This window comes from Dermacentor variabilis, unplaced genomic scaffold, assembly GCF_050947875.1.
Source record: "Dermacentor variabilis isolate Ectoservices unplaced genomic scaffold, ASM5094787v1 scaffold_13, whole genome shotgun sequence".
In the NCBI taxonomy this organism is placed as follows: domain Eukaryota; kingdom Metazoa; phylum Arthropoda; class Arachnida; order Ixodida; family Ixodidae; genus Dermacentor; species Dermacentor variabilis.
The window spans coordinates 16,428,686-16,500,774 of NW_027460291.1; the positions used below are offsets into that span (position 1 = coordinate 16,428,686).

A 72,089-nucleotide genomic window follows, 5' to 3' on the forward strand; every position below is an offset into this window, starting at 1 on the left:
ACCACCATCCTTCAACAAATCTGCTGTTACCTGATCCTCCCCAGCTGCCTTCCCCCTTTGCATAGCTCCTAAGGCTTTCTTTACTTCTTCTGGCGTTACCTGTGGGATTTCGAATTCATCTAGGCTATTCTCTCTTCCACTATCGTCGTGGGTGCCACTGGTACTGTATAAATCTCTATAGAACTCCTCAGCCACTTGAACTATCTCATCCATATTAGTAACGATATTGCCGGCTTTGTCTCTTAACGCACACATCTGATTCTTGCCAATTCCTAGTTTCTTCTTCACTGCTTTCAGGCTTCCTCAGTTCCTGAGAGCATGGTCAATTCTATGCATATTATACTTCCTTATGTCAGCTGTCTTACGCGTGTTGATTAACATTGAAAGTTCTGCCAGTTCTATTCTAGCTGTAGGGTTAGAGGCTTTCATACATTGGCGTTTCTTGATCAGATCTTTCGTCTCCTGCGATAGCTTACTGGTTTCCTGCATAACGGCGTTACCACCGACTTCTATTGCGCACTCCTTAATGATGCCCATGAGATTGTCGTTCATTGTGTCGCAAACCAGACTGATTTCAAGGGAATTTTCCACGTCTCAATAATTTCTCGCGTCGTATTCGAGTGCAGATTGCCGTGTTATAGTTTGTTAACGAAACTACCCCTTAAGTCTAAATATTGCAAGGCAGTTTGTCGTGTACGTATCATGGCCGCGCACGCTTATATCGACTTCCGTTTATCTACCACGGTTGCGCTTTAAAACCACGGCGCTGCAAGTTTGCTTCAGAGACTTTCCTTTCCTTCCCTCTTCTCCGCCCTTAAAATGGCTCTCTTAACTACTACACGCAGAGACACAGAAACAGCGCGCGCTTTAGATCCTATAGATGAGATGACTATTTACAATTATTATTAGGGATAAAGTTATATTCGAGTGCTGATTGCCGTGTTATATTTTGTTAACGAAACTACCCCTCAAGTCTAAATATTGTAAGGCAGTCTGTCGTGTACGTATCATGGCCACGCACGCTTATATCGCCTTCCGTTTCTCTACCACGGTTGCGCTTTAAAACCACGGCGCTGCAAGTTTGCTTCAGAGACTTTCCTTCCCTCTTCTCCGCCCTTAAACTGGCTCTCTTAACTACTACACGCAGAAACAAAGAAACAGCGCGCGCTTTAGATCCTATAGATGAGATTAATATTTACAATTATTATTAGGGTTATAATTATATTCGAGTGCTGATTGCCGTGTTATAGTTTGTTAACGAAGCTTCCCCTCAAGTCTAAATATTGTAAGGCAGTTTGTCGTGTGCGTATCATGGACACGCATGCTTATATCGCCTTCCGTTTCCCTACCACGGTTGCGCTTTAAAACCACGACGCTGCAATATTGCTTTCCTCTCCTTCCTTCTTCTCCGCCCTTAAACTGGCTCTCTTAACTCCTACACGCAGAGACAAAGCAACAGTGCGCGCATGCGATCCCATAGATGAGATTAATACATATATATAGAAAAGCATCAGTCATAGCTCTCGAAGTATAGCCTTCTGAGCCGTTTCCTTTTTTTTTTTTCTTTGAAAGAAGTCCTATTCGGGAGATACGTGAACCCAAATGCACAAACCAGTCTTAATGCCGATAAAGAAGACCTACAAGCACGTGCTGAAAGTTTCAATGCTTTTTTTTTCGTCAGTGTTCACCCACGATGATGGACAAGTACCGACTTTTAATGAGGCTTCCGACACACCTGCCATAGAAGAAATAGCTTTTAGTGAACAAGGGGTGTTGAACCCGCTCCTTAAAATTGATAAAAAACAAAAGCGCAGGACCTAATGAAGTACCACATGAATTTCCATATAAGTACACAGTTTCGGTTTTGAAGTTTTTAACAATTATTTTCCAGTCCTCAATAACCAGTGCTTGATTTGCTAATGCTTGGAAGGACGCTAAGATCATACTGATACAAAAAGGTGGTAGTACTAACGACTGCAAAAATTTCCGTCCCATTTCACTTACAAATACTTGTTCCAAGCTTCTCGAGCACATTGTCTCCAAACTTATTTTGGCATATCTAGATGTTCCCAACATAATACACCCTCAGCAACGTGGATTTAGAAAAGACCAACCCACAAATAGTCACCTCGTTGAACTTGTTCACGATCTCGCCTCTGAAATAAGCTCCCGGGGTCAGGTTGACCTAATATTTTTGGATTTCGCAAAAGCCTTCGATTATGTATCCCATGTTAAACTGTCGTTAAAAATAAATGCTATCTTTAGAAACCCAAACATAACGCAATGGTTTTTCAAGTCATCACTAAAAATTCTACGTTTACTCACGTTATTTCTGGAGTTCCCCAAAGTTATGTCTTGGGCACACTGCTCTTTTTGATTTGTATCAACTATTTACCTAAATATATTACTGTCCCCATAAGTTTTTGCAGATGACTGCGTAATCCATAATCCTATAAAATCTCCTTCTGATCAATCAGAACTAAATGTAAACTTCTAGAAAATAAATAACTGGTGCATTACTTGGCACATGCATCTAAATAAGGCAAAATCCGTTGCAATGAGCGTCTCCAGGCAAAAAAAGCATCCTAGAATGGTCGTACTCCATAGGTGATGACAAGCTTGCCAAAGTCGAACAACAAAAATACTTGGGTTTTTGGATAACTTCAGATCTGCGATGGAATTCACACATCGACTACGTGTGTGCTAAGGCCAACAAAGCGCTGTTGCAACTTCGGAGAAATCTGCATAATGCCAGCCCTGAAATCAAATGTTTGGCTTACAATGCACTCGTACGCCCAGTCATGAAGTACGCAAAGGTTGTTTTGGATCCGTATACAAAAATTAATTGCAGTAAGCTAGATAGAATACAAAGACTGGCTTCACGTTTCATATATAGCAAATACCAGCGTTTGCACTCGCCAAGTCAACTTTGTAACTAGCTCACCTTCAGCCACTAGAGCAAAGGACAGACTATGAAAGGCTTAACAATTACTCTAATAATTAAAGATCAAGTGAAATTGAGAGATGAAAGTACATAGAAATAAAACTGGAGAAACATCAGGACACCGGAATAACGTGTACATTCCTCCTCCGAGATACCACCAGGATTGCTTTAAGTATAGCATTTTACCGCGGGCGATCAATGAGTGGAACAGGCTGCCGAATTGCACTGTTTCATCTGAATGCGTACCTTCTTTCATTAAAAAAGTAAATGACTTAGTGTTTAAAGATGTATAGTGTATTTTATGCATTGTTTGCTGTGTTTCAGAGTAAATAGCTTTGGCTATCCTTTGTCAATCATTGTTATATGTTTATAGTTTGTTTAAGGAGTGCTTATTTTTGATTATGTACTCTCCTATTCACCCCTCTTATAGCCCAAATGAGGCTGAAGGTATAATAAAATGAAAAAAAAAATAAGGGTTGTTCATATTCCGCACATTTCTCTATAACCTTATTGATAGTGTGAATATGGTCTATTGTTGAGTAGCTTTTACAAAATCCTGCCTGCTCCTTTGGTTGACAGAAGTCTAAAGTGTTCCTGATTCTTTTTGCGATTACCTCAGTAAATACTTTGTAGGCAACGGATGGTAAGCTGAGCGGTCTAAATTTTTCAAGTGTTTGGCATCCCCTTTCATATGGATTAAGATTGTGTTAGCGCTCTTCCAAGATTCCGGTATGCTTGAGGTCATGAGGCATTGCGTATACGGGGTGGCCAGTTTTTTCACAACGATCTGCCCACCATCCTTCAACAAATCTGCTGTTACCTGATCCTCCCCAGCTTCCTTCCTCCTTGCAAAAGTTCACAGACAGTGAAATAAAAAAAGAACTCAAGAAAACGCCAAGGCATTTTCATGTAGACACATATAAAACCCTTTTATATAACGCCCTAAAGGACAAAGTGTAGAAGAGCTTCTGATATGCGCACTGAGAGCTTCTGATATACTTATTGAGATATTGCGCCAAACTGGACGGCGTGTATGACATAGTCATGACAACTAAAGAAAGGAAAAATTCGCTGGTAATGACAAAAACAATGACACGCAAAATACTTAAAAAATAAAATAAAATGCTAAGATCGTTTTATTGACAGCCATACGAGGAAAAAGATCAAGAAATTATTAACCTGCAGAAAAGCATATGAATTGCGTGACATGTTCATTACTACTCAATAACATAAAAATTATATTACAGAAGAAAAATGGCGTTGTACTAAAAACGGTAATACGCATTATTGTGTAGTTGACCACAACTTGAGTAACGTTGCCAAGGGGGAGCCGAAGGTAGTCAGCTTTTGTAGCAGCACAAAGAAAGCATTCGCAGAAAGGCCTATTCTTCACAGACCAGATGAAATAAGCGAACAACATGACTTTTCCTTCAGCCCGAATGCAATGCTTTGCAGCAAAATTGCGTCCCTTCAGGCACAAAGTTATACCTACTTGGTCATCCTTCGTGTAATAAACACGAAGTGCAAAGATCTGCATATAGGACACTTGCAATGCTAATGCTTCCCAGATAAAATTCGTATCATGCCTATACATGAAGGTTGTTCGTGCGGTATTCCCATCGGCAATTAGTGAAATAATCCGTAAACACGAACACTAATTTTTCAGCTGTTAGTACGTTTCTAGAACGCTGATCCACAGAAAAAGCAATGGGAGCGGAATGGAAAGCTTAGAAAGTTACTGATGTTGTAGAATGACATTTGGCCCAGAAAAACGTCATAAACCAGGTGACAATGAGAAGAAACATTTATTTGTCATCTTTCTCTACCGGTAAGAGGGAAGTGTAGCATAATCAACGCGCAACGACGTCCGAAGACTCATGGAGCACACACATGCACCGGGCCGTGTTCGCGTACATGCGTCTTCTGATGTCCTTGGGTCTGCGCGCTCACCTGTTGTCTCTAGGTTCCCGGAAGAAGCTTGCAGGGCTTGTTTTTTAGGTATTCGTGCGCCACTATACGATACCCGAGCGGTGCGAGTCATGAAACGGGTGAAACATCACGGAGCACCAGCTCGCAGTTATCAAGGACCACGAAACTGGCCACGCCGGTCAACGCACAGCAGCGCACGCTTGCCGATATCAGCAGATAATGAAACATGAAACTTCATGCAGCAGGCTAAGCTGGCGCCGGGCAGGCGGGCGCGCGCGCAGACCGTGCAAAATCAGGGAGCTCCGAGGGAGGGCAAGGAGAGGAATTGAGAGGAGAGGCGAAAGGGCAGGGCCTCCTGGACCGGCGCGCGCTCGCGCCGGCCGATCTAGGAGGCCGTGCAAGGGATGCCGTGTTGCTTTCGCGCCGTCCGGATGAATGGCGCCAATTACCTCTGCCACCGAAGCGGCGGAGGCACGCTGCACGTGCGATTACAATTGGCTTTTTTGCTCATCAGCGCGTCCATGACTACCGCGAGACCAAACCGCTCAACTGCGACGCAGGTTTCTTTCACGGGGAGACTGCTCCGGAGGAGAGACGCGTGGCGCCGCCTGCGTCGGTGGATTGACCGAATAGATGTGATGTTCGTTCAGTCCTTCAGTACGATCCATACGGTATGTAGCTGCACCGCTAATTGCGCGCACATGCCGTAGCTTCGTCCAAGAGCACTGACTAAAGAGTCCCAGCTGTGCGCCGCCGGCAGAGCAGACAAGGGAGCATAATTCGAGGGATGCAATAGTGATCTTGCTGATAGGAAGCGCTTTAGTGACTGCGCTTATCGTCGTGCACGCTTCAAATCGTTCACTTCGCGATATCAAGCCACTGTGGCCGGTCCTTTCATCCGTCATTTGACATGACTACTGCGCAGCAGGTGCGGAGCACCATCAGACCACCACCGGATTGTCGAAAATTATTGCGCCCAATTCACAAACGCCTATGAACACGTTCTTAGATGAGGAAAAGATGGAAAGAACATCGCACGAAGCCATTCAAAGACGTGACTGGCATCATTTCGCTCAAGACTGATGTTAGTCCGGGACGTAGAATAGGCATCTCCAGCCAATCATAAAACGACGATGGCTATCGTCTGCTGTCACTTTGTCGTCTTCTATACCCATGGTCTCTTGTCTGTTACTGGCTTTGCGCATCCAAAACAACAACCTAGGGGAATATTATCAGCGTTATCTATGAATGTCTCTAATAATACATGTCGGCATGTTTATACATATAAATTTTTGTGTGCGTGTGTGTGTTGTGTCCGTGTGTGTGTGTGTGTGTGTGTGTGTGTGTGTGTGTGTGTGTGTGTGTGTGTGCGTGTGCGTGTGCGTGCGTGTGCGTGTGCGTGTGTGTGTGTGTGCGTGCGTGTGCGTGTGCGTGTGCGTGTGTGTGTGTGTGTGTGTGTGTGTGTGTGTGTGTGTGTGTGTGTGTGTGTGTGTGTGTGTGTCCATCTGTGTGTGCTTGTGGACTCATGGAACAATTATTCGCTGCGTTCGTGAGGTGTATTTTATTTCGCAACATCAATCTTGTTTGACCAGGCAATATTAGTTTCGTATGAATGGTGGCACGTGATTTTCTTCGCGATTTCTTCTTTCTATATACGATTGAACTTCAGTTCCCGCTTTATATCATAGACAGTATTACCGTAAATAGTAGGCACGCGTACGCTCACACCGTCGGCCGCAAAATCAGTAAAACCGTGAGCACAGACGCTACGTCGATTCAAATTAGTGTTGAATTGAAGCTAATTGATATAATAGAAGGCTCAGGCTACCAGCATGGGCGACGACAGTGAATTGTACAACAGCAACAAGTTTTGATACTTAGAAACGTTAAAGAGTTTGTTTCGTTGTTTCATGTTGCATGGAGAACTATAGCCTCAAAATCACCGGGAAAAATAATCATCCGCATTGCTATGAGTGAGAGAAAGCCCACACTGGAAAAAAAGCTGATGAAACTTATGAATGACAAACTTGATGGTTGTCTGGGATGGACTCTACTCTTTTATATCCTACTGCCCAATAGAGTGTCACGAGGAGTATCAAAAATGCTGCAATAGCACGCATAAAGCAACACAGCCTCCCAGACATTCAACGGAGGGTCGCAGCAGAGCAATATTGTTACTGCCTTCCACAGCAGTGCACGCCCAATATAATTATCCGCTAAAACTTCTCAATGCACTTCAGATAACAAATCAGAGCGCACTACAAAATTATAAACACGCACCATCGTCGGCTTCCAGTAGTGTCTTCTTACCAATCGGCCGCTGCAACGCGTTCCAACGCTTATCCTGTCAGCTCGAGCTGCGTAGATGGACATGATTAGTTTCGTAAGACTGTTACGCGCCTATCGTAGAAATGTGTTATGTTGGCCGGTGCGACAGCTGTTTGGGGTTTTATTGTCAATGGCCTTACGCCTACTATTGGTGCAAGTACTGAAGTTCGCACCTGCGCTAACACTACGTACTTGCCCTTTCTTTTACTACAGTGCTCGTCTTTGTAGCGGCAGGCAATCCAAGTTTGCTGATTTTAAGAACAGTATTAGGTTTGTGAATATGCTTTTCTCGTAAGATTTTTCTTACGCCAAAATTTGTTCATAATTTGGCGTAGTGAATTCCGCCCTTCGTTTTGTATAGAGTGAATACGCACACGCCAGTTTCCAATGCTTGATCAGCGCTAATGCCTTTGGAGAACAAGTTTCGGGATAAAGGACTCAAATATAAAAAGAGGAGTTTCTGCCGTGAGGACCAATCGTGGTGCTTTCTTTTCAAATTTGTTCAAAGAATATCCAACAGAATGACATATAGCTGGATACGTATATGCAGAAGGACGCATCAAAGTAATTACGTTCTTCTACAGTAAAATGCACGAAAGAAAATCGTTCCGAGCGAATAAAATACTTAAATTTAGCAACGTAAGTGAGCAAGAGGAGAAAGTATTATGTTGTTAATTGTAACTAATTATAAATACTCATAAGTTAGCTTTCTTTTTTCGAAAAAGACATTCCTTTCATTGCTGCGTTCCTTCTAGTCAACTACGGACCAACTTGGGCAATTTTGGAACGATTGGTTTTGTCCTTGATTGTTCCCTTTGCGGTTCTGCTTCAGACACCCGTTCGAAATATCAGGAAAAGAACCTGCATTACAGCCCTTAGCAAAGCTTCAGGGAATTGGGCCTGCATTTTATGTTCTAGGAAGCGTAGCCGAAAGCTGGCCCTACGGCGAATATTTGACTACTGGATTTTAAATCAGCACCACAGAAATATGATGCAGCATTCGGTTTATGGTCGCATTTTTGTTCCTGACTTGGTAAATTAGGACTGCCAACTCGAAAGAGAAAAAGCGGCGGAACCAATCTCATAAGGATGGTCGAGTGTAATGGGCTTAGCATTAAATCAATATAGCGGCGCAACATATTGGCATATTATCATGAAAGGGGGTGGGTACTGCCGTTCCTCTTTCGCGCTTCCCTAAAGACACTCGTCGCCATCTGGCGCTGCCGCCACGAAACCAGCGCGAGGCCTCTGCAATGCGTCGGTGCGTGCGAAGAAACGTGTGGCAGCCCGTCGTGCTTCTTTCTCTCCGCCCTGCTCGATCTAGTCCGCGCGTGGCCTCCGAGACGAGGAACCGGGTGGGGCTTTCGAACGTTCACAATTGCCCCTTGCATGTCGCGCCCGCATTCGCACTCGCTCAGTGAGCCATTCTGGCGAGAGGTTCATTGGAAAGCGGCAATTACTCTGTGGCGAAAGGGTCGCGTCGCCGTCCTCGACGAACCCTCGTGAAATGAGTTTGATCCCGTTCGGCATCGCAGAAATCTAAGGGATAATGTTCTTCATTGTAGAGCGGCACATTCTCGGCGGCGCATACCTGCTTGCCAATGTTTGCGTACAAGACGTTCATAGAAGAGCGGCACACACCTACTGGCTCATACCGAGTGACCAAAGTTGGCAGCAAAGAGCTTGATTGACGACCAGCGCAATCTTAGAGGCACATACCCTTGGTACAAGCCGGCGTCAAAAAGTTTTCTTGAACAGCGGCACCTACACACTCCCGCATTTACATTGACACACGTCGGCGTGAATGAGGTTCGTTGAAGCGCGGCACGTCTATTGCCACATGCTCTGTGACCCAATTTGATCGGACGGCTGGTATTGAGCCCTGTTCACTCCTCACAGAATCCCGATGCGCTACCCATTCAACCATGGCATCCCTCCGTCTGTCTGCCCATCCGTCTGTCCGTCCATCCAATCATGCATCCATCCATCCATCCGTCCATCCATCCATCCAGCCATCTATCCATCCATCCATCCATCCATCCATTAATCCATCCATCCATCCATCCATTCGTCCAGCCATCCATCCATCCATCCATTAATCCATCCATCCATCCATCCATCCGTCCAGCCATCCAGCCATCCAGCCATCTATCCATCCATCCATCCATCCATCCATTAATCCATCCATCCATCCATCCGTCCCGGAACATGCGTGAACTAAACTGATAATGCTAACGCAATTAAAATGTATCAATACCCTCCCACATGAGTGAGAAAAACGTACTTTTAATACGTTTTGAATTCTGCGGAAACGTCGTGCCTTTTCAGGGGACAACCGTTCTATCTACTTTCCTGCCAAGCTGGGTCACTGGGTACTCTGCGGTCTAATGGGAACAATATCGGTCCGCTGTGCTGAGGAAAATTGGCTCAAAGCCAACCGTCCGAACAGCTTCGGTCACTAGGGGAACGTGCTACTGTCATATGTGCCTCTCTTTGATTAACCACTTTCACGCTAACTTGGTACCGTTACTGAGTATGTGCCACTGGATGTGTGCCGTTATTTTATGACTACCTTTGACGTCAACTTCCGGCACTGGATATGTACCATTCGGTATGTGCTGCTCCTCATTTAACCTCTTCATTTAACCTCTTCACTTGGTATGTGCCACTAGATGTATGCCGCTCTTAAAGGCGAAAAAATCAGAGAGAAATGACATTTATTAGCACCCGTCAAAAGGTTGACGGGGATCCGAAGTGCAGCTCGGTCCCATTCATGTCCTCCCCCTCAGCTGTCGACGAGGATCTCCGGGATCTCAGATACTACGAGCTTATCAGATGTCAGATATCCGAGCTTATGTGAGATCTCAGATCTCAGATAAGCTCGGATACGTTCATATCATGTGGATCATGTCTGCTATGCCCTCAGAACATTTGCATCTCGGGCTGAATACCTCCGAGTGGCGCTTACTATAAGCCTGGAGATTTGGGAGTACCCCAGTTTGTAGCTTACACCAAACAAACCCTGGTCTTTTAGTGATCTGCTCACATGCTTTTGGAAGTACCGCTCTGCCTAATTTGTATTGATTTAGAATTCTTAGAAATTTTCCTCGAACTGCAGGGGCTCCTCACCGCGTGAGGAAGAGGGGGTCAGCGGACGAGACGCGACTGACATACCGGAAAGAAGGTACCCCTCGGGCCAGTGCGTACGCCTTCTCGTTTTCCCTCAACCCCTCGTGCGATGGTGTCCAGATGAGAGCGACCGGTCTTGCCGGTGTTCGGCCGCCGGTCAACACTCATGCTGCTGCGACTCAAATGTAACGCGCGTCAAAGTTTTTAATCGCTGACATGGAGTCACACTAATTTTGGTCTGTCGCTGACTTAAATCCATCGCAATGGCCAACTCTGCCGCCTCATTTGCGGTCGAGTATCGGGTGGTGCAGCACTCTGCCGGGTCCCCGTTTTCCCTAGTTGCTACCGAAACGCGTCCCGTATCGTATCTATATAAAAGACTGCCCTCAAAACGGGCTTAAAACGGCACTGCTCTATCCTTCCTCCGACTCCAATGGCAGATGGGGTGCGTGTTTTGGGAAATTAGGTATCTTCAATTTCTCCCTGACGTGTCTAGGAACCTTGTCAGCACCATCTGGAGCATGCCCCATACTCGTGGCCAGGTTTTGCAGAATGCTGCGACCAGGACAACTCCGCAACAGTCTCTCGTATTGACACGTGTGCTTCTTTATCTTTTTCCGGTGACCGGTCTTCATGTCTAACAAATGTCCTCGCTCAGCGCGGGATGCGCCCGCATGTATTGGAAGTTCCTCGAATGTTATCGATGGTTCTATCTACTGTCTATTGTCACCGAAGCGTCTATCATCTGATTGTATGTGCGACGCGAATTGTGCAAAACCACGGCCGCTAGATAAAAAAATGGTGCGGCCTCCCGCGTGCGTCGAAAACGCTGTCATCCGCCGCAGCGCTACCAGTCGGCATCTTTTGTCCTGGATCAGCATAGAAAATGCGCGAGGAACGCTCTTCGAACGCCGTCGCCTGTGCAAACCAACGCGTCCAGTCCGTGATAGCTAGCGCCGTTCGGCCCAGCCAAGCGGCCGAGAATACAACTACGACTGAGACATTCGCTCCCATTGCAGCCCGCCTACGTGGCAGGCCACACCTTTCCTTTTTATCCAGCGGCCGTGGTAAAACTTTCCGGAAGACACGAGGGCACCAGCAATTACTCTGGAACCTTCGATAACTAATGTACCAAAGCCAACGCGCTGGACCGGCAAAGCACATTTCGACGTACGCCCACTGTGTTCGCCGCAATCGTTGCCCGTTGAGTGTAGCCTGTTTTTCTTGGCACAGGTTCACAGAAGAAAGATTTAGTTTCGCCATTTACAGTTTTGCTACTGTGTTCGTGACCGTCACCACCACGTGACAGCTAGTGGAGGCGCTTTGCGTTCATGTACCTGACGCCACCTGGGCCCACACAGACGCAAATAGCCAAAAGACCAGGTTTCGTTGGCTTGTAGCTATAATCTTTCGTCGCTCTTTTTCCTCAAGGCAGAGCTGATTTCTCACCGACGAATCACAAAACCAAGTTTTGCGAGCACGCGTGCCCCCCGACAGCGAAAAAAAAAAATCAGCTTCGGGCGCCGCGAACGAGAAACCGTTCCGTCCCCTATACCCGAACCCATATTGGCGGCACCACACACACAAGAAAGAAACTAATAAGAAAAGCAGTACAATGCACACACTATTTTGCGCCATGAAACTTTCGATCGGGTTAGTAAGAAAACTGCACCGTACTTATAATCTGTTTCGTGAGCACCTCCCTTAAGTTTGTTGACGAAAAATAAGTTTACGCAAACTTGTACTCTTAAACGTTCAATATCCGGCTGTAACGATAAACGGCGTCCCTTTCACGCGCAGAGAACACGAAAGTGCGCGGGCAAACTATAGCCGAAACGCCCGCATTCCGTCGTTGCAGCGCGGCCGCGCGACGGACGCTCCGATGGAAAACCAAACATACACAAAAACCAACCAGCTGCCGGAAGTCGGAGGGAGAGCGATGGTCACGACGCCTGGTGAGCGCGCGAGGCACTCCCGGCACTTCCTCCGGCGATTATCGCCGGGCGTCGGTTCGCCGATCGGACAGGGTCAAATTTTCGGACAGTCAAATTTTCGGACCCCGAGGGGCAACCGTTCGCCGCCAGGCGTATTTCGTCGCCTGGAAGCCGGTTTTCCGCTCCATGTGTCCCTGGTTTAACGCCGCATTTCCGTCATCCACCGCCGCCGCCACCAGCAGCTCCTCCACCTGTCACACAGCACAATTACCGAAGGAAGACAGACATCTGGCGCTCACCTGAACCCCGGCCGCTCTGCTACCACTGCGAAGATGTACCGACGATGCCCGTACATGGCGATGGGACTGTGAGGGTTCGCCATTAACGCGCTCCACGCACAACAAGGTGAAATGCCGCGTGATAGCGCCTACTACCTCGCCGCCACTCAGCGGAGCCCTCGAGAACGATCCCGTTCGCCGGGCGCTACCTTTAGCCGCAGCGCCGATCATGCACAAGCCCAGGCCGGGGACGGTCCGTCAGCCAATATGCGCAAAAATATATGCAACAACCGATGGAGGTGCGGTTGCGGTTCGTCGAACTCAGGAAGATCCTCCACCAACGATGAAGCCGCTGTAGCGACTATCTTGCCGACGCATTAACGACACGCCGCCATCCCGCGAACCAAGAATACGCCGATAAAATAAGACCTGACAACCCGAGGAACCAGCCGTAAGTCGACGCGACTCATTCGTGATCCCACGCTGAGATCTAATTGGAACGCATGACGAAGAACCACCGACCTCGACATGCTTCTCGACGGCCACGAAGTCACTGCATTAGTTGACACAGGAGCAGACTACTCCTTCATGATTGGACTTTTTGTCGCCGAGTTGAGGAAAGTTAAAACTGCGTTGGAAGGCCCTCAAATTCAGACAGCTGTAGTACACCTAATAACGCCGACTGGAATCTGCACGGCAAGAATTACCGTTCATGGCCGGACCTACCCTGGCACCTACGTTATCCTCCAACAGTGTTCACGAGACGTGATTCTCGGCATGGACTTGCTGAACAAACACGACGCAAGTTGAAGTCGAAGTCGATAACACTATCCGAAGATCAAGCCATAACGCTGCAGAACGCTCGCAGTCACCATGCCTTGAGCGTGCTCTAAGAACAAGTCAGCATTTCTTCTCGCTCCAGCATTGTGATTTCCGTCGGCACCGAAACACCCACAGACGTAGAAGGCGTCATCAAGGTTGACCAACGTCTACTGCTTGACCTTGAAATTTCCGTCGCAAGAGGAATCGCTCGATTGCACTGAGCGAAAGCGAAAGTGTTGCTGACAAACTTCAGCCAGGAGTACAAGCACATCAACAAGGGCACGACGATCGCGTACATGGAGGAAATAGTGGAAAGCAGCAGTTTGTTTGTTCTCTCGAATTCTGCTGCACCTAGCTCTACGACCATAGCTGCCGAACCAGATTTGACATAAACTCTCCCCATGAGTAAGCAGCAACAGCTAAGAAGTCATCTCCGACCTTACAAATACTGCTTTTCGGTGTCATCGAGGATTCGATAAACGCCAGTAGCAAATCATCGCATAGTAACCGAAAAGTGCGCTCCATTACTTCGCCAGAGCCCTTACCGAGATTCAACGCGAGAACATTTAGCTACAAGGCAACAAATTGATCAAGTGCGGCACGACGACATCATGCAGCCGTCTACAAGCGCATGGGCATCTCCTGTATTCTTGGCGTAGAAAAAAGCACGGAACCGTACGTTTCTGCGTCAGTTATCGTCGACTGAACATGCTCACGAAGAAGGACGTATACCCCCACGGACACACGACGCATTGGATCGGCTCTATAATACTAAATATTTTTTGTCGATGGATGTCACGACTGGTTACTGGCAAATAAAAGTCGACAATAGGTGTCGCGATAGGACAGCCTTCATCACGCTGGACTGCCTCTATGAATTCAAGGTCACACCATGCGGACTATGTTCGGCCTCTGCGGCGTTCCAGCGAGTGATGGACACGGTGTTAGCAGGGTTGACAACGTCTGCTTAGAGGATGTAGCCGTCATCGCCGGGAGTTTCAACGATCGCCTTAGACGGCTTTCGACAGTACCAGAGGCCATCAAGTGATCAGGGCTCCCTCTGAAGCCGGAAACATGCCACTTCGCTTACGACGAGCTGCTGTTTATGAACCATGTGATCAGCATATCTCGAGTACGCTCTGATCCGCAGAAGACATCTGCCATCGATAACGTCCCAAAGCCTACTGACAAGATGGGAATGCTCAGATTCCTCGGCTTGCGTGCCTATTAGAGGCACTTCGTCAACAACTTTTCCTGCGTCGCTGAGCCATTAACATTTCTTACGATATCAGACATTGATTTCAACTGGAAAGCACCGCATGTGGAAGCCTCACAAGAGCTCAAACAGCGCCTGCAGTCACCACCAGTGCTCGCCCACTTCGACGAAAGTGCTAACACGGAAATCCACACCGACGCAAGTAGACTTGGCCTCGGGGCCATTCTGGTCCAAAGGAAAGATGGATTTTACAGGGTCACTGCCTACGCTACCCAGGTCGCTGTCGAAAGCGGAAGCCAATTATTCAACTAAGCAAAAAGAGTGTTTTGCCATCATTTGGGCTACCTGGAATTTCTGCCCTTACCGATTCGACTGGCCCTTCAAAGTCCTAAGCGACAACCATGCCATGTGTTGGGTGCCAAACTTAAATGACCCATCAGGACGCCTAGCACGATGGAGTCTGAGATCCCAGGAATTTATCACCGTCGTCTACAAGTCGGGAGGGAAGCACTCTGACGCCGACTGCCAATCACGCCCGCCATCGTGCCGCCGTCGCAAGACGACGAGAATGACGGCGCCTTCCTTGGAATCATGAGCGCGGAAGACTTCGCTGAAAAGCAACCAGCAGACCCGGAACTGAAAAACCTCGTCGCGTACTCGGAGGCAACATCGACGTTGTCCCTAAGGCATTTATGCGAGGATTGTCTTCATTTTCGCTGCAAAACAGCTTACTCCTAAAGAAAGACGTCTCACCCATCCGCGACAACTGTCTTCTTGTTGTTTCCTCAGCACTGCGTCCAGAGGTACTGTACGTCTTAAGTGACAATCCGACCGCTGAGCACGTCATATTCTCTCGCACGCTATCGAAGATACAGTAAAGGTATTACTAGTCGGGCCTGACCACTGACGTCGCCCGTTACATCAAGACATGCCGAGACTGTCGGCGACGCAAGAGACCACCGAGAAGGCAAGCGGGATTACTATAGCCGATCGAGCCTCCTTGCCGACCATCTCAGCAGATTGAGATGGATCTGTTGGGACCCTTTCAGACGTCAACATCCGGAAATAAGTGGATCGTCATTGTAGAAACTACCTCACCTGCTTCGCTGAAACGAAAGCTCTGCCAAAAAGTAGTGCAGCCGACGTGGGAAATCCTCCGTCGAGGACATCCTCCAGCGACATGGTGCCTCAGAAGTCTTCATCGCCCGACAGAGGGACGGTTTTTACAGCAAATCTCACGCAAACTATTCTGCAATACAGCCAAACAAGCCACAGGAGGAAAACTGCCTACCACCCGCAGAAGAATGGTCTTAATGGCTGAACAAGACAGTCAACGACATGCTAGCAATGTATCGAACACAATACGTCGTATGCGTTCTTCCGCACGTCACCTTCGCTTACAACACGGCCGTACTAAGAACAACGAAGATCACGCTATTCAAGCTGGTTTATGAAAGAACCCGGCGAAGACTACTGACCCCATGCTGCCGCACGTCACTGACGAAGAGAATCTCGACGTCGCCGCGTATCTCCAGCGCGCCGAAGAAGCCGGACACCTTTTGTGTGTCGGGCTTCCTCTTTTCTGCAAATGGTGCTTGAGAATAAGAAAAGCGGTTTACTGCAAAGTACTTTACTTTTGCCCGTGTGTCAGGGGTATACGAAATGCTAAACGTTAACGCTCAGTGCAAGAAGCGCCTGCATGTATCGGAAGTATCTCCATGGTATGGATGGCTCTGTCAATTGCCTGTTGTCGCCACTCCTCGTGTAATGTGATTGAACGTGGGACGTACTTGTGCAGTGCACTTTCTGAAATACAGTCGGGTACCAGCGATTACTCTGGGGCATTAGATGACTCACGCATAAAAGCCAACGCATTTCACCTGCAGATCAGATTCGGACGATCGCCGACTGTGTTCGCTGCTATCGTTGTGCTTTCAGCGTACTTGCTTTTTCGGGCACAGTTTCGTCCAATATAAGGTAAATTTATTCACAGTTTTGCTGCTGCGTTCTTGCCCGTCACTACTACGTGACAGCTGGTGGAGGTGCTCGGGCGTTCACGTACCGGACGCCTCCGCAGAGCCGCGATCCAAGCTCGCAACAGGAAGACCGTCCCAACTTCGCCGCGGAAAATCGAGCAAGTCGCAGGCTACAAAACATGGCCCCGTAGCACAGACTTCTGCTTGAAATGACCAAGAAGACAACCCTAATGGCAGCCCCAGCGTCCCCTGGCCGTCGTGCTGCAACAGGCCAGGGAGCCACCGACCTTCCTTGGCTCACCGTGTGAAGACCCAGAAAACTGGCTGGAAACATACGAAAGGGTCGTTACACTCAACAATTGCTACTCCGACGACAAACTACTCCATGTTTACTTCTGCTTGGAAGACGCCGCGAGGACGTGGTTTGAGAATCACAAGTCCACGCTCACACGTGCCTCCATCCATATGGCCACGTCATCCCACCGTTTTCCTTTTCAGGGTGACTGTGTCCAGTTTTCGCGTGAATGCTTTCATCGTCGTTGAAAACGGAGCGACGAGGCTGTCGGCAATGAGGATAGCGTTGTGAACGGCATGGACACAGCCTTTGTTAATCGTTGCTCAGGGTTACTTGAAGCTTCTCAAGTTGCTTCTCTTGCCTCGAACACGCCACAATGCAAGTGATGCGTGTTGCTAGCAACCAATGAGGCCTCAATACCCGCTGCTTCACATGGTTCACAGCACTGGCAGCCAGCTTCGGCGCGTAAACAAACTCGCACATGGACATGACCAGCGTGCGCAATCTCGCCGTCCACGCCATTGCACTGTGTCAGCAGCATCGATGGATTGGCACGTGGAAAACTCCTGGATGACGCACGGCATTAACACACTGAAACACGATCCCACACCCCACTGCCGGCACACCTAGAGACAAATACATATAAAACATACAAAAAACTTATCCGCAGTGCCAAGGCAAAGTCAGGCATTCAAGGAGCACAAGATACCAAATTTTCTCTATCGCACCCGCTTGTACTGGCGCCTGCTTACGATTCCTTAAATGAGCCTCTCGTGTTCAAGGGCGACTGCAACGAAATTTAAAAGAAAATTTAAATTATACGGTTTTACGTGCCAAAACTACGATATCATTATTAGGCACGCCGTGGTGGCGGACTGCGGAAATTTGGACCACCTGGCGTTGTTTAACGTGCTCCTAAATCTAAGTACACCGGTGTTTTCGCATTTCGCCCACATCGAAATGCGGCCCCAGTTGCCGGGATTGGATCCCGCAACCTCGTGCTCAGCAGCCCAACCAGACCTCGCACGCTCTGAAGGTCCGGCGATCGCTACAGAGGGCGCAAAATCAACCATGTTCCAGCATGAAGTGCGCTAGTGCAGCTACTGTAATTTGGTCGTATCCTTTATTTTTGTACTTTTTCTGCTAGGGGTGCTCAACGCTGCTAAATATTTGATCTCTAAATGTACATATAATAACCGACAAACATGGTTAACATGTCATTGTGTTACAAAATAAGTAGACGATTGTTTTTATTAGACGTCTGTTATTGAAGTCAGTTCTTTATTACTTGAACAAAGGCTTCGAGACCTCACTGATGTGCGATAAGCAGAAGCCGACTGGTATCTATTGCAGTACGTGCCCTTTATCGATTCAACTTATACGGCGCTAATGTTTGCGAACGGGGTGGTCGTTTTCTTTGTGCAGCACCACGGAGGTTGGCTTCAATTATATAACCATCGTATCAGTCAGTATATGCGTCAAATTTTGTCCAATATGCGTCCATTCGATAGCCGCCATCAAGCGAACGTGTTTAAAGACGGCGAATTTTATCAGCTGCGGCGTTTCACTGGCATAACGGCTGCATGTACGGCTTCCGTCGTTAGTGATCTGCCGCGTCGGGCCGCATAATGACATGTTGCTTTAAAAAGATAAATTCACCGCTGGAGCTGAGCACAATCCGTTTGGAAACTATCCGCGAGAGCGGATTAACCTTCCGGCTTCTCGTGTGTGCACCGGTGAGTAAAAAGCCATGCTTCGCACTTTCAATTTCGAATTTCTTTGCGTGCGAGGAGGATAAAACAGATTTGTGGAGTCATTTCTTACAAGTGGAAAACAATAATTATAAGGTTATTGTTCTTCAAAGGGAATTCAGACAAGGCTCTTGTTATTTTGCCACATTGCTATAATTTCCAACACGTAGTCATCATCATCATCATCAGCCTAGTTACGCCCACTGCAGGGCAAAGGCCTCTCCCATACTTCTCCAACTACCCCGGTCATGTACTAATTGTGGCTATGTTGTCCCTGCAAACGTCTTAATGTCATCCGCCCACCTAACTTTCTGCCGCCCCCTGCTACGCATCCCTTCCCTTGGAATCCAGTCCGTAACCCTTAGTGACCATCGGTTATCTTCCCTCCTCATTACATGTCCGGCCCATGCCCATTTCTTTTTCTTGATTTCAACTAAGATGTTGTTTACCCGCGTTTGTTGCCTCACCCAATCTGCTCTTTTCTTATCCCTTAGCGTCACACCCATCATTCTTCTTTCCATAGCTCGTTGCGTCGTCCTCAATTTCAGCAGAACCCTTTTCGTAAGTCTCCAGGTTTCTGCCCCATATGTGAGTACTGGTAACACACAGCTGTTATACACTTTCCTTTTGAGGGATAGTGGCAACCTGCTGTTCATGATTTGAGAATGCCTGCCAAACGCACCCCAGCCCATTCTTATTCTCCTGGTTATTTCAGTCTCATGATCCGGATCCGTGGTCACTATCTGCCCTAAGTAGATGTAGTCCCTTACCCGTTCAAGTGCTTCGCTACCTATCGTAAACTGCTGTTCTCTTCCGAGCCTGTTAAACATTACTTTAGTTTTCTGCAGATTAATTTTCAGACCCACCCTTCTGCTTTGCCTCTCCAGGTCAGTGAGCATGCATTGCAATTGGTCTCCGGAGTTACTAAGCAAGGCAATATCATCAGCGAGTCGCAAGTTGCTAAGGTATTCTCCATCAACTTTTATCCCCAATTCTTCCCACTCCAGGCCTCTGAATACCTCCTGTAAACATGCTGTGAATAGCATTGGAGATATCGTATCTCCCTGTCTGACGCCTTTCTTTATAGGGATTTTGTTGCTTTCTTTGTGGAGGACTACGGTGGCTGTGGAGCCGCTATAGATATCTTCCAGTATCTTTACATATGGCTCATCTACACCCTGATTCCGTAATGCCTCCATGACTGCTGAGGTTTCGACTGAATCAAACGCTTTCTCGTAATCAATGAAAGCTATATATAACTGTTGGTTATATTCTGCACATTTCTCTATCACTTGATTGATAGTGTGAATATGGTCTATTGTTGAGTAGCCTTTACGGAATCCTGCCTGGTCCTTTGGTTGACAGAAGTCTAAGGTGTTCCTGATTCTATTTGCGATTACCTTAGTAAATACTTTGTTAGCAACGGACAGTAAGCTGATCGGTCTATAATTTTTCAAGTCTTTGGCGTCCCCTTTCTTATGGATTAGGATTATGTTAGCGTTCTTCCAAGATTCCGGTACGCTCAAGGTTATGAGGCATTGGGTATACAGGGTGGCCAGTTTCTCTAGAACAATCTGACCACCATCCTTCAACAAATCTGCTGTTACCTGATCCTCCCCAGCTGCCTTCCCCCTTTGCATAGCTCCTAAGGCTTTCTTTACTTCTTCTGGCGTTACCTGTGGGATTTCGAATTCCTCTAGGCTATTCTCTCTTCCACTATCGTCGTGGGTGCCACTGGTACTGTATAAATCTCTATAGAACTCCTCAGCCACTTGAACTATCTCATCCATATTAGTAACGATATTGCCGGCTGTGTCTCTTAACGCACACATCTGATTCTTGCCTATTCCTAGTTTCTTCTTCACTGTTTTTAGGCTTCCTCCGTTCCTGAGAGCCTGTTCAATTCTATCCATATTATAGTTCCTGATGTCCGCTGTCTTACGCTTGTTGATTAACTTAGAAAGTTCTGCCAGTTCTATTCTAGCTGTAGGGTTAGAGGCTTTCATACATTGGCGTTTCTTGATTAGATCTTTCGTCTCCTGCGATAGCTTACTGGTTTCCTGTCTAACGGAGTTACCACCGACTTCTATTGCGCACTCCTTAATGGTTCCCATGAGATAGTCGTTCATTGCTTCAACACTAAGGTCCTCTTCCTGAGTTAAAGCCGAATACCTGTTCTGTAGCTTGATCCGGAATTCCTCTAGTTTCCCTCTTACCGCTAACTCATTGATTGGCTTCTTGTGTACCAGTTTCTTCCGTTCCCTCCTCAAGTCTAGGCTAATTCGAGTTCTTACCATCCTATGGTCACTGCAGCGTACCTTGCCGAGTACGTCTACATCTTGTATGATGCCAGGGTTCGCGCAGAGTATGAAGTCAATTTCATTTCTAGTCTCACCATTCGGGCTCCTCCACGTCCACTTTCGACTCACCCGCTTGCGGAAAAATGTGTTGATTATCGGCATATTATTCTGTTCTGCAAACTCTACTAATAATTCTCCTCTGCTATTCCTAGAGCCTATGCCATATTCCCCCACTGACTTGTCTCCAGCCTGCTTCTTGCCTACCCTGGCATTGAAGTCGCCCATCAGTATAGTGTATTTTGTTTTGACTTTACCCATCGCCGATTCCACGTCTTCATAAAAGCTTTCGACTTCCTGGTCATCATGACTGCATGTAGGGGCATAGACTTGTACCACCTTCAATTTGTACCTCTTATTAAGTTTCACAACAAGACCTGCCACCCTCTCGTTAATGCTATAGAATTCCTGTATGTTACCAGCTATTTCCTTATTAATCAGGAATCCGACTCCTAGTTCTCGTCTCTCCGCTAAGCCCCGGTAACACAGTACATGCCCGCTTTTTAGCACTGTATATGCTTCTTTTGTCCTCCTAACCTCACTGAGCCCTATTATATCCCATTTACTACCCTCTAATTCCTCCAATAACACTGCTAGACTCGCCTCACTAGATAGCGTTCGAACGTTAAACGTTGCCAGGTTCAGATTCCAATGGCGGCCTGTCCGTGCACACACACACACACACACACACACACACACACACACACACACACACACACACACACACTGTTTTGCGTGTACATTTCTTTCAATGTTATCCGTGTGTGGGCTGTGCGCAGTGAAGCTAAAAGACTAGATGAAATTTTTTGCCGATACTAGCTATTACACAGAGTAATTTTTCTACGCATCAAATGCAATTAATCCGGCTGTATCCCCAGAAGTACATTGCACTAATGTGTAGTGAATTTATCGCAGTGGATGATTTATGTACAAAGAGGCAAAACTATTGATTATTAATCCTGTACTACGTGTTGGGTTGGTCCGGACAGGCCAACAAGTAGTACAGCATTAATAATCAATAGTTTTGCCTCTTTGTACATAAATCATCCACTGCGATAAATTCACTACACATTAGTGCAATGTACTTCTGGGGATACAGCCGGATTAATTGCATTTGATGCGTAGAAAAATTACTCTGTGTAATAGCTAGTATCGGCAAAAAATTTCATCTAGTCTTTTAGCTTCACTGCGCACAGCCCACACACGGATAACATTGAAAGAAATGTACACGCAAAACAGTGTGTGTGTGTGTGTGTGTGTGTGTGTGTGTGTGTGCGTGTGTGTGTGTGTGTGTGTGTGTGTGTGTGTGTGTGTGTGTGTGTGTGTGTGTGTGTGTGTGTGTGTGTGTGTGTGTGTGTGCGTGCGTGTGTGTGTGTGTCTGTGTGTGTGTGGGGGTGTGTGTGTGCTTCTAGGTTATAGCGCGTTTTGTGCACTGCTCTTAGTCATACATGAATCATATACTCACCCACACTTCCGCATAGTAATCGAGGCTATTCGTTCTTTCCATTACAGCCTCCAAAACGCTGCTCATAATTGTTCACCCCTTTCGACTCTATTATCTCTGCACGCACAAGTCAACAGCTATTGTCAACAGTAATGTCAGCACTCGGCCACGATCCTCGCAAGATATGTTTCTGAACACTTCACCTAGAACAGTAATTTATTTTATTTGACTAACTTTTTGTTTCACCATTTTTTGCTTGCATGAGTGTCATGGCTGCATCATTTCTCTTTTCAGGAAGACGGACAAAAGTGAGATGATTGGTGTACAAGCTGCCTCGCCAAGCCATAAGAAGCTCAACCGTCACCAAAATGACGACAGGTACTATTCAAATAAGTGCCTCACCATGAAATTTATGTAACTTTACAAGATAGACAGGTGTGAACCCTATCAGGAAAGCGGGAGCCTGCAGTTTTGTATGGTACCGAGCGGGAATGCTAAAATTTTACATACGAGCTTATTTCACTTAAGGACATTTTATGACAACCGGAGCAGTGACACGTTGGGCGCCAACTTGTTTCTTTTCAAGTCACTGTATCCATGACGACCAGAACAGAAACGATGTAGCAAGCTCCTACCTGGTAATGCTTCTACCTGGCAATGTACAAACTCTGTCGTCTGCTCTTTGCAAGTCAGCTTGACTGGCATTACCACCAGGTATCACATGCTCCATCACAACAATAATTTGTTACATGATAATGCAAATAATTTAAAACAGTCAAACGTGCTCAATGCAATTTTGAGGAAATGATGCTTCATCCTGACTGAAGCTGTCGCCGTCACTTTTGATTTTATTATTTTATTTAAGATACCCCCAGCTAAATAAAGCATTGAACAGGGGAGTGGTTACAAAGTAGTAAACGAAACTAAAGAAACAGGTGCATTGAGTTCTCATGATATTATAGTTATCTTGATTATACAATGTTAGCTAATGATTTGTGAAAACATTTGTTATCGGTCATGGCTACGACACATGAGGGAAGGCAGTTCCATTCCTGAGATGCACGGGGAATGAAATATTGAAAAAAAGACCAGTTTCCGTTTAAGTTTATTTTCCGTTCAATAACAATGAGTAAGTAGCAAATAACATGCAGACGACGGTCCCAAAGTTTATGACTGTAACAGGACTGCAATGTCTGTATCGTGTTACATGAATCAATTCCTACCTTACTTCAGTGATCCACGCAGTTTGAAATATGCAAAGACCGCAGGATAAGCACGTCGTGAAGCGTCGTGTGATAAAATTTTTTTATACAATAGCGAAAGGCGGGCGAGAGAGAGAGAATCCACTTGATTGATCCATAATGAAATGGAGCGCGTTAAGCGGCTGATATGGTGGCTCCTCCCAGGGCCGTCCGGCCCCTGTGGAAAAGTCGGAACTGGTCTTCCAGGGCGGCGCTGGATAGCAAGATCTGCCATCGGCCTTACGGCGGGAGCTAGTGGAATAAGTGCTAGGGTAGTTTTCATTGAGGTTATACTCGCAGTACGGTTATAATTAGAAAGAATGCAACAAGTACAGTTATTTTTCCTAGTTCAAGTGAAGTGATGACATTAATACGACTTGGATCCTTATTACAGATGCATATTCAAGCTTCGAGCGTATGAGAGTCTTGTAATGCTGTAGTTTCAAGGTAGACGGTGCTTTGGAAAACTTGCGCCGTAAGTACCCGAGCATATGATTAGCATTATTAATGACGTACTTTATATTCATGGTCCACTTTAAGTTATTTGTAATGTGTACACAAAGATATTTTTATGACATGACGAAATAGAAGGGAATGTTGTTAAGGAGTACTACACAAAAAAATCCCCGTGGTTTTTTCTGCTTTAATAAGTAGTTAACGACCCAGTAATCACGGCACGAAACCTCATTTACTTCAGAGCGCGACAGGTAATTATTTGCAGTCTTTTTTGTAGCGACCAGTCGAAGTTTCGGTTCCAGAGAGCAACGAGACAGGAGAAACGGGAATGTAAACAAAGTGGCCACGTGTTCGCAAAAAGCCGTGACGTATGCTCTGACGCGCAGCCAGCGTGCGCGACCTACTTGCTGAATATTGCCGTGCGACTACCGCATCGGTCGGACGACCGCAGCCAATGACAACGCCGGTAGCGTGAACGTCATGGCCCCCTGGTACACCCGGTGGGGCGGAGCCGGCGCGTAGGCGCCTCGCCGCTCTGATCATGTCCGTTATTTTTTTTCTCTCCCTGGTCGGAACGCGGGCCTCTTACGCTGCTGACGGCGGCACATAAATCGGCTACAATTTGTTTCTGACGCTAAATAACTTCTAGAATAAAGTGACCTCGAAAGAGTGCGAGTTATAAAACGTTGTGCGAAATAGGAAATCGTTGGCGTGATTTCTACTCGGACGCGGTAAGCGCGGACGCGCCAGCAATCGTCTGTATACGAAGCGGCTCGCCTGACTGGCGTGTTTACTCATGGCTACTAACGGCACCAGGAAAACTAACCGTATCTTCACTTAAGAGAAACATAAATGTACAGGCATTGATTGTGCTGACGAATTCAGGCGCTTTATTACGAGCTGCGGACGCATCGCAAGGACCATCGGCCCTGGATAGACGGCCGGCGAGCTAGGTCTACATCGTCTCCCAGCGATCGCAAGCTCGCCTGGCATGCTCGTTCGCTTCAGTCGGCGCCAATGAAATCAAATATGCTACAATTTAAGCGTGACATAACATAGGCGCTTCGTTATACGAGCTGCAAGCGATCGTGTCCCAAGCGCAACCGCTGTCGGATTCGATGGCCCAGCGACCTATGCCTGCCGGCTCCTGGCCATCGGCGGCTGTCAGCGGATCCGATACTGTTAAAGCGGCCTTGCGTAAACACGTCTACAGTGCTCGCATAGACGTGTTTATATTGTCATCGTTTGTTTCAAACAAGATAGCTGTGCAAATACGGTTGCTTTCACTTTCTGTTCAAAGTTACGCAGAATTCCGAACTTCCACACAGGGGCGCCGGTTCTGGGCGGAGCTACCCGCGCTCGCTCATTCGTACCATGTGTTCCGAATCACCGCATGCGGCAAGTCGCACACAACGCGCCGTACGACAGATCGCACGGAAAATCGCACCATGTGCCTCGCGCTTTAGACGTGGCCAATCACTTAGCTACTCAGATATTGCGTCCTGTGATGGCGAGGACGAACCTCAACAAAACCCTCGCATCGGCGACGATGAATGGTAAGACACAGCAAATCGGCGTTGAACGTTGTGGAAGCGCAGTCAAGCTGATAGTGTGGGAAATATCCCGATGGACAGAACAAAAACTGCTGTTGCAGCGACACGGAGAGCGTCCCACTACATGTACAACAACTAGAACAAGCAACAACATAGGAGAAGAGCACATGTAAGCCGCATGGCAGCCAACGAAAGTTCGTGACGTAGCCACATGACGTGGCACTTTCATGGCTATTTAAAATCCCGCGTGATGTCCATGTCACGAGGTGCTTTGTTTTGCGGTTGGCAGCGCGCACGTACTATAAAATTGATTTTAAGTATGTTCTAAGCGATATTCGCCGCTGATATTTTATAGACGATGTGTGTGTGACCAACTAAATTGTTCTCACAAGTTACCTCGACTTCAAATTTTTGTGTCAGCACTCCTTTAAGATGGCAAGTGCTGGGATTTGAATTAGATGTGGATAACTGCGTTATTTTACATTTGTTAATTACAAATGATTCATTTACAGTTTGCATGAAATCTATGACTAGGCTAGCCCTGCACCGTAAGAGATATCTAGAAAAGGTCTCTTCACACCATCGGCCCATTCCACACTTCCCAAACTTGACAAATCACTAAAAACGATTTTTCTTTCTCTTCAAATAGCAGATGGCAAACCTGAGCAGTGTGTTCCCAAATCCTTTTGGAATATACTTCGGATAAGCTTGGCTTAACATTCAACCAATAAACAGTGGACGAGCAAGGGAAACCTTAGCGTAGGAACTTCTCTTCGGCACGGCCCTGACAACCGTGCTTGCTTGTTGAAAAGTTGGCTCCAGGCTGAGGCTTTCCTTGGTCACCTCTGTAGTTTAGTTTATGTGTTCATCTACTTGCAACCTCTTTGCCTTGTTTGAATACACAAACGGAGATGCTTTTATCAACACGAAAATTTATTTTCCAAGGATCCGTGAGCATTAATTGGGCTTACCTAAATATTTATTTAGTGTCCTTGTTTATTCATAAAATATTTAAAGAAGTCCTTGTAAGCTCTGGTGTTTCCATAACGTTCCTCGCTTCCCTACGAGCACTCCACTTGCATCATAGCCTTTACTGCTGTATCTGGACACTAAATGTGAAGCAGAAATATCAAGAGCAGACAATCTGTGATGTAAAATTTAGCATAACCTTTCTTTCCCCTACACCTCGTGCTTCTCGCCAATGTGATAAGAAAACAATGAGCCATTTCAGCTCGAGCTTACCGTACTGCCGAGCACTTCTTATGTTTCTTTTTTGAATCCAGCTGAAATCGTCGAAGGCAAACAATATACCTATAGTATCAAGCCCGTCAAACAGCACTGTACGCAATACAAGTAGGAGGGTAGCCCAGCATAAATGCAATTGTTTCAAGCTTCGTTCTCCCTGCTTTAGCTGAACACATTCAATAAACTCAATTTCAGCGTTCAATTTCATTACATAGATGACTAGCTGTGTTTTTGTATGCTGTAAACTCAGTCACTGACAGCATGAAGTCCACCTGACCTGCAAAAAAATTTTGGGCATGTACTGCTTTGTTCACCATTGACAATAAACAATATAAACTAACTTTTTTGAAGAGTTTTTTATTGCCAGTTGAGGCCTGTCGGTCACCTGGGGAAATACTAAAGATACCTGCAGTCATGTTAGAGTACCGTGCACACGAATAGCGCCCCGAGAGTGGCAACAAAGCGACCAAAACCAGCGAGCGAGCACCGGGACGAACCCCACCAGCCGCTACCGTGGCGGCCATATTGCTCACTATGAAATAATGATGACGTTAGTTATGATTTTGCTAGCGCCATCTCTCGATCGCATGCTTTAATTCACAACGCCACCGCTACACTTATTTTCGTTGCACTGTGGAAGCTACGGTTTCACTTCTTTAAGCTTATATAGGTGTTCTGTGGCACAACACCATAGCCACTAAGCAATCACGGCGGGTCTGTAACAAAATTTCACTTTGGCCAGGTATTTTCGAAATAATTAGTACATACCACTTAACCAAGCTTGACAAAGCCGCAAGCTGGTAAATGTACTCTTTTTACTGGTAATAGCCTATAAACAGCACCTATGTAGACGATGCGTGCAGCTGGTGGTGTCACTATAAGGGAGATCCCAGCCCGTCGTGCTCGAAATTATCCAGCTATGTTTAGCACGTCGAGGGGAGCCTTACGTTTTCCAGGTTTAGCTACACCTGTGCTAATCAAAGCACGCGATAGTTTCTGGCGTCCAGGCAGCGACATAAAGCCCCTTAATCTTTCAAAAGTAGCGCATTGTCAGATCTTTCTGGCACCCCCCTCACCCTGGCGTTACCTCCTCGCCGCCTCCTGTCGCAACAGCCTTCTCCGCTCCCCCATTCGACAATGCGTGTCACGTGGAAGCACGCGTTGCACTTTCGTATATTTTTTTTTCTTTCCAGCGCACTCCGCCCGCCATTGTCGACTCAGTGCGACAAAATTACGCGCAAACCGATTTAGTGGGTGCGTTAGGGGACCAAATCAAGTGTGTTATGGAGGAGAACTTCATTGTGAAGCCGTGCTCTGCACCACCTTCGGTCGCAGAAACCGGCAAGATGAGTGTAAAAGGCATTTTTGTTGACCATCCCGCAAGCGCAACGCACAAAGAACAAAATTGTGGTTGCATAGAGTCGGGCGGGCTGACTTCAAGGAGGTTGCAAAAAACGCACGGCTTTATGAAGTGCTACCGTTATTCATTACCTCTTCTTTTGAACTTAGTTTGCGCCTGCCTCTTTAAATAAGTCCTTGCGTATGTGTCCATGCTATTCGCGGTTTTTAGCGCCTTTAAGTTAACTTTATTGGAAGGTACTCACTTTGTTTCATAGAAGTTTTCTTTTGCCACAAAAGTGGCTCCGCACCAGCAACAGGCGTGTGACATAGAAGCGACTTTATTCAGGCACTTTTTCAGCTCCACCAGAAGTTAGTACATTGTCGACGCTTATGCAAGGCTCACTAAGGCTTACGAATAGAGTCGTTCAGCTTAAATGTACGCCCGCATGTATTCATTTGGTTTGTGGTGTTTAACGTTTTTAAAGTCCCCAAGCAATTAAGGCTACGAGATAATTCATAGTGGATGGCTCCGGATAGCTTAATTTAGGTCACCTGGCAATCTTCAGCGAGCACTTTGATCGTACAGTGCCTGGGCCTCTTGCATTTCGCCTCTATCCCGGCTGCTGCCGCACGCGCCGTCGGAATAGGAAGGATGAGCAGCGGCTACTCGTACGTTTAGCGAGCGGTATTGTCATAGCAGAGAAAGGCCGCAAAGGACCACAGGCTCCCTGAGAAGGATAACCGTTTTTACCGCTTAAAATTAACATTTTTATGCTTCCGATAGAGTAAATGTGTATCGCGTGGGTCAATATGCACTGTAAGTCGCCTTGCGTCTCTTGTCACAAATAACTTCGCGGTTTTTGATTATGGAGTGCGGACAGAGTGGCCGTCCTTTAGCACCTTTATTAAACCCATGTGAGGATTGTTTGGTCGTACAATCCTATCGTTCTCTCTGTCTAATGATTCCAAAATAGTGTTCGTGTTATAGAGACACTGCTTCCCTGCAACGACTTACAACGCAACCGAATACACACGCGTGCACTGTTCAGATATCACATAACCACTTCAACAAAAGCGTTGCTGGTGTTAACTAGGGGCGGGGGGGGGGGGGGGGCAGGATAATTATTTTCGGTACCTCTGTCCAGTTTTGCCATGAAGTTTGTTCTTGCTATCAGTCCCCCCCCCCTCCCAACCTGTACCATATAAAATACATGAAAAACAATTCCACGTGCTGCGAAAACTACCGGTACGTTGTTCACATTATAAATACTGCCTACGTGTGAAAACGTTGCTCATGGCCACCAGAAGCTGCGCACCAGCTACACACATTTGTAAAAGGCGCAAAGCAGAAGCGGCCCAGTTGGTAGGCGTTGCTGGCGCCAGATAGAGGGAATCTTTCATGCGCCGGCCGAACAAAAGTATCCTGCAGGTGCGTAAATGAACATACGAAACCACGTTCACATACTTCACTCAGTCAAAATTCTGGTAATTACGCGCGTGTTTGAGCACACCGCGTGCATGCGCCGTGCTTCAGCAACGCGAACCCTCAACGTGCGGACGCCTTGCGGCTTAGATAATCGTCCTTTTCTCTATTTTATTGCGCAATTACAAGGCGGCATTATTGAGCCCAGTTACTCACTGATGACGGAGATTGTCGTCTGAAAAATTCCTCCACAGGGCCCGGACGAAGTTCTCCGCGGATTTACTCCTGCAGCCCGTTAAGGCCCAACCACTGGCACGCGTCGGCAAGCTTCGGCACGCGCGAATGCGTCAAAAGCTTCGGTAGGGCAAAGGGTGACACGTGGCGACGCGCAGAGGTTTTGTTGACTGCCGATGCTGGAAGTTCGCCGGCGCGTGGCGACGCTTTGCCGGCGTGCACCCATCAACGGCTGCGATGCATCGCCGGCGTCAACCAATCGGACGCTGGAAGGCCTCCGGCTGCTATGCCTATGATAGGCGCCGGTGCGAAGACGACAGCACCAAGGATCGTCCCATTTCTTTGGACGCACGACGCGCGCGACTGTGTTCCTGAAAGACAGTGTTCTGATAGTAGGCCGACGGCAACGACACGACCGACGACCATAGGCTGTGGCAGTGCGACTTGGATCCGAACCCGCCCACTGTGTTCCGCCGGTATTGATGCGATTGTCCGCTAAAACATGCAACCGAATCATGATTGCCGCAACGCCTCTGCTAGGTGTATGTATATTTTGTTGTGCTGGAAACGAATCGAAACATGCTTGCGAACTCCAAAATCTGGATACTCGGAGCTCACCTACCGCCAATGTTGTTTACGTTACCCGTAGGCTTAGCGTGTCCATCAAGCTCATAACTGGCGAGTGAACGAGCCCAACGGAGAAACTGTCGAATGAATTAAATTTTCAGTCCCGTTTGGCGCTCCAGTGTGTTTCGTGTGGTCTCAGGTGATTCAAGTTTAATGGGCCAGCTATTTTCCAGTGGCAAAGATAACCTTCGAAAGCAAAACACACCTAATAGCCGAACAATGGCAAGTACGTACGTCATCAGCCATGACGTGGGTTTCAGCTGACATTGTGCTATGCTACTCGGCATGCCCGAAGCCCAATTTCAGTACAAGTTCACAGTACTCCTTCGCTCACTTTTGTCAAGTGCATGCTTATTATGGGCTACTTGGGCATAAATTGCTACTGCAGCGCTCAAGAATGCTGACGCACTGAAGGAAACATGACACAGCGCAGTCATGTTTCAGTCAGTGTGCCCTTATACTTCAGCACTGCAGAAAGAAATAATCTGTTTGCAATATATACACTGCGAGCAATGCATAGGAGGACCTGCTTCATGTATGACCTATGCATGCGGCCTCGTATACCAGGATTGCTTCGATGCCTGCTTTAGAAGCAGCACGTACTGAGTTAAAGAAACGGTAATTCGCTTTTTGATCACATTTCTTTGTTCATGGAAAGAGCAGAAGGTGTGAGTGCATTGCGGGGAAGGCAAAAAGGTGTGAGCAGTGCTTTGTGCAGTCGGTACGATTAAAGTGCCCAAATATCGTCCGCTTCCACTAAAATGTTTCTCGCTGCGATACTCTAAGCTGTAGTCAGAAAAAAGATAAACTCAAAACTAAGTTCCTGAGGCATCTTCGCAGAATGTGTTTGATTAACAAGTTTACACTTCCAGTGCAACATTTTGCTGATGTAGTGTATATGGGTTTGGAATAAATAAATTTCATAAAGGTGAGCGACTGGGCCTACAATAACAAAATTTCTAGTAGCCCTGCAAAAAGTGCTGTCGCGCGTATCAGCTACCACAAAACTGCTGCCTATGCAACCTACTTCCTCGTAGGCATCCCTATAAAGACCCTTCGGGCCGCTCCCACTCTTCGTGTAACATGCAGCCCTTCTCTCGACTCTTCCGCATGTGTCATCAGCACTGCATCGAAGTATCGTCGCATTCTGGGGTTTGTGTCCCATGTCTTTCTTCCCTGTGTACATGCGGTTTTCCGAGCACTCTACACTTCTATCACTCTGCCACGGCTTGAGTACTGCTCAACAGTATAGTTCCCGCACCAAACTCATGTCCCTGACAAACTTGACCTTGTTCAGCGCCACGGGCAGCACACACCCTCTACTCCCGTCTTTTCGGTCGTCGCCAGCTCATGCCAGCCTGCAAGGGTTGCCTCAAATCCCGCAAGTGGCATACCCTGCAATACCAGCGCAACATTTCTCTAGTCTACAGGCCCCAGCCTTCCTTATTCAATGCGAGCTGTCATGTTAACGCTAAGGTTATTATTATTATTATTATTATTATTATTATTATTATTATTATTATTATTATTATTATTATTATTATTACAATCATCACTAAGACTACACTGAACTTGTTGAGGCTAGTATGACACGTACTGCCAAGTATTTCCGGAGCTTTGTGCGCTCTAACTCTTCGAAGGGGAGCTTCAAAGGTATGTCTTCTTGATAAAAACGGCAGTGTCTTTAACCCTCATGATGCCTTTGTAGAACATTGCTGTTTGTATATGGGGTAAAAGATGCTTCAAAATAATAACCTTCCTTCTCGGTCTGGCATGGTGTGTGCCCTATCAGTCAATGAAGACCTTGTTTTTAAGTGTATGAAGATCCTCAAAACTGCCCTTTCTTCAGGTGCTGGTGGTATTTCTTGCGCAGTGCTCAAGATGTATGGAAGCTTACTTTTTCCGTGTTTTCACCTTCGAGCACCACTTTTGGCATTCTGACCACTGCATTCCAGCCTTTTCGAACATACCTCAACTCGCACCTCTAGACTCAACACTTGATTAATCAGACCTTTTGTTCCTGTATAGGTGCTCCATGGCATTATACATTCCCCAAAGCTTCTTGACGATATGCAATTTTTCGGGCAGCAACAGTGTGCCAGGCAGAATTCCGCATTCTCTGCCTGGCCTTGTTGCGTTAAGGGCTGTCCTATATATGGCTCGACTCCAAGAAACGTAATAAGAATTTTGCCTGTATGACATATTTCAGAGTTAATTTTCTGTGTTTTGTATATATGTAGATAATCATGTTGTATGATTAACTTCCTTTTACGCTTCCATGTTTTCTTTTTGCCAATTTGTGTCTCTATATCGCATTGTTTTGTCTACCACATTTGTGTTATCTTTACATTTTGGCTCGCATATCGATTTTTAAGTGCACCAGTAGGAATGTGCTTTAGCTGTTCATCCGCACTATAATAAACATTTATCTATTATTATTGCAGTATAATATTGTGATTGTTAAGCATGCACCAGTATATTATTTCAATGCGGTAGCTATCGTGCAATATTGTTATAGTGTGACAAATAAAAAAGGAAAGCATGAATTAAGAAAGTGCTCTAACAGGCTATGTGCTTTATCATATGCACTGTACTATTAATTCTTCTCAATTTTAATATTGGCTGGCCACCGTATCTAGTATTACGCAACGAAATAATATGCCGCAGTAATTATTGCGTGGTTCGCTGAACAAATTGAATGTCTTTCTCAATCAAAACATCATAGCCTGCTGAACACAATAAACTGATATTTTTTCTGTCTGCTGCCTTGAAGTGTATACATTGTGAAAATAACCTGTTATATATATATATATATATATATATATATATATATATATATATATATATATATATATATATATATATATATATATATATTGCATATAAGCTGCCCCATACATTTGAATAAGTGCTTTATTACTACGACTTGGCAAAGGACAAAGAAATCACACCTTTTAAAAGCCTACGATTCTCAAGTTTGTAATCACTATACGTTTGTCATTTCATCAATTTTAAGAAAAATAGACTAGACATGTTGAAACCAGTTACAACAGAACGTGGCATATGCAGGGTGAAAATTTTTCTAGCAATACACTCAATGCCGCTCAATGTGAAGGCCTGCCCATACACTCACTCACTCACTCACTGCCGATGCGGTGTTGATGCTTCAAAACAACCTAGACAAATAAATGAGGTGCTCCATGGGCACCACTACACATAAAGAAGAATTGGGAGGAGGAAAGCTACGAATTATATCGGTATAGTTCAGCTGTTTTAGGTGTTTTTTTTTCTTGTGAGTGCTACAGGTGTTTCAATTCGTTTTTGCTGATTTGCTCAGAACCCACGTTTTCACGTTTCTTTCATGCACCAACAACCATAATTATATTGACATACATTCTTCTTTATTTGTATCCGGTGGCCGTATTTCACGGATTAAAAAATGTTAAACGTTATCGCTCGGCTCAGAAGGCACCTGCAAGTATTGCAAGTTTGGCGATTGTTATCGATGGTTCTATCCGTTGTCGATGAACCTCGTATAATACACGACAAGTATTGTGCAGTCGTTTCTAGAAAGCGCGAGGACACCGGCACCTTGCATCAAACTTTTGATGCATAAATGCCGACGTGCTTGACCCGCAGATGAGATTTTCGATGATCGCCGACTTTGCTCGCCACATTTGTTGCAATGGAGCGTTACTTATTTTGCTGGGCACAAGTTCGCCCCATAAAGAGCTAAACTTGTAGCTCCCAGCTCTGAATCTGCATCATTCTTCGCCGTCACTACAACGTGACAATATTTCTAATACAGATTTTTCTTGATACTTTGAACGCCTAATTATAACATAGTTGGCTGTGCAATGACCCACCAAAAATAAAATCGTACGACAGCTTCTCATATGACATGAAATGGTCGTGCAGGTGTTTGCAAAGCAGTCTTGTAGACAGATGACGACGCGAGCGCTGATGTCGATATCTTGTGCATTATTGTTACTTCAAAAGTAAAATGAAACTGTTGCTGCAGGCGTACATTATTTAACCAAACGTGTTTTTTTTAGATCTAAAGGAGCATACAATAACTAACTCATTGTTTCTAACTTAGTTTACAGCAGGCTGTTTTAGGCCGGAATCGAACGGTTGAAGACAAAACAGTCCACCAACAGTGCGCCGCATCCGAAGAGCGAGCGTCGGCGCGCATCAGAGCTTGTGCCCAGTGGTTGCGTGGCCTTTTCCTCCAACCGCCGTGAAGCGACGCGTTCGCTTTTCGGCGCGTGCCGAAGTGTACGGACGTATGCCAATGGCTGGGCCTTTAACCGTCGTCTGCTTGCGCAGGTCGCCACAGGCGGCGCCAATGTCGAAGCCGCACCGAGCGGCGGAGTGGAACGGAAAACAAGGGAAGTGATTAGCGCTACTTTTAGACATTGAGTGCTTTTACAGCAACAGGGCTTGTTGCGACACGCCGTAGCATGCGCGGTATCTAGACTGCGCAGCAGCGTTGCCTTCGAGACTCTGGAGGGTCATGCTGACTAGCCGACATGAACCTCGCCCGCGAGTGCTTCAAGGTCGCTGCGCATGCGTGAGCTGAGAGAAGGTGAGAAGAACAACTCTTCTTTTTCCGGGATGTCACCTCACATTGTTGTTTGTTCTTGCTTTTTCAAATGGTTACTCTCGAACGCAGATCAGTCCTTTCCATCCTGTATGCAGCAACACGCTCGGCGCGTGCTTTTGAACGTGTCAAAAGCGCCCAAACATGTGGATATTCATGCGGGCGCAGATTGAATTATGCAGTCGTGGGCTTGGACTCCGTGACATTTGCTTTCGCCATGTGTGAATTTACGGCTTGCCGTCAGGTCAACCAGCTCTGTAATGAAGTGAATACTATGTTTTTCGTGATCCTCAAGTAACAGAAGGCTGTGTTGCGACTGTGTTGCCTTCTGTTGGCCACTGCGATCAAGTGTGGTTGCAGCGCATAGCAGGTGGTATAATTGTGCAAATACGCACTTCATTATCAGTGCAAATCGTGAAAGACATGCTGTGGGCCTTGCTTCCGTCAGTCAGTCGGTTACCATATATTTCGCTCTTATCCACTGCACATTATTTGACATGCAATATATATATATATATATATATATATATATATTGTGAGTGGTGGCGCTGGCTAACACTCCCAGGGTTCTACTAGGACACAGAAATACCCAAGAAAGTGGATGGCAAACAGCGCCGCGGTGGCTCAATTGGTAGAGCATCGCACGCGAAATGCGAAGGTTGTGGGTTCGCTTCCCACCTGCGGCAAGTTGTTTTTTTTCATCCACTTCAATTTCCGTTAATTTATCGTTTCTTTATTTTCGTTTATCAAGCACAAGTAATTTCCCCTATGTTATCCTTGGTGTGAGTGTTTGTTGGCTCCTTATGATATATATATATATATATATATATATATATATATATATATATATATATATGGGGCATATTGTTGTTTTTACATAATTTTGTTTAACACAACCTTCATTGGTTCAAAAGGAAGTTATGCTGTTATTTTTGTAGATACGAAATGAGGTCTCGCTAGCTAGCTTTTAACTGCTCCAGACCAAAGTGTCAATGAAGTAAAAGCAGCGAGGAAACGTTCCAAGCTGCTCTGGGTGAAAAGTCAACTGCGCGAAACGCTAAGATGACAGGAAGTTCGAAACACATGACACTTAGAAACGCAGCTTCTGCGCTTCGTCGAATGCCTTTCTTGTTTTCGTGCAGTGTACCGTTATTTCAGAACGAACCAACTAGCTAGATGAATCATATTGGTGTAGGCGGACACCGCTTTCGCATGTTATCACTAATTTGGACAAGGCCAGCGAAACACGCGCAAACTGCCTGTCCGCAGTTTGCGCGTGTTTGCGCACCTGCGGCGCCTGCAGTGGAGCTCGATGGAACGGCCCCGCCATCTGGCGGTTACCAAAGGAGTGGCGACAGCGGGGGTAAGCGCACGGGCGGAGAGTATGACGACTGAAGCTAGTCTAGTATCGTTGGCTTATACAGTGACGGAAACAACGTGAGTTTTTCTTCAGTGGTCTTAGTCTCCTCGCTGGTGCCTTCTTCAATGTGCGGGAATGGCTCGTAACAATATTATTAAGTGTTTCATGTGAGGGTATGGAATACAATAACTTTGTCCGTTTGAGCTGAAGGTATTAAGCCGGGAAAAAATTTGGCACCTACCTGTTTTGCATGATGGCCAGAGAATCTTGTAGATAATGGTGTGATCAGCCTGAGTTGTGTCTGAAGAGTAGTGTTAGTTTGTGCATAATCATTATGTTGCTGCTGGGAGGATGATGTCTTAAGCACGTTTTTTCATACTGTGAATAGAAATATTTCCATGTTTCCCCTTGCGACTCAATCATATGTAGAGCTGTTTTGAGTTATTCTTGTCGTTTATTTTTCTTATATATTAGTATTATGTACTACGAAGTTAGTGGGGATATGCAGCCATTTCATGGAGAATCCTAGCCAGTCCCTCGTCAATGTATGCGCCATATTTCACAGACAGCAGCCACTATAGTTTCTCCTCTTGTGGTGGGAGTGTATCCTAAAGCCCACTTTGGATGCTTGCATCAGACATCAATGCCAGCTCAAAAAGCACTTCATACGGCAATCAGCCAGCCACCTCTGCAAATGGGGAATTCTCCAGTTTCCAATCATACTGTTTAAGTTACCCTTCGTAACGATTTTGATTGTTCACAGCAGGAAGAAATTTTACGACAATAAAAAGATAGCGTGATGACAATGGCCATAGGGTGGAAATTATAGTATACTACGACCAGCATTAGCCCAAGCCTTGCTAAATGTCGACGGTATGTAAAAATTATTAAAGTGCTCCTTTTCATACGCCATAGATGCATGTGCAACTGTGTTTTTGGCAACACCACCCAGAAGCTCCCACTCCAAGCACTCCGTCACGTGCATTTCAACAGCATCTGCTTTGGTCTACTTAATTGCCTATCAGTAAATATTGGCCCAGTTCCCTAAATATGTACTATCCTGGAGTTGAATGGACTCAAACACTCAGCCTAGCAGGTTTCCAGAACTTTTACTCTGATAAAATAAAATTTATTGGATATAAGTGAAGTCATGATAATGAACTTTCGGCATGAATTTCAAGAGGCTTGGCCTTTATATCCTATAATAATAATGAACCTGCCAAATTCTCAAGGGTCATGAATGAATTATTCACTAGACTGAACCATTTTGTTCGTGCCCTGTAGTGTTTCCATAGGAACAGTGCAGAAAAAACATTGTGGGTTTCTGTTGTCTTAACACCCTATCATTGCCTTGAATACAGGGTCATCTCATATTCACCAATGAATAAGCACACAGGATTTAGATGATGCCTTTAAAGACAAGTGTCCCTCGTGCTTACTGTAAATAAACAGTGAAATAAAGTCTTGTACTTTACTTTTTGCATTAACCTGGCTGTACTTGCAAGCTTTTAAGACTACACCATACCATTGAAAGCTTGGTGTGCTTTGAACAGTTCGTAATGTGTGCCAAAAGCTGTTTCACTAAACATTTTTTTACGCCTCTCAGACATCTATATTAAGCTTAATTTATTCTGCTGTTTTCTTAGCGACAACCATCACGCGATTACGAGGCATGGCATAGTGACGAACTCCGGCTTCATTTTGATCGCCTGAGGGTTTTTTTTTATTGTGCACGCAATCACAGTACACAAGCGTTCTTGTATTCTGCCCCATCCAAATGGCCATGGTAGCCACGGCCAAAATAGCACTCACCACATCAACCGCACAATGCTTCTCAGACAATTCTTTTTATTCAGCACAAAATGAACCTGCAGTGCAATCTTTTTTACTACCAATTCTCAGGGAACAGAGAATTACCCTCACCGCAAAGTAGCTCGTCCAATGGCATATCAAATGTGCACCAAGACTGAATGGTAAGGTCAATGTTGTGGTGCAGAGAAGCCAGAATTTGCTGTTTTCAGATGCCAAATAATGACATGGCTTGCGTAGATTACTCATGAATAGCTGGACCATGCGTCATTTGTTTGTGGCCTACCATGCCATGATGTCACCAGATTAAGGAGCCACACTGCTTTCGGCACATGTTTAGGGGCACGAACACCAAATGACACTCCTGTTTATTACTCAGCACTTCCGCTTCACCTCCCTAGACGACCAGGGACGAAATTCTCAATAACTGAGAATAAGATAGACAAATATACAGTACAAAATTCGTGAGTTCATAGGTATCACTTATATACATTCATAGATGTGATATCATAAGTTTACTTCAAAGTTACTGAAGTTTCCGGAAAAATTAGAATTTAAAAATCACTTATTAGCGCACACCAAAGCAGAGAATGATATACCTTAGAGACACGCCACGTGAGCCCAACTTTGGCGCAATTCCTGGAAACCCGGAAGTAGAAAGCGGAAGTAATGGCGTCACACAGAAGTTGGCATTATATTTAACCGGCTAAGTAATGGAAAACAGTTTTATGGCATAGACTCAACGTCTCGCTAGCAGAGCGGATGTGACGTCACTCCCTCCTTGTTAGCTTTCTCATCTCGATGCGCGCAGCTGCTGGCTCGCTCGTCAGCTGGCAACAGGTGCGCGCACGCGCTCGGTACATGCTCTGACGCTAGCACCGGAGAGCGTGCGTAAGGGTACGTCCACACTAGCGACCAAAACGCGCGCCAGACGCCGCGCGCGGCAAGATTCGCGAAAAGCGGCAGCAACGCGCGGTGATGGTGTATACCGAGCTACGCTCCGGCAATAAAGAACGCACTCCAATTTGTGCAGCATTATTGTGAATTTATGCATTTGCAACGTATGTCTTGAGCAAGTGATTGAAAAACTGCACCATTACCTCTATTTCCGCGCGGGTCACTGTCCTCTCCTGCCATGGCACCCGTCCTTCCTTCATAAAGTAGGTTGCCAAGTGGTTGCGCTTATCCATAGCTGTCCCGCAAAAGCAACAAAATGCAGCACCATCAGTGGCCCAACAAGGGAATCTTGATTGTGCATGCTTTTACTTACGAGACAGTTTACCTTCCAGAATGATATCCAGACATAGAGATGAGATCCCCCATGCCCGGCAGGCTGTCACTGCCAGCTCTCCAGAATCCTACGATTTTACCTTCCCAGTCCTCATGATCACTGCAACCAGGAGGGCTTTATGCAGATCGCGATTGTGGCGAACTCAGCAGAAAGTTGTGCAAGACAACACATGACCTCACAATGTTTTGCGTCGTTTCCTTCGATGCCCGAAATTGTCGCCGCAAATACTCCATCTGCTTGACATGATACCGAAGGCATTTCCAATCAACCGTCTTGCTCGGCTCAAGCGATAGTTGAACTTTTCAATTTTCAGGTACTCTTTCCACTTATCTGGGTCATTCGTGAACTTCTGCAGTTATGAGAAAACAGGGAAAAAGTACACCACAAGCAATTCTTCATTTTACTATACGTGCTAAGTGGCTAAATCAGTGTTATCTACGTGTACGCTTATATCTCACTGATTTATGTCAATTGAAAGCGTTGCAATTAACATGCAGAGTTCAATGTAGCTTCGATTAACATTATGAACCACTGAACTAGTTCATTCCTGAACTTCTTCAGATCTGAGAAAGAGGGAAACAGTACGTCACACGCAATTTTGCATTTTACTATACGTGCTAAGTGGCTAAACCAGTGTTATCTACCGTGTACGCCTTTATCTCACTGATTTAAGTCAATTGAAAGCGTTGCAATTTACATGCAGAGGTCAATGTAGCTTTAATTAAGATTATAAACGAAGGAGCAGAACACCGTACTTTACTAGAAAAACAGCATAAATAGTGTATAAAAGGCACAGATATGAAGTGGAAACAACTTCCAAGTGATCTCGTCTTGGATAGGGCCTCATTATGAATGTTTTCAGCGAAAAAGCTTCATCGCCAACCATGTGGTATGGAATGGGATCTATTGAGCCAATGCTCCTTGGCTGAGGAATGCCCAACAAACCCTTTTCCAGCACTTCCAGCAGAGGTGATCGCTGAAAGATCCCACTGTCACCTTCACCGCCGTAATGGCCAATGTCTACAAAGGTGAACCTTGAAGTCGATACACGTAAGTACAATAAAGAACACACCCCAGTACATTCTTTATTTATTTTGCAGTTGTCTATAGAATTGTGTACTAAATTTGCTATTCTAAGTTTATAATAAACACATAAAGTAATGAAAGGCGCCTGTTCCAAATTGGAGCACACTGACTGTTGAGCTTGCTGTGGTGACATGAGAACTTTTGAGTACACGCTGAGGAAATCAACATATTGATGTTCCAAGCATTGAAAGAACTGACTTACTTATAATGTGCATCATACACAGCCAGGAGGACAACACTGAATGATTTCTTGTCATTTAAATTCCTCAATCCTGAGTTGTCTGGGCATGGATGTGCACACGTGTGCCTTCGACGCTTCCTATGCAATTGGGAAAGCGCCAAAATTCTTCCGTGTGTGGAGCGATCTGAAAATAGCAAAGGCAAACCTGTCAGCCAGATTACGTACTCGACCAGCACAAACTCGTGATACAGAATGATGTCATATTGAACTATTTCACGGTATCCTTGAAAGAACTGCTATACCTTGTTTGCTCAGATTCCAGACAACATAAATTATGCAGCTTCTCTGCTTACCTTTAGCCACTCCTGCGAAGTTGCCGAAAATCTTAAATACGTTGACTGAAGAGCGTCCCAAAGGGGGGAGTTGTTCGTCTGACAATTTCCCGTGCTGTTGACCTCGCTGTTAGAAAATTGTAGCATAAGCTCCTGAAGGTGTCTCCGTTCGCAAGGAACCTGCAAAAAATCGTATAAACTTTTATTTGGCAGGAACACTCAATACTATGCTCTACAAAATATTCTCTGGGTATTAAACACTAACAATGCAAATATAATTTCAATAATAACATAAACAGTTAAGTAAATAATTACTGACTGGCCTCTTCATTTCTGCACAACCGAAAATACTGAATGAAGATAAACTCAGGCTTGACGTGCGAGAACAACGAACGGATAATGTGGCACGCATCAGGAAGTTTGTGCGTGCGTGCAGAAGAAGGATTTTTGGTCGCTTACGGTTCTTGAGCGTGGCCAAATAAACGGCACAGAGGCATTTCGGTGCGTTAATCTCGCAAAGAAAGCATGGGCTGTGCGCCAAGTTTCCCGTGCGTAAATAAGATTCCATTTAGGTGTCAGTACAAGTGTAGCATAGACATTCGGTATTACCGTGTTACAGAAAGAAATAGGGTTGAAATAAATCTTACCTTATCGTTTTGCTAGTCATCATGACGAGAAAGGGGATCCCGGAACGGTGTCACCTGCCGCTCAATCAGGGGCCGCACGAGAGCGACCAGTGTCCAGGACACTCGGCGGCATTCGCAGGTATAGCTACAAGAAACGGCACAATCTTTTGCGAGCCTGTATGATCTGCACCTGGTAAGCATTGAATTGAAGAAGTAGTCATCGATTACTTACTCTCTGAAGTATCTTTCATCTCTCGCGCACAGGTGGTGAAGCAGAGTGTGCTCCTGGCCCTCAGTGTGCCTCAGGGTGCACCCAAAATTTTTTCGTCCGTTTTCTGGCACGTCGCCGTCGCACAAGTAAATAACAAATAAGTATTATAGTGTTCACAGTCACCAGTAGCTCCTCGTCCATATCCGACATGCCTGAGCGTGGCCGGTAGGGGCGCTAAAAAAAACAGACACTTCCGATGGAACACGAAATTGGCAGAATGGAGAGCACGTTATCACGAGAAGTATGAAATGGAACGAGACAATGCAGGACTCCACGCGCCGTTGCCGTGTGCTGCAAAACGCGACCGTGGACGCGCGCGTCTACATTGCGGGCGCTTGCCGTGTGCGGCGTGTCGCCAGTGTTGCCAGGTCGCACGAGGCGGTGTAGCCTAAAGCAAGAGACATTGTAGCCCAAATGTAGCCAAACACAAAAAAGAGCAAAAATCCATGTAGCCAAATATAGCCATTTTTATTTGCAGCTTTATTTGCAGTATCTATGTGCGTCTGCCTTGCCACGTGCACTCTAACGTATTGTAAGTGTGGCCTCAGGTTGCAATTGCAGATTTTGCAGCACAAAACCTCATAGGTGTCGTTATTAAGTGTGGAAGCTGATGGTACAATCCAGTCTATAGATTAAAGAGACACGTTTAGGCCAAGGTGTGCTGTTCACCTAAGATAGACCTTGATCTTCTACGGCACGTCCAGGCTAAATCGCGCCAAGACTGTTCTATTTTTTTTGCGACCTCCTGCGGAAACTTGTGAATTTTTCTCTAGTTTTGATTCCTGCATTACATAAAATTGGGCGCACTGAGTCTGCGAACTGGCGAAGTAACGGTAGAAGGAGGGGGTGGCGGGGGGAGGCGTGCGCCTTGCGTGCCAGCCAGGTGCCAGTTAGGGGGGGGGGGGGGGGGGCGTGTCGCATACGTCTGAAGACGCCCATCTTTCCTCCGGCTTGACAGCGCGTAAATGGTACAGAATGCTCCAGTAAACAGCAGCCCGCGCTCGTGTACCCTTGTAACAGATGCGTAGTGACGCTGAATTCTGGGCTGCAGCTTTATCAACATCCTGCGTAATAATTGCACGAATGTGCGGGCTAAAAATTTAATTCGCTTAGTGGTTGCTAAACTACTCGCCTTAGCGGAACGTTTCATGTGCTCGTGTGGTGCGCTCATCAGCGATCATGGTTTGTGCGTCGTCAGCATATACAGGGTGTCCCAGCTCACTGTAGCCATGGAGAGTTCAAAAATGTGCCAGTGCCACGTAGTGGGACAGAAGCAGGGTAATGTTGTTTGCCGTCGCTTGGAGATACGGAAATTATTATACGCTTGGAGATACGCAAAAACTCCCGATGTAGATTTCGGTTGCACAATACGTGCTACATAAAGTGTTTTTGCGAGCGTGAAAGAAGCACGCGAATACACGCAAAATTGCCGCACGACTGGCCACTCGGTGCACTTTGCGTACCTTACAACATTAGCTTACCTTTACAACCATTACAACATTACCTTGGTTCTGTCCAGCTACGTGGCATTCGCATATTACGGTTACAATGTTACCATGGTTCTGGCCAGCTTTGTGGCATTCGCATAATTTTTAACTCTGGCTAAAGTTATAACTGTGACAGGGTATATACAGTGTTGCTTGTATCAGTCTTGTATCGTTTTATTGTTTTGTATCAGTTTTGCGGTATTGAGTAAAACACTCTCTACTAGTACCAGGTAACCATCCCTTTATTATTTTGTTGTTCTTGTTTGACTTCATGTCAGAGATACAGCGTGTTGTTTAGCTGCATGGAACTTTACAGAAATGTCAATTTTGTGAGGATATTTCCCCATATTCTATGAGGTTATGTGTGTTTGTGACCACTAGGAACTCGGTATCGTGCAAAATATGGCAGATAATTCATAAGGATATCTTGAATAACTGCTTAGTCAGCAATTATAGCGGAAGTTCGGAAATTGAGGACCCAAAGTCACAATAATACCTCAACAAAAACTTCTCTAAACAAAATCGTCTTGGGTGTTAGAGCCTACAGTACTTTGGCACTGTGGGTGGCCCAATATGGCAGTACCGAAATAAATTTAGAAGACCGTAGGCCCCGGGTGTCAGACCTAGCTGCGCCGCTGCGTCCCTGCCCCTCGGAGGGATGGAGGGATGAATTCCATAAATATACAAGTTTAGGGAGGATATAAGGAAAAAAGTTACAAAAGAGCAACTTGACTAGTCCTTAAACCTTCTCGTGACAGCAGCAGCAGAAACCAACACATGGAAAAAAAAGGAGGGAAAGAGAGAACGAACAAAACAAAACAATAAACGTTCTCATACAAGTGTTCATACAGCAGATAGCAATAGAAAAAATACATAACTGAATAAAAAGAAGCCTACTTACACAGAGATTAAAGGCTAATGGGCACCAAAGTAATTTATTAACTTGTTTTTACTGCAAGAAAGAACATCAATACCATCGTTCATTATATTATTTAATAATTGCGGTAAAGTGTATGAAAGCTTTTGTTTCGCATAGTTGGTACGTGGGTATGGCAGAAACCAATATTGCGGAAATCTTATAGCATAATAGTTTCTATATCGTGTCAAGTGGGCTATTCACCTGGCGTGGTTAATGTTTTTCCGGCACTCCTTACCGTATGTTAACGGATGCTATGAGCGTCCCATTTGGAACGGGGTGGTAGCTTGCGCCCCCAATCTTTTGTTATTATATTGCCTAATGTCGTACCTCTGTTAAAAAAGACCGAAAAAGAAAAGAAAAAACATGAACAATTCCCGTGAGCAAAATTTGCGAGCCCCTGCTGGGAACTTTGTTTTTGTATGTTGTTTGTCGTTTTCCCTACGTTCCTTCCAACAACCTCCCAATCGCCTCTTGCTAATCGCGCGCGCCGGAGCAGTGACCTCAGTAGAGTGCCTGACCTCCACGTACGCCCGTCGCGCGCGCGTGGGGCCATCGCGGATGCCACGCGTCGCCCTCAGGCTTAGAACGACAGAAAGCTGAGCTAGTTGGTAAGGATTCATTATGCAAAAAAGAGGCGTGCAGGCAGGACACAAGAGCAGAGAAGTGGACAACACGAACGCCGACTATCAACTGAAAGGAGCACTGAGGCGAAAAAAGAAAGAAGACACATAACTTATCTGCGCAAGCTCAGGAATTGTATCACCACGTGCCAGTCGGGTACACGTGCCTGTCTACGTGAGAGATAACTTAAGGCACTTAATCCCTTCCTTATGTACAGTAATCGAATTCTGACTGACGCACGCACTTCCACCATTATAGATATGCCATGCCTCTACCATAAGACGCGTATCCTCATTCTTATGCCCGTACAATATCGCGCATTCATCTAAATATGGCGTGCAGTTACAATCTTGGCAATGTTACAACCGGCTAACGACCTTTTATGTTCCATTTGCATCTGATTGATGCACCGTGCCGTTTGCCCTACGTAGAACTGGCCACAGCTAAGGGGAATTTTATAAACCACACCCATACAACGGTCAGTAAAATTGTTGTTCTTATTGTGCTTCACTGGACAAATATCTGTTCTTTTTTTGCATTTTACCTGCTCCTTCTTGCTCTGCACGGCAGCGCGTCTCTCACCTAGCTCATTGGGAGCAGTGAAAGCAACATTACCATCCTATCTACTTGCAACTTTTTTAAGCCTGTGCGACACTGAATGAATGTACGGAATAGCCGCTACTCTTTTTTTGCTATTACTACTTCCTGTAACGACATCCGTCCCCCTGGAAACCACCTCAGGCTCACGGCTGATAATATAGCGTCCTGCGGATGCTTCTTCGTAGCAGCAACTGACATCGCCATATAGTGCACCCAGAATATCAGCTTATTTACCCCTTTCGAGAGCGCTGCTCACTTCGCACCCTTGTTCGCGCTCTGCGCTATGGCGTTGGAAAGCGGAAAACTTGAGACGTTGCGTGCTCGAAACAATTGGGCATGATGTTTTGGAATGGGATGCACAACCAGGCATAATATCTTAGGTAACTGCGCAAGTAATTAGGAATGCCATCTTCCCAAATCACATGCGGAATGGTAACCGAGAAATTTAAAAGTTTGCGTAAAACACACTTTCTCTCATCGTCCTATGTTGTTCTCTCTCTCTTTTCAGTTAGCTTGGCCCGGATGAGCTGGAACACACGCAATATAGTTTCCATTTACATTAGCCACCATCTGAGGTCTCTAGCACGCCAAGAACATGCGCTGGAATAAGACAGAGAAGCCAAATGCCACTCACTGTCCTAATCAGCCTAAGCGGAGCTTCAAAATATTTCTGCGCATAACGGCACTAAGCGCACAGTCGCTTTCGGCGACAAGGACGTCCCGAACATAGCTCCCTCGAAATGGTAAAAGCCGCGACGGCGCACAAAACCAAAGATAAACGACAAATTGATAAGTGGTAATCCTGCGAAAAACCGCGGTTACTGTCAAAAAGCAAACCATGTTCATTTGCTCGTAATAATAATTTCTGCGGTTTTACGTGCCTCAACAACGATATGGTTATGAGCCATCCCGCAGTGGGGAACTCTGGATTAATTTTGAACACCTGGGTTTCTCTAAAGTGCGCCTAAATCTAAGTACACGGAGGTTCCTGCATTTCGCGTCCAACGAAATGCGGTCACCGTGGGCGGGAATCGAACCTGCGTCTTCGAGCCAGCAGCGCGACAACTCACCTGCTAAGCTAACACGGTGGATGATGTTCATGTGATGTAATACACTGACGTCATCGTGGCAAACATGTTTCGGTAATAACACAATGAGCAACTGCATCAGTGACGTTATGGGCAAACAACCAGGATCCACCTTGGAGCTCGGGGTCTTGCTCCCATTCTTTCTTATATTTTCTCGCATACTTGGCCATACTTCCCCACGGTTCAATTCTCCTCTCCGAGGAGGATCCGATCTTAAGTCCAATCTATCGAAATGAATCTCGAATGTCAGCGCGACCAAAAATCACTCCGCAGGAAAAGGGAAATGGCAGAAAGAAAGGGCTTACCATGAGAAACGTGGAGTAGGTTTCACCCAGAATCCATGGCCATGAACAGACTGAAACGTGTCGCCAACCCGTGCTTCCCTTCATTCACGCCGGCGCCACGATCACCCCTACCCTGTTTCAATGGTCTTCCTTTCTGTACATAGCCATGTTAGTACAGTGTACTGTGTAACACCCTCTACACCCAAGATCATCCCGATGCCCGAGGATCTGGTGTCAACTGAATGAAACCGGTAACACAGAGATGAGACTATGTTGCTGGTGCAAATGTTAGCACGGTGAAGTACGGTGTAACTTTAGGTGCACCAGATATCAAAGCCAGCTGCTCAGGCAATGGCACATGGAGCAGGGCCGGAGGAAGGGAATTTCCCGCAATCACAAACACACGGCCGCGCTGCGGGCTCAGCCAGCTAAAACATAACCTTCGATAGTTGTTTCTAGTCGATGAGAGCCACCTCTGGAACATGAATTAGGGCGGCACTTATAGCCCAAGCAACGCCAAGCCGCAGGTTTTCACAAGCCCAAATATAGTCACATAGCCAACTCGCCCAAGTCGACGCTAAACATTTTTTTCTGTAGCCCAATTTGCTATATATAGCCAAACCTGGGAACACTGCGTCGCACGTGTTTTTATCGCTACTTTGGACGTACCTTAAGGTGCACTTCGTGCGCCTCTCGCTAGGGGGCTAGGCCCCGACAAGTGGAACGCACTGCGCTTCCTCCTCGCCCACCCTCGCTCCTCACCCACATATTGGGCCAGGAGAAAGACGTTCGCTCCTTTAACTTAAAGAACACCAACGCCAAGGAGCGAGTGCCACTAAGAGACACCTAAGTCAAAGTGAGGGTCGTGTACCATTCTTTAAATATTTGTATTAAGCAAAATACATTTGTTGGGCATAGAAGAAATTTGATGTTTCATAATGTAATTAATTGATTGATAGCTACAGAAGGCTAAAAATGATACCACGACTTCTTAAGCTCCGCAATGGTTAAATCAGCTTGGCCCATTCATGCCATTTTACACATTACGGATAACTGCAGTTCACTTATCACAGTTATGCCAGCTTTTATACGTTTTAGACGTTCAAGCTTTGCCTCGGCTTCATACAGCGATCAAAGATAGCCGCCCTATAGCATGTTGGTAGAATGAAATTATGGGGTTTTACGTGCCAAAACCACTTTCTGATAATGAGGCACGCCGTAGTGGAGGACTCTGGAAATTTAGACCACCTGGGGTTCTTTATCGTGCACCTAAGTCTAAGTACCGGGTGTTTTCGCATTTCGCCCCCATCGAAATGCGGCCGCCGTGGCCGGGATTCGCTCCCGCGACCTCATGCTCAGCAGCCCAACACCATAGCCACTGATCAACGACGGCGGGTCATGTTGGTAGAATAATTCACAAGTAAATTTTGGTAAAAGTAGGGTTGCTCCATGTTGATGTCCACAAGCATGGCATTGTAAATGGGTGGCAGAAGCAGCAGCGTTTCAAGGCATTTTTCCAAGCTATTAAGTGTCATATTACTGTAGCCCTCTCCACTCTCCCTGGTAAAACCTCCTGTAGAAGCGGTGCGAGGGGGCTTTCGAGGTATGCTGTGCTGTTCCCGAAATGCCACCCGCGGCGGCCATCTGCTTTGCCTACAGGATGAATAGTCCTTGCCCAGGGGTGCAACAAATGCGCTAATAAAAGCTGTCCATTGTACTACTGAAGTTCTAGAGATGACATGTGGTTTCGTTCTCAGGTTGCAAAACACATCAGTGATGCAGCAAGCGATGAGGCGAAAGTTGTTTCACGGCTCTTCCAAGGCATAGCTAGCACTGCATGCACATAATATTGATGCATGTACCTGATTATCTATCTCGGTTGACCGGATTTCACCCCCTAACAAATGTTATCACTGAGCGCAGGACGTTCCTGCATCTATCCCAAGTTTCTCGAACGTTATCGATGGTTCTATGCGTTGTCTGCTGCCACCGGCCCTTTTGTAATCTCATTATATGCGCGATGCGAATTTTGTAGTACTTTCTCGTAGACACGCCGGCACCAGCGATAATTGTGGAACCTTCGATGACTCGGGTATAAGACCCGACGCGCTTGCCCCTCAGATCAGATTTCGACGATCGCCGTCTGTGTTCACCGCTATCGGTGTACTTTGAATGTAACTTGCATTTCTGGACCCAGGTTCGCCCAACAAAAAATTAGTTGAATCGTTCACAGTTTTCCGACTATTTTCTTCACCGTCGCTACAACGTGACATCTTGTGGAGGTGATTTGTTTTCATGTACTGGACGCGTCCGAGTAGCGATGATTAAAGCACGGACCACGAAGATAACACTAACGTCGTCCCAGACCATCCATCAAGCAGCAGGCAAGAACATCTTCCCCCGAAACACGGACTACTACCTGAGACAACCAAGCAGATTGTGGCCAAATCTACAACTCCAATGGCAGCCCCAGTGTCCCCCATCGTGCTGCAACAGCCCAGGGAGCCACCGACCTTCCTTCGATTATCGTTTGAAGACTGGGATAGTTGGCTGTAAGCATACGAAAGAGTCGCTGCATTCAACAACTGGAACTCCGGCGACAAGCTGCGGCATGTGTAGTTCGCGTTAGAAGACGCCGCTAGGACGCGGTTTTAGAACCGAGAATCGACCCTGACTACAAGGGACCTGTGCCGCAACGGCTCCCTGCAGACCTTCAGGAGCGTCCTACGCAAAGGGCGAGCCCAAGCTGTTCTGGAAACCCGCATGCAGCTGCGGAACAAGAACATCGCGATCTTTGTGGAGGTAATGACTCACTTTTTCTGCCACGCCGACCACGACATGTCTCAAGGAAAAAAAGTTCGGTTCCTAATGCGGGGTGTGAAAGAACAAATATTCGCCGGATTGATACACTACCCGCCAAGACTGTCGCTGAACTTTTTTCGGAGGTCACTGTCATCGAGAAGACGCCGCAAATGCGTACCCGGCAATACCCGCCAAGTGCTTTCGCCGAAGAGCGAAATTCATGTACTATTCTCCGAATATCTACGAGAGACCATCAGAGTCATCTTCCGAGAAGAGCCGGGCAGGATACCCTCTTAGACACAGCTTCAAGTAGCATCTATTACTGACATCATGCGAGAGGAGATTCAGCAGTCATTTGGAGTGCCAGAATCGCCGCGCCCTCAGCAGGAAGCGATGACCTACGTCGGCGTAGCCCGTGCTCAAGGTCTCCCTCCGCGACCGCGCCAGAATTACGTCCTCCACTGCCACCAGCACGCCCGCCCGGCACCACCGTACCTACCTGTGGAAGGCGGACATTTGTCACGCCACCGACCTACGCCCGCTCTGCTACGACTGTGGAGAAATCGGTCATGTCTACCGTCGATGCACGTACCGCGACTTGCGACTGCGAGGGTTCGCCGTCAATGCGCCGGTGCCCACAGGAAGGCGAACGGCCACATAATATCTCCGATTGCCTCGCCGCAAGGCAATGCAGTCCCCGACGTCCTTCCCGTTCGTCGGCACCAGGACCCTACCTTTCGCCACAGCGCCGATCATACAGTTACCCAGACCAGGGCTGGTATGCAAATTCATATCCGTAACGCTAAAAGCAGCTTCCGCAGGAGGTGTGGTTGGTAACTGTAAGACCGACGAAGATCCTCCGCCGCCCGAAACACCCGCAGACGTAGACGGCGTCAACGAGGGTGACCAACGTCTACTGCTCGACCGTGAAATTTTCGTCGCAAGCGGGATCGCTGGACTGCACGAAGGAAAAGCGAAAGTGACGCTGACATACTTCATCCAGGAGTTCAAGCACATCAACAAGGGCACGACGATCGTATACATCGAGGAAATTGTGGAAAGCAGCAATGCATTTGTCCTGCCGGATTCAGCAGCATCTATCTCGACGACCCGAACCAGACTTCGGCGTAAATCCAAGTCTTCCTTTGAGAAAGCAGCAATAGCGCAAAAGTCATCTCCGACGTTACAAATTCTGCTTTTCCACGTAATCGAGTATTCAATAAACGCCAGTAGCAAAGCATCGAATAATAACCCAAGGGTGCGCTCCATTACTCCGCCAGAGCCCTTACCGTGTTTTGACGCGAAAACGTGAAGCTACAAGGCAACAAATCGATGAAATGCTGTGCGACGACATAATGAAGCCGTCGAAAAGCCCATGGGTATCCCCTGTATTCTTGGTGTAGAAAAGGACAGAACACTGCGTACCAGCGTCGATTATCGTCAGCTAAACAAGATCACAAGGAAGGACGCATATGCCCTTCCCCGGATAGACGACGCTTTGTATCGGCCCTCGAACGCTGGATACTTCTCGCCGGTGGATCTCAACGCAACGACACGCTGCCCCGGAGAAGCCATTACTAATTAATTGTGATCCACGAAATGGACAACCAACACACACTCATCATGGGCGTAGGTACACAAATCCACTGGCGAAAGCCCCGGTATCCTTCCAAAACGTTTCCAGCGGCGTGTGGCACAGGGCAGCACAGTAACATGAAGACGCATGCGCAACGTTCGCGTGAATAAGCGCGCCACGCTTCTCGTTGCAGAAGCCGCACGCGGACTTCTCAGCAGTGCCACTAGATGGTGCAGCATGTCCAGAAACAAGTGCGATAGAGTAGCCCTCTTGCCGCATGACGCCGTTCTAAACGTCGCACGCACCGACGCGCCATGCATTTCCGAGATGGTGGTGGCGCGGCACTTGATGGCGCTGAGTGATCTTATTGAAACGCGAAAGAGGAATGCTGCTGCAGTACCCGCCTAATACATAACTCGTTTCAGGAGTGGCAATATGTTGAGCTGCTGTATTATTGAAATGTACAACGCATTACTCTCGGCCTTCATAGTGAAATCGGCTCGGCTAAATTTTTATTTCCAGCCTGTTCATTCTATGCATCCGGTACTATACTGTGAAGATGCTTCTTCTTTTGCTACATTCAGTAAACAGTACCATAAGGTGAACGTGTTCTCTAATTCTATTTGTTAAATACTGTCACATTATCGTTACCATTGTGGTCTGTACTCGGGCACGCTCAAATGCAACGCTTTCACTTTTTTGTCTGAGCACATCCGCATCGTGATGCAAATAAATATAACTTAATTCATTTGTGATAATCAGAGGGGACAAAAGACTGACGTCAACAACAGCAGCAAGTGCCTTAGTCCTTGATTTTCTGAACCCTATATTATCAGGCTTACTTCTTTCAGGGTGTGATTTTGTAGCGTAGAAAAGTACCAATGATGTCTCTGATCGTGTTGTTATTTTCCTCGATCACCTAAAATCGACCGTCATCGGGCAACTCCAGGATGCCCTAGTGGTGAGCATGGCGTGTCATGCACTTGCGATCACGCTTATTCTTTTGGCTTGGCATATAGTACGAGAATTGTGTGCGTCGTTACTTCGCCGCATACCAACTCTGGAGAAGCTTGAAAAAGCCGTATAATTAAACTAAGTCTCTTTATCCACATACCAGAGTTTATCGACATGCCACACGAGTGCTGTCACTAAGTTATTTTTCAACTAGCTTGCCGCTTTCCCTCTACATTTTCGCAAATTCCTTGTCCATTGCTGTAAGCACCGAATACCCCACGCAGAAAGCTACCGCTCACGGCGTCCCGGCCACCTGCGTGATGTCGCTCACTTCCTTCTGCGCAACGTCTGCGTCAACTATGGAAGTCCTCGAGAACTTATGGTGGACTGAGCTCGCCGGTTTCTCTCCAATATGATCGCTCACACTACTCCCTCGTTCTAGACACAGCAGAACCACGCAACGAGCACAATCAAGTCTCAATTGCACGCTAGCCGACATGCTTTTGATGTATATTTCTGTTCGCCACCGGCACAGAGACGTGGTCGCCCTGTCTTTTTTGCTGGCATTGGCGTGTAACTCCTTGCGCTACAACACCACTTGTTTGTCATCACTTTTCCGTTTTGTCTACAGGAACGTATTATGTTGCATCTGCGCTGGTGGCGGTGTTGTGCGGCGGTGTTGCCCGGACTGATGACCAGTGCAGGCGAGCGCGTTTGCGCCGCGCATTTACGCTTGACAGCAACACCGAGAAATCCTCATGTGGCAGCCACGTGTGAGTCGCCCGCTCATCACCTGAACTCGATGTGCTCGTCAGGTGCTGGCGCCCAACACCTCCGTTCGGGTTGTGAGTCTTTAGATTCTACGTCTAGAAGACAGTACATGACTTGCTTCCTTTTTGTAGCTTAGCACCTCTCAAGCATCGATAACTCATATATATATATATATATATATATATATATATATACAGGGTGTCGCAGCCAACTTTAGTTAGAATTTAAAATTTTAAAATATGCGAATGCCACGCAGCTGGACAGAATGAAGGTAATGTTGCTTGCCGTCGCCTGTAGATGTTATTCCGCCTAATCACACCGTTAGTTTTAAGTTATTCATCAACTTCTCAAATATTATAAGTAGAGGTAAAGTCTCGACGAGAAAATTGTAGAGCGACATGAAGAACTCCTGATGCAGGTTTCTGTTGCTCAATACCTGCTACATAAAAGTGCTTATCCGAGCGTGAAAGAAGCCTGCAGATGCAAGCAAAATTTCGCCGCGAGTGGCCGCTCGAGGCCCATTGCGTGAATCGGGCTTCTTTCACGCTCGAAAAAACAATTTTATGTTTCACGTATTGATCAACAGAAAGCTCTATCGGGAGTTTTTCATGTCGCTCTACAATTTTGTCATTGGCACTTCTAATGTAAATGTAATATTTTTGCAGTTGATTAAATAATTAAGGCCTATTATCTAATCAGGCAGAATGACAAAAACCATTTGAGTTTCTCCGATCGACGGCAAACAACATCGCCTTGGCTGTGTACGGCTACGTGGCATTCGAATATTTTTAAACTCTGGCTAAAATTAGCTCGGACACCATGTATATAGTCATAAACATAAATCGCACAGGTCATAAAGCACTGTTCCCCCATAGAAGTCCGTCTATGGCTATCGGACGCATCGTGTCACGCGTTACTCACGTGCGGACAGCCAAATTTCAGAGGGAGGTAGCCCTAGAATACTTGTACATTAAGACTTGGTTTGCCTTGCCCGTCCGTCCGTTTACTCTGTTAAGCTGGTGACGAACGTCGCCACCAGGCCAGCTCTTTATCATTAGGTTCACCATTTCCATAAGGCAGAGAAAGAGAAAGTTTTCTCCATAACGCCCGGCATTTAGACACGAGCAAGTGTTATCTAAAACAATGCACATTTTGGTGCAGGGCACTGCGCGGCAGCCTCCAACTGTTATCTTTGATTTACCTGCCTTCCTGCATCTCATCTTCGACGCAGAAGCAGGCACAACGGACGCAGATATGAAAAACGTAAAGATAGCTTCAGCGGCTGGCTAACACATGACCTTCACAGGCTACTTTGCTCAGAGCACATGCATGCTTGCGGCAGCGTGTAGTTCGACGCGTTAGCTCTGTCTTAAATTTAATTTCATTAACACATTTTAGGTAAAACTATAATCGCCGGACAAAGGTCAGAGATACCACTCTAAGTTTTTTGTTTTTTTTTGCCTAAGCCGGAAACGCGCGACACTAACTTGTAAATTAGGAAGAGCCTCACCATCGCCGTTAAGCACCGATTCACACATCTATTACATTTAGTAAAATGGCGTAGGAAAACTACATTTCGAGGCCGTCTTGCTGCCAATGCGTGATGGCACGACGTATCGACACAAGGGCACCACGCTACCGATACAGACGGTCAGTTACTGAATGATGCAACAACATCGCCAACGGATGACGATGAGACGAGAAGGTGGCTTTGATAAATAATAAAGCAGAAACTATCACTTTTCATAGCTTTCCCTAATCTGAGTACAAGCCAACCACACAATGACGCACGAAGAAACCGATAAAATGGCATGATGCACCACGATTTTCCCAACTGGGGCGTACGAATATCATCTGATTTTGAAGTAATGAAAAGTTGTACTAGGTCGAACAAAAATAAATTATTAAGCCTTTGGCCAAACAGGTGCAAATATAAGGTCGCACTATTTTAGGTCTGGAACAAACTAAACCAAAGTATTCTAGCTAGATGTGAGGAGTTTGAAAATATTAAAGTCTGTGCAAGCATTTCGAATTCCGTAACATGCAGTACTATAATAGAGAAAGAAGGTTCATACATCGCAACAAATGTCACATGTCAGCCTTCTCTAAAAACAATGCTTCATTTTAAAGCGCAGCCTCCTTGGCCCATTCCCCCCTGCCCCTCCGGCCTTGATGTATCGGTCGGTAACCCTTTGCCGCACCCTCCACAATCTTTTCTAAACAAAGCAGTGCCAGCAAGGCCACCTTTGCTCTGTGTAAACCATACGTCATGGCATAAGACAGCTGCTTAAAATGAACCCCATCGGTGCCTAAAATATGCACAGACTTCTTTATGGAATGACGTACCAAATTCTACGATTATTTCTTGAATTTATTAATTTCTCATATTCGGGCTACTGCAATCTTGGGCCACTGACTCACTGCAAGATTACGTGCCCATGGTTGACGAATCCTCCGGAATCGTTACGTGCCACAGTAACAACAGCCTAGGGTTTAAACGCCCCAAGTGTATTTAAATATTGGTGGTACATCTCTATGCTAAAACCTCTCCACACCGATCTTCCCAAGACAAGCATCCAACATCGCCTTCGTCCTCGTGAGATCGTGGCGTCGGCCTGTCACAGCGCGAGTTCGCCTGAGTTGGTATTTTCTTTCGGTATACCATGTGACTGGTATATATATATATATATATATATATATATATATATACACATATATACTGCATAAATGTAAGCAGTGCGTGAAATAAATGTGTAACCCGTGAGATGCATAACCGTAAACATTCTATAAGGCTACACGTTGCACAAGGTAAAAAGAAAGGTCTACCCGTCGCATTTACGTTAATATAACTTATATAACAGCTTATCTAAAGCCTCGATTGACGTAAATTCCAACATGTGCGTTGGATTGCATAATATTCTGATTAGTTCTGTCTGTTTTAACTGCCGCTGCAACAATGATCAGTAGCAAAAGGGTTAAAGCAGTCCTAACCCAGATTCTTGCAGCTTTCTTGCAGATTTTTCACAAGTTCCTTGCAGCAGTGAAAGCTTGCCATACGCAGGGCAAATTCACTGGTAATAACGCGGAGGCGTACCTACCTACAAAGTGTTTTATGTAATATTTCTTGTAGCTATGTGGAAGCACAATGCTACAAATAAAGCCTGATGCTCTTCGTGTTGCCATGTCGAATGCCCTCAATCCTAATTCTTGCAGAGTCATCTCGCCGTACGTCGTCTTGGTCCTGCTAGACTGCTTCAAAATCTTTGCTATTCCGTGTATCGGATATAAGCACACTATTGAATACCAACATGTGCCGTTATACAGGAGCTTCCAGCGTGAAAGGAAAAACTCACCGATAGAAAGCAATAAGCTCGAATCGAAAAATTATCCAATGAGGAATTATCCAATAAATACGCATTAGGAAACATCTATTCAGCGAAGGTCACCGAGTTTTGGAGTGGAAATGGAAACTTAAGAATAGTAGGTGTAATTTCGGGCAAAAAGAACCGCAAACACAGAACTGTGTAAACAAAACCGCTAGCTTCTTCGCTTTTCCTCCGTATTTCGCGAACGCAATTATAGAAGGGAAAAGCAACCAAGTGGAAACAAGAAAGCTGCATTTACAGGGAAGAATGCTGCTGTTGCAATAAATGGGCTCAGAGGCGAAGTAATTCCAGTATTGTGATCTCATGTTTGATGTACCAGCCACCATGTCACGAATGCGTTACTGGTTATTTACGAATGAATGCTTCATTTTCAACAGACCTAATACAGAGCCTGCTAGAGGGGCAGAGGCATAAAATGCCTGACAAAGGCCTCTGACCCTTTGCAGTTTGGCAAGCGGTTTTAGGCAAGGAGCCACGCTTTCATCACAAACAAATAAACAAAAAACACGGAAAACACAGACCATAACCATTTTACATTTTTATAAGAACAGTATCTATGTCTATGCATGTCTGCCTTACATACATAATGTGTGAAGTACATATATGCATTGAACATACATTTCACGTGCGTGTTTTTTTTATTATGCAACTATATTCATACAACATACGAAGATGTTTGTATACACACTTACATATCGCACGCCTTTGCATATTTACACACGCCAAAAGAAATCAAATAGTTAGTGGATAAACAGCCACAGCTAACATTATTTCTGAGAGTAGTTTAATTCTGAAAGGATTATTACATTTTTATGTTATTTTTGAAAATATTTATAGTGGTACTGAAATCCAATTTTTCTTTGACTTTATTTAATACTTCAGCTACCTGATATTCCGTTATCTGTCGTCCGTATTCAGTTCGTATTTTAGGAGTGCGTCGTTTTTGGAATCTTAGACAATAGCTAGGAATTTTTTCATCTTTGGTGTAGAGTTTGTTTTTGTGTATTAATTGCAATAGCCTGAAATAGTATAACTGGTCTGCCCGCAGTATACCATGTTTTATAGATAAGGGAGCCGTTCTAAATTCTTGAATTTTACAAAAATAATTTTCAAAAAACCGTAAAATCCTTTTTGGAGTATAACAAGCTTGTTGTAATATTTTTTTTTTTGTGGTGAGCCCCCAGACAAGTAAACCATATGTAAGTTTGGAATAGAAAAGAGTAGAATAAAGAGTTCGCTTTAGCCAGAGTGGTGTAAGGTGGGCTATCCTGTACAAACATCCAGCTGTACGTGCTAAATCTGAAATGAGATAATTTATATGTGTAGTCCAACCTTGTTTGTCTTGATACCATACCCCGAGAAATTTTAGTTTTTTAACATGTTTAATTACGCTTTCTTCAAATTTTAGCATTATGGTTCTGTACAATGGTTTGTTGGTTGGACAAAATATCATGTATGTAGTTTTGAAGGCATTTATTGAAAGCTTCTTCTGTTTTAGCCATTTGGATAGATGAAAAAGATATGCATTGGCATATTGTATTGCATTGGCATTGGCAACTGTTGCAAGGTTATGGGAGGAAAAACATATTTGTGTCATCTGCGTACATGATGACTTCAGAGGTACCAGGTATAGAGACAATATCATTTATAAAGATGAGGAATAATAGTGGCTCAAGTATGGAGCCCTGAGGGACGACTTGTTTTATTATCATTTGTGTTTAAAGTGCTCCATTATTCTTTACAAGTTGAAAACGATTTGATAAGTAGCTTCTGAGAAGATCAAGAGCAACGCCTCGGACTCCATAGTGGATAAATTGTTTAGTAATAAATCGAATTGTATAGAGTCAAAGGCTTTCCTGAGGTCTAGAAACAGACCAAACGTATATTTCCTATTTTCCATGTTTTCGGTGAGTTTGTCTTTGATATTTACTAGAGCCTGCTCAGTTAAGTTGTGCTTTCGATACCATATTGATTTTCGGTTATTAGTTGGCGTTTTTCAAAGAATACCAGGAGTTTTTCATAACTAACGGCCTCAAATTTTTTTTATATCGTGGGAAGTACAGATATGGGACGATAGTTCGATAAGTTGTTTACACCACCCCATTTATAGATCGCAATACCTTTCGCCATCTTTAACTCCCTCGGAAAAAAATGCCTTTTTCCACAGAAAGATTAACGATGTGACTAAGTACTCCACAAATAAACGGCGTAACCAATTTTATTTCAGCTGGGCATGTTGCATCGATCCCTGGCGTTACATTATTATTTAATTGTTTTATTAAATTTGATATTTCGACCGGGTCCGTAGGCTGCATGTATATAGATTAAAAGATTGTGTTCGCATTCAGAGAGTCATAATCGCATTCAGTTTCACAAGAAGATACATAGGAACCGGCGTTAATAAAGTGAGTATTCTTAGCATCAGCCAATCTTTCCCCGCGCAGTGTTTCTCCATGAATGGTAAGCTCCTCACAGACATTAGTAACTTTTTCCCTGGAAGTGAGCGAGTTCATCACGACCCATATCTTTCTTTGGTCGTTGTAAATTCTTTCAAACGTTTTCTGGTAGTATTGGTGCTTTCCTGTTTTCAGATCAGACGTGATGGTGTTTCGGTATTTTTTTGTATAGTTCGAATTTTTCACGCACCCGCGTGCTCACAAAGTCATAATATAACTTTTTCTTTACTTTGATAGGATAATATAAATCTCAGGTAACCCATGGCTCCCTTTGCTTTTTTTATTTCTAGAAGATATTTTTACTGAGCACGCAGCAACATAGCAACACGCTTTTTTGCAATAGACATCGTGCCAATCAACTTCTTTAACTATATGAAAAAACGCTTCCCTCGTTTCGTCATTTTTAGTCACTGAGTTGTCAGCTGTTTAGTTGGTTGGCAGTTTTTTTCTGGAGCAAATGAAGCAGAAAATACTGGGAGGTGATCGCTTAAGTCATAGGATAGAATCCCAGTTTTTGATTCGCGTGTGTTTACATTCGAAGCACATATATCTAGTACTTTTGCACTGTACGTAGTAATCCTGGTTGGTTTTGTGATGTAGTTTGTTAAACCGTAAGTCGAAAAAACAAGTTCTAACTTTTTCGCATATGGGTCATCTGAAATGAAATCTATGTTGGTGTCACCCATAACGACACAAGGAGTATTAGGAGAAGTAGTGGTCTCAAGCACTGTGTCCAGAAATCCTAAGAATTTATTTTTATGCCCCTGCGGTGGACGATAAAGCGCAATAATTAACAATTTGCTAATGCGCATGCTTAGACACCCAGTGTCTGCGGTCGTAACTGATACGTGTTCAAGGATCTCATGAGACAAAGTAACCCTGAAATAAATAGCTATTCCACCACCTTTTTTTTTTCCATCACGACAGAGGTATTTGGAACGGTAGCCTGAAAAGTGTGGCACGTGTGCTTTATCTGGATCACCAAGCTTCCGTAAAGATTAAAATGTCAATATCAGAAGATATGGACGATAGAAATACTGCTACGTTATCTGCTTTTCCCTTTATCCTTCTGCAATTTATGTCTATTATTGTAAGCCTTTTTTTCATTTTTTGTAGATAACGCGCTATTAAATTCATTGACAGTATAATATCTTCATTTGTCGATCAGTTCAGCCATGCGTGATATGAACAGCGCAAACGAACAAACAAAAAAAGAAAAATAAGGCAAGACTATTCCTACTCGCTGTGGATTTGCACCAAATCTGGCGTATCAGTGATGTGGATAACAGGGGACTCCTCATTTTTTCGTACAAGCGCCCTGCCTCCAAAGACCTGTAGTATTGTGGAGGTCATGCTAGTTTTAGCAATGGTAACCACATGTCCGAAGGCCATTGCGATGTAATGGCGCTCATTTTATTAGCATTGATAAGGAAAATTCTAACCGAAATCAAGGAATGTCAAGCAAGTACGTGCAAGAAAACAATGTGACGAGTTCGGGATTATGTTAAACGAAAAGAATAATTTCCTCTAAGAACTAATTGATTGCGTAGATTAAGGTGATCGTCATCTACGTGCAATTTTCGTTAGCGAGTGCTCTGCGAATACTTCCAAATATTCGTCATGAGAACTCACTCTCAGAAATGGCAAAGCAACAACCTCTAAGTGGGGGTCTTTAATTTAGAGACAACTTGAGAAGAGGACCTATGGTATTTGATCTCCTATCTGTCACATGCTGATAAGGCACTATTACCTCAGCCACGGGCCTGCACGGCCCATAATGCGCCCATTTAGTACTGTCTCCTACATTGCTGAAGTATTCTGATAGCGTCGTCGGCTACACGTGGCGGCGGACGGACGCCACCGAGAAAGAACTTCGCAGGGGTGCGGGTGCCGCGCGGAATTCGGTGCATGGGCACAAGACAGAAAAAAAAAGGAAATCTGACAACGAGCGGAGGCCTTTAGTCTCTGTCTCAAGGCTTTTCTGTCGCGGAGGACGAAGCCTGCTCTTTATTCCGAAAAAGCTCTCGCCTTTTACATTTGGTGCCTAAACCCGAGAGCAGGAGTTGGAATTGGATGGGCCATGGAGTGCTTCAAGAAGATGCGTGCAGCTTGAAGAGCTCAGTAGACGCGACTTGTAAAAGAAATACCCAAGGAATTCAACATTGCATCGCTCCAGACTATCCAGCACACCCGGTTGTATGAGTTATGCACCAGTGCCGCGCAACGGCCGCAATACATAGCGGCGGCGAACCATCATTTGCTGCCACGTCCCAATAACCCGTACGAGGGACACGATATATATGTCGATCGCAAATGGTTAGGCAAACTACGCTCCTATATACACACACCACGGCCAACGCAGTGCCTGACGTACAAGGAAACGCGTTTTATGTGGCAACGCATTCATACTGCACGACTGCACGACTGCAGGCAAAACGTTAACAGTGGCAATTTCTCGACAGGCTCTACCTGTCCAACTACTTGATGCACTATTTTTTTTAAAAGCCCTGACCTGAGAAAGAATTACCTTTCGGAGCAGGCATTCAGGGCACCGCAGAATGATTCGCCGGCAGATGACTAGTCACCTGCCTTTCTCTGCCCATGTCACCTACCATAACTCCATAAATATTCACCATGTTTCATGAGTGAACTCATACAGCGCCTCGACCTCGCACATGTCTAGTTGCACATGCAGCGCTATAATATACCCAGAGTAACCCAAATGAAACACGAACTTGTAAATGACTCTTTGCCACTTTGATCCTTTATCCAGCCAGGACGTAACTCTCGATGCCATCATCAGCGTGATTTGATGGTCCCTTTGCGATGTCGGCAGGGGCGGTGGAGCAGACTGGACGTGTTCTAACTGCGTCGTCGTGTATTTACAGCTTCTGCGCAGAACACAAGCAAGAATGATCTACGCTGTCCTTCTTGGGTGCAGATGAACCTGGCCATAATACGTCACTATCTTCCATTGACGCCCCATTCAAGCGAGTGCAGCGACACCACTCTACTATCCTTCGAGGCACTGACTGCGCCTTCGTCCACATTATTCTGGCAGCGGCGGTGGAGCAGACTGGACGTGTTCTAACTGCTTCGTCGTGTATTTACAGGTTAGTTCTACATTTCAGAACTTTTCCACTAGTCCTTCCTGCCGCCGCTGCTTCCAGAAAGTGTCAGTGTTTTCCATTTGCAGAGAGCAATTACCATGACGTGTTACGTTTGCCTTTCATGCAAGAAGACAATCGGCAATGACGTAATAGGATTACTTGTTCTGAATGCGATTACATTTATCACGCAGGAAAATGTTCTGGTACAAATGAAACATTCTTTAAAGGAAAGAATGAAGCTGCTCGAAGGACGTGGAAGTGCCCGGCATGCTGCTCAGCAAGGTTAAGGGGTAGCTCAGCAGCTGCGAGCATCGCGACAGACGAGAACGAAATTCAGGGTCCTACCGCACAGACAGGTAGCTCGAATAGTCAGAGTGTGAATGCACTTACCTCCAGGCTGGATGACATAACTATACGTCTGGACCGTCTTGCGCAATTACCAAACCAGTTCATTGGCATGGAAGAAAGCATGAAGCTTATGAATTAAAACTTTGAATCTCTCCTCAGCAAGTTTGATGAAATAGTGAAGGAAAACGCAACCTTGCGCTAAAGTAACGAGAATCTGAAACGACAAAACCAAGAGCTGTTAAGCCGTGTGATGTCTCTGGAGCAATATTCAAGGGGCAACAACATCGAAATCAAGGGTATACCTATGACTCGAAATGAGAACTGTGAATTAGTAGTCCAGAAGATAGGAGAGCAAATTAGTTACCCCATTGATACCAAAGACATCGATGTTTGCCATCGTGTAGCTCTTGCGCACAATACCACTGAAAAAAACATAATCGTTCGTTTTGCTTCAAGGAAAGTCCGAAATGAATTTTATCAGGGAGCGAAAAAAGCGCGGCTTTCCACGGATGCGCTGGCCTTTTCTTCCGTCAGAAAACAGGCAATCTACGTAAATGAGCATCTCACACGTGAAAACAAGAAATTGTTGGCTGAGGCACTGAAGCGAAAAAGGGAAAAGAAGTGGATGTTTGTTTGGACAGATCAAGGTCAAATCAAAGCACGGAAAGCAACTGATAGCCCTGTTGTACCTGTTACTTGTGAGGCTGATCTTAGTCGTATCAGCTAGCTAGCAAATCACAGACATCAAGGCGTACATGTCAGTAGACGATTTCAATCAAAAGACAGTTTCTGAAAACGTGCTGCTGGGTGCACACTTCAATGCGCGCAGTTTACGGAATAACCAGGACCAAATCCGTAATTTTATTGCCCTATTTAGCTAGACGTTCTCCTTTATTGGCATATCAGAGACATGGTTGACGGAACATGAAGTCGGACTTCACAACAAAACCTGGTTACACGCTAGAAGCGAACTGCCGCGCAACCTACAACCAATCTGGCATCGCCCATGGTGGTGCTGCCCTGTACATAGACGATAGCATTACGTACAGGAGACGACACGATACTGAATTTAAAACACCTCATTGTGAATCAGTATGGGTTGAAGTGGATAAAAGTCATTTGCAGCCGTCACAGAACCTTATTGTGGGCGTTATATATAGGTCGCCGTCTGCATCTGATCACGGCTTTTTCGATGACCTTTACGGTAGATTTAATGCGTTCTTGACTTCTAATGCTCGTGTGGTAATAATGGGTTATGTTAATATTGATGTAAGTAACATTGATTCTACTTCTTCTTATGAATATGTGGCGTGTTTTACTAGTTATGGTTACTCGTTGTTTGTAGACCAACCAACGCGTGTAACAGAACACAGTAGTACGCTTATAGACCAGGTGTTGTCTAACACTCCTGTTTGCAAATATGCGCAAGTTTTAGATTTTATAGTTACTGATCACTACCCTGTGCTTTTTGTGATGTGAAACTGCCTGAACTCAAGCAAGAAGTGTTTTACCCGGACATTATTGAACGCTGACGTATTTGCAAATAATGTACGCGCAATCGATTGGTCACGTGTATACTCTTTGAAATGTTCTAGCAATAGTTACATGTTTGTAGACATGTTCACTGAGGCGATCGCCGCCGCCTCCACCACTTACCGAGTGCGCAATAGACATGCAATCCCGCGGTATCCTTGGGTAACGGGCACGCTCTTGCTTTCTGTAAAACGAAATATAGCATGTATAGGGTATTAAAAAGGCAACCTTATAACACTTCCTTATAGGAAAGATACTCTACGTATTCGCAAACTCCTAATAGAACAGTTTATGGAGCAAATAAAGCTTATTTTAGCAATCGCAATGAACAGAACGAGAAGAATTCGAAAAAAAATAACTGGTGCCTTCTCAACCAGTTTCTAGGGCGAGACATAAAACCACATCCCCAGAAAAAATAATATACAATGATATTGTGTACACTACACCGGAAGGTATCTGTAATGCTTTCAGTGCCTATTTTTCATCCAACAATAACTCAACTGGTAAGGATTTTGATGCAACGTACATTCCAGGTACAAATGCTTCTTTTTACCCTTACCCTACAGATGAGTTTGAGGTGGCTTAAGTTATTTCTAATTTGCAAAACACAGCCTCTGGAATTGACAATGTTTCGGCGCATGTCGTTAAACTAGTAACTGACATCGTGTCACCAGTTCTCGCGCATATCGTGAATACTATATTCTTCACGGGTGTGTTTCCAGAACGGATGAAAATTGCCAAGGTGCTGCCACTGTACTAGTCAAAGGACAAGCATAGAATAGAAAACCACCGTCCAATTTCAGTGCTACCGTTCTTCAGCAAAATACCCGAAAAAATATTCTCGAGGTGCCTTAATGACTACCTGCACAAGCACAACATTCTTTCTCGGCACCAATTTGGTTTTAGAAACGGCCTTTCCACACAAAGTGCAGTCTCAACATATACAGACTTAATTAGAAAATCAATAGACAGTGGTTATCTGGTCGCGGGATTGTTCATAGATTTTTCAAAAGCTTTCGATTCCCTCAATCATTTTATATTCAGCGATAAATTGATTCGCTATGGAATTAATGGAATACCTTTGACGTTAATTCGCAGTTACTTAGAAAATCGTCAACAAATTGTTCAACTAGGTAATTTTCAGTCCAACACCACCGTTATTAACCTTGGTGTTCCCCAGGGATCCGTACTTGGACCTTTATTTTTTTACTCTATATAAATGACCTGCCTTCGCAGCTTGTGTTTGCTACCCCTGTACTCTATGCAGACGATACTAACCTTATTATAGCAGATTATGAAGAATGCAACTTAATTAATAAACTTAACTCTGAATTACAAATTTTGCACCGTTGGTGTACAATGAATGCCCTTCACCTTAACCCAACTAAGACAGTTTTTATTTTATTTCACTCTGAAAAAAGGAAAACGGCTATTCATTCAGATGTCGTTTACAATAACCATCCGATAAAACAATCTAGTGAGACAAACTTTTTTGGTGTTATTATCGATAACCATTTAAAATTCCGCCTTCATGTGCGTTCGGTAGTTCAAAAGGCTTCATATGGCTTGCATGTGCTGTCGAAATGTCGAAACTATTTCCCTCCCTACATACTTATCAATCTTTACTACACCCGCCGTGGTTGCTCAGTGGCTATGGTGTTGGGCTGCTGAGCACGAGGTCGCGGGATCGAATCCCGGCCGCGGCGGCCGCATTTCGATGGGGGCGAAATGCGAAAACACCCGTGTGCTTAGATTTAGGCGCACGTTAAAGAACCCCAGGTGGTCAAAATTTCCGGAGTCCTCCACTACGGCGTGCCTCATAATCAGAAAGTGGTTTTGGCACGTAAAGCCCCAAATATTATTATTATTATTAATATTTACTACGCATTTGTTCACTCTCACATTAATTACTGCTTAGCGAGCTGGGGTTGCACATACAAAACTCCTCTGTCACCAGTGTTTACACTTCAAGAAAGAGCTCTTCGCATTATAGCACCCAACAGTATACATATTAAGAGTGAAGATTTATTTAAAACCCTTAACATTCTCAACATTTACGATTGACAACATACAACATCGCCTCCGTCATGCACCAAATAGTTCATGAAAAACTCGCCTTGACAACAGTCTCGCTCCATCCTTCACTTCGCCATGTTGGAAACACATCTCGCTGTCGTTTTTTATTGCCTAAGGTAAATACTAATTAGGGTCGCTCTACACTACAGTTTACAGGTACCTCAGTTTGGAATAAGCTTGATAGTGACCTAATCACTCTAAGAACATTGCATACATTTCTTAAACGATTAAAGCTCTCACTTATTAACAATGCGTAACACTGCGCATGCTTGCACATGCCCTCACTTTTCTTTTGTTTTCTTTTCATGTGCCGATGTTTTCGATGCCGTAACAAATAAAATTGTTAGAAAAATGTATCTCATTTGTGAAATGTTCTCTACTACTGTATTTTCTTCTTTTACTTATTCAGCTATTTAGGTTTTATGTGATTTTGCAGTATAAAAACAAACAGCTGCCATAGAAGTGTTTTTTTCCTGATAACAATCGGCAGGGACCCTTTAACAAATTTGTTGGGTCCCAAAAGTGTGTACTTTGCAATTGTGTACGTTCATTATGTTAAACAAAACTTTCAAACTTTCAAACATGTACAGTTTATCCTGTCTGCGCATTGAGGACAGCGCAAAAGCGAAGACAGCGTGCAGCCCAGGAGAACTGAACACAGATCCATCTTGCTCTCCTAGGCAGCATCCTCATTTTATGGAGCTTATTCTTTCCTGCATTAGTTGTGAGAGTACACAAGAAACACAGCGAAGTAGTCAGTACCCGCCTAAGGATATCTGCATGATGCTGCACGACCACATCATCCAGCCATCAAAAAGCCTGTGGGCGTCTCCTGTGGTCTAAGTGAAGAAGAAGGTTGGAACTCCGCAGTATTGCGTCCAGCATCGTCGACTGAACAAGATCACAAAGAAGGACGTATGCCCCGTCCCACGGATAGACGACGCCCTGGACCGACTCTGCAATGCAAAGCATTTTTCTTCAATGGGCCTCCAGACTAGCTACTGGCAAATAAAAGTCGACGAGACGGATAGAGAGAGAGGACCGTCTTTATTACGCGAGACGGTCTCAATGAACTCAAGGTGGTGTGTTTTGGCCTTTGCTCGGTACCCACAACTTTCCAGCGTGTAACAGACATGGCCCTGGCTGGCTTTAAATGGCAGACCCATTAAGTCTACCTTTATGACATCGTCATTTGTCGTCGTCATTTATGACGTCGGCGCCTTGCGACAGCTATCCTTTCATTTCGGATCAGCCTGAAGCCGGAGAAGTGCCACTTCGCTTAATAAAACTTTTTGTTCCTGAGAAACGTTTTCAGCAAGACTGCAGTCCTTCTCGATCCGCAGAAAACAGCAGCCATTGCGAACTTTACCCAATTCGTCGACAAGAAGACAGTGCGCAAGTTCTTTGGTCTGCGTGCCTACTATGGACGTCAGACTCTGGAGTTTTGCAACACGCGTAGCGCCACCTGCCGGTTCGAAGAGGCAATAATTGAGTAGTGCCAAGCCCGACTCCCTTGCTAAGTTGCCTATGCAGCTAGCGACTGCGAAACAACGATTTAACTATATTTTGGTCCATATGGCGAGCGTTTTGCTCATTTAACACCCAGACAGAGAGCTATGAATTTCTGCGCTAGTCGGACGTGCCTCCGAACTGCCATAGCGCTTGCTGGCTCATTCGTCAGACTGATGGCGGAAACGACGGCAACCGCGATGGCTCCGCGCGCTACAAAGAAACGCCGCAATCGACGCTACTGTTGTGTTGTAAACTGCCATGAACGTGAAGGACGGAATAACAACGTTCAGTTTAGCGATTTCCATCGCGATCGTATGAAGGGAAAAGGTGAGAGAGCTGGATACAGGCCGTTCAACCTGTTGGGTAATCGGATTACTTGCATTCCCCACAACACAGCGGCTCGCATGAGAACGTGCGACAATTTTGTTCTCCTGTAATTGTGTTACGTATCCCTGACGGAGGACCGTGGTAACTAAGGGAAAACTCAAGAATCTGCAGCCGCCACTTCGTTGGTAACAGAAAAAACAACGTTGCGAGCCATCTTGCTTATGTGCCATCGATATATCCGCCTTTTAACAGACGTCCATCTCCGCTTGACTCAGCAAGTGGAAAGGATAGATCTGGCAGGTCAGCTTAACCAAGCATTTTGGTTCGTTTATGAATTCAAATACCTGTTCTAGAGCATCGTTGCACCGCGGGCTCATTTCTACTTTCGGTATTTTGTATGTCCTGCGCCGATACAGCAAGCAGGCTTCGCAATGGGCTGAGCCTGCTCGACTGCGTTTTTCAAATGTGAGCAATAAAGTTCCTGTAGGAGCACTGGATGAGTAATTGCGAAATAACGCACATGTGTAAAGAAAAAAAAATGTCGCATTTATTTACATTTATTTGTGCGCGCTTGTTGCTCGAAGCGTCTGCAAAAAGTTCAAATTAAGGTGCTGAGCGATGCTGTAGCTCCTCCGAGAAAGAAAGATGCAGCGCGTAGGCACTGTAGGAAGCTTACTTTCGTTATGATCGCACGCTATTTGCTGCCTCGGAAAACGTTTTCTGTTTGCTGCCCTGGAAACGGCTAAGAAAGGATTTACCCTGTGTAAATAATTTCGAGACAAAACATTACGATAAATTCATAAAAATATAGGAGATACTTAATAAGTCTTGTGTTCAGGATATATTTAATATGAAACAATTTGAAATGCTTAGATTTTTATGCTGATATGCCTATAGACAAACCTGATGCTCTCTGTACTGGCGAGTTGCAGCACGCCGAAATAACACTTGAGACTTTATTTTATATTGTACACGTACTTCGCCCTGCCAAGCTTCCTTTCCGAAGCGTGCATGGGTGGATGAAGCTTTCCAGGTCCTTGATTTTTAGGAAACCGTGCCTCAACACAAACGAAAGAGAAGGGTCCGTTGTGGCCTATGCAGCTTTGCTTGCGGACAGCTCTCCTTGCACTACTCAGCTCGCGCCAAGGCTCCGATGGGGGCGCTGGTGACGGGTTTTTCCGCAGCGCCGCCTGGGCAGAGTCTGAGGTCTATAAGCACTTTGTCAAGAACTTCTCTCGAATCGCGGCGCCTCTGACACTTCTCACGAAACTCGACGCGGAGTGCCAGTCGAGGCATTTGAAGAATTAATTAACGGCTGCAGTCACCCCCAGTACACGGCCACTTCGACGAAGACGCCGATACCGAAACCCACCCCCACGCAAGCAGTGTAGGCCTGGCCACTATACTTCTCCAGAGCAAACACTTGCTTGAAAAGGTGATATCTTACGCTAGCCGGTCGCTGTAAAAACCGAAAGGCAATTTGCAAAGATGAAAATAAATCCTTGGCATAATTTCGGCTAGCCAGAAATTTTTCCCTAAGTTATATGGCAGGCCGTTCAATGTGGCTAGCGACGATCACTCACTTTGTTATCTAGACAATTTAAAGCACCCTTCAGGACACCTAGCACGATAGAGCCTCCGACTGCTGGAATTCGACATCATCGTCCAGATGAAAACACTGATGCCCAACGTATCTCCCACGCTCCTATTTATCTGTGCCTCATGACAACCAGAACGATGACTGTTTCCTAGGGACAAGTGCGCACTACTTCGCTGAACAGCTGCGAGCAGACCCAGAGCAGAAAGCCTCGTCGAGTTTTTACAAAGGAAGACCGACTTTGCACCAAGGCGATTTAGTCGCGGAATGTCTTTTCTGTTGCAAAACGACGTCCTCGTAAAGAAAACTCCTTAGCCCACGCCAAGTAACTTCTGCTCGTACATTCGATGCTGTGGTCAGATGTTTATCCGCCCTTTATGATGGCCCTATGGTAGGCAACCTCAGGTTCACCCTTAGGCTCTCGAGGATTCAGAAGAAGTATTACTGGCCACACATGAACGCCGACGTTGCCCATTAGGTCAACAGATTCCGCGACTGCTAACGACGCAAGACACTACTGACAAGGCCTGTGGGAATGCTATAGCCGAACGAGCCTCCTCACCGACGGTTTCAACAGATCGGGATCGACTTGTTGGGGCCGTTTCCAACATCAACATCCGGAAACAAGTGCATCGTTGCCACCGACTATCTTAGCCTCTACGCCGAAACCAAGGACCTGCCCTCACTTAGTGCGGCGGAAGTAGCGAAATTGGTCGTCAAGAACATCCTGATGCGACATGGCACGCCAGACGTCCTCATTACCGACAGACGAATGGTTCTTGAAGCTGAGCTTACTCAACCCGTGCTGCAATATAGCCAGAGAAGTCACTGGAGGACAACAGCCCACCACCCGCAGATGAACAGTTGAACAGAACGTCTGAACCTGACGCTCCACGACATGTTAGCAATGTACCTCGACGTTGAGCACAAGACGTGGGATGCCGCCTTCCCGTACGTAACCTTCACTTACGACACGGCAGTGCAAGAAACAACGCAGCCGATGCTGTTAAAAATGGTTTGCGGAAGGAACCCGATGACGACTCTCAATGCCATGTTGCCGCACGTAACCAACGAAGAGCATCTCGACATCGCTGCCTATCTCCAGCGCACCAAAGAAGCCCGACACTCACCCGCCTGCGTCAGCAAAGGACCGACAGCCGGCTCTACAACCTCCGACGACGATACACGGAATACTAGCCCCGCAACCGGGTTTGGCTTAGGACCTCGATGCGCCGAATGAGGATTTAGTGAGAAACTTTTGAGCTGCTATTTCGGATCCTAGAAGATCATCCGACGTATGGGCGCACTGCACAATATGGGCGTGCCAGGCACGATTACAAAATCACAGCGGCAGCACTCGCGAGCTGCAGAGGATCACGTTGTACGTCTTCAGCTTTCTTTAGTAGCGATAACGAACTCTTGAACTTCGTTTCATTGCTCGCTTTTGATTTTTAATCATGTTTGTAGCATCGCGACGATGTCTTTTAGGAGGGTGGCCTTAACACGTGTACTTATTTATCCTTATTTTCCCGCTGCCGTCTTAAATTTAGTGTTGAGCGCAAGATGCGCCTTCATTATTTCGAACTTACTCGAAGGTTATCTTTGATTGTATCTATTGTCTCTGTTGCCACCGAACCTTGCGCAGTCTGAGTGTGCGCGCGACGCTAATTGTGTAGTACTCTCTGGAAGACACGTGAAGACCGGCGACTACTCTGCAACCTTCGAAGTGCCATGTATAAAAGCCAATGCGCTTGGCCCGCAGATCATATTTTCGACGGTAGCCGACTTTGCTCGCCGCTATCATAGGGCTCGAGTGTTAGCTGTATTTCTGCGTGCAAGTTCAACCCATTTATATTTTGGTTTTGACATTGCGTCGTTCTTCACCGTCATTACAACAAGACTATATTATGTTCTCAAAACTAATGCACATTTGCTATTGGCTACACCATTAAATCACCTTATTGAAATACCTATTTAACCTAAATTGATCCTCGCTTGAAGTTATTTCATGGCATAGCACGCAGTCGTCAAAGCAGAGCCCAATTTATCCAAAATATTGTTAGCGATATCATTTTATATAAGAAAAATGAGAGCGGACCGAAGAGGGGTCCTCGTGATAACGCCAAAGTCAACGGAAACTAAGTCTGAGGACGTTCTATTCATAATAACATATTGGCGGTGGTTCAAAAGACAAAATAATATTTTTAGGTACAGAACACAACTTATTAGGAAATTTATTAAGGGAGCCCTTATAGAACGCTTCGCTAAAATCCATGAATATAGAGTATGTTTCTTTTCCTGTGTCTATTTTGCTATCGAAATCACGTATAAATACAACTAACGGAGTAGTTACTTTCAACGCGGGCAGCCGCGTTGAAAGGGTTTTCGATTTATTTAATGTCAACCATGAATTTGGAGATCAAATTGAGCCACCAAATACGCCGAGAGGAAATTATGGTTGCCGCGGAAATGTTAAAGCCAGTGGTTTGTGGTCGTTAAGGACGTGGAATGTACTGCCTGCCAGTTGGTGGCGAAAGTACCAAATTCCAAGGTAAACAGT

At 45.5% G+C, this 72,089-nt stretch overlaps 1 pseudogene; it reads right to left on the minus strand.

Moving 5' to 3' along the window:
• Positions 1-12,374: 12,374 nt before the first annotated feature.
• Positions 12,375-42,232, minus strand: LOC142566811 (uncharacterized; annotated as a pseudogene).
• Positions 42,233-72,089: the final 29,857 nt, after the last annotated feature.